This window comes from Monodon monoceros, unplaced genomic scaffold, assembly GCF_005190385.1.
Source record: "Monodon monoceros isolate NGI ecotype Baffin Bay Population unplaced genomic scaffold, NGI_Narwhal_1 Super_Scaffold_11, whole genome shotgun sequence".
In the NCBI taxonomy this organism is placed as follows: domain Eukaryota; kingdom Metazoa; phylum Chordata; class Mammalia; order Artiodactyla; family Monodontidae; genus Monodon; species Monodon monoceros.
In genome coordinates this window covers 135,353,559-135,425,647 of record NW_021703767.1, presented here as the reverse complement: position 1 = coordinate 135,425,647, position 72,089 = coordinate 135,353,559, and positions in this window count along the sequence as shown.

Here is a 72,089-nt window from a genome sequence, read left to right as displayed (position 1 = left end):
TATTTTTTGAAGACCAGGCAAAAACTGTTACAGCTCGGCTGGGAAGTTCTAATTCATCTGCCATATTCACCAGACATGGCACCTTTGGATTTCCTTTTTTTTTTTTTTACCTTTACAAAATTCTCTTAATGGAAAAAAATTTCAATTTCATGGAAGACTATAAAAGGTACCTGGAATAGTTCTTTGCTCAAAAAGATAAAAAGTTTTGGAAAGATGGAATTATGAAGTTGCCTGAAAAAATGGCAGAAGGTAGCGGAACAAAAAGGAGAATATGTTGTTCAATAAAATTCTTGGTGAAAATGAAAAATGTGTCTTTTATTTTTATTTAAAAACCGAAGGCACTTTTTGGCCAACCCATAGAATATCATACATTGCATTCTGTGTCGATAGTGGTCTACACCTGCCTGACTCTCCTATTAGGTTAAGAGGAGGAAACTATCAAGTTAGACCACTGCAGAGGTAACAACGATATCCTGTCTTTTCAATTTAGAATTCATGTACTCAATTAGAATGACTAAATCTGGCATTTGATTAAATCTGCCTCTTTCTCCTTTTTCCCTCTGTCACTAGCAATTGACCTCTAAAAGCAGCCAAGTTAGCAATGTTTATTTCCAGATAATAGGTCTTCCCTGTATAGCACGTTGTTTATCAAAATTAAGTAATTGAAAAGATATAATCATAGTGAGAAAAAAGGTGAAAGTGTTAACTTCATTCCATATAATAACTGTGCAAGAAACACCACTCTCTTTTTCCAAAAATCAACCTATTTCACAGGTTTAGAGGAAAATTGGACCTTAGCAATTTTCCATGTTCCACTCCTGAAATTTTACACAGTGACAAGATGTTTGGAAAAGATGCTGTGGGACTAGTCATGGGTCATTTGTCCACAGAATTATGCCAAGGTCTCCACTGTCCTGGAACATCTCTGTTTCATCTGTTTCAGGTTTGGGGCCCTAGCATACTTCTTTGAGGCTTCCTCTGCTCCTATAGGCTTAGGCATGCCTGATAAACCATTTTTTTTCTGAAATCCTTCATCACTACCAGACTGTATGGAAGCTCTACCCTAGTCTTCCCTTGCTCTTCCCTTTTGACTCTCCAATCCTCAGCCAAAGGTATGTTTCTTCCCCTAGATGATTTTCACTAAAACATCTTGTCTATAGCTCAACTCTCTCCAGCTGTTCGACATGTTTGCTGAAGTCCCCTAAATTCTTAGCATGGTGGAACAGAAAAGCCACAGAGAATTATGTCTTCAGCTCTGATCACAGAGGCAGTGGAGCTGGGAGGAAATAAAAGGTGAAAAACCCCTCCACAATGATTGGAATTTTAAAATATTATCCTACCATAATATCATACATTGAGTTGGAGAGGTAAGCGCCTCACTATGAAGAAGAAATGAAGCAGGAATCTGGAGCTAATGAGATAAGGACTGGGTTAAGAAGTAGCTGCAGACAGATGGAGGTAAGGAAGTTGGGAATACCAGCCTGAATCAGAAACAAGTTATCTCCAGGCCTTTTTAATGGTTGAATCTACAGGCACTGACTTTCCTTTGGGCGGACTAGGGATGCTCCCAAGGAAAGACGTGATCACACATGAGCTTGAGATGGCAATTCAGCTGTGTTACCATTTCATGAACATTTACAACAAAGTGTATGAGTAACAGGGTGGGAACCCATGATGTCATCCTCAGTTTCGCCAGAGGTTGCCCAATAACAAGAAATCAGCAACCAGGGGCATCCGTGGAAAATGTCCTGCCATATACCACTGGAGAAATCCCCTACATTGCCTCTGAGTGACGCTGTCCCTTACCTGCAACCGCATAGGCTATTTGTTCTTAAAAGCACTTGCTTCTACCGGCTGCTTTCTGCCATTTCCACTTTTGCCTCGCTAACCTGAATTATCTAAATTGCAGCTCTGTGGTTTCTTGTATCTTTTCTTATACTCACCAAATGTGTAGATTCACCCAATGAAATCTGCTTCCACTTCTTTTATTCACTTGTTCAGGAATTCAGCATTTCTTGATCAGTGATTCTGAAACTTGAGCATGCATCAAAATCACCTGGGGCAAGGGGGTGGAGGGGAGGCTTGTTCCAATACAGATTGCTGGGCCCCACCCCCCAGAATTTCTGATTCAGTGGATCTGGGGTGAAATGTGAGAATTTTCATTTCTAACACTTCTCGAGTTGATGCTGATGCTTCTGTCTCCAGGTGATGTTCGTCTAGCAATGCCAGAACACAAATGCTTACATTTAGAAATGGGAAACTTAGTTCTGATCCCCTGAAAGTGTTTCCATGACAAAGAGATCATTCTATTTTTCTCTGTCAAAAGTGGTTATTTGTTTTCCACCCCATGTGCTTTGCTACAGTTTAGGCAATTGAAAGAATGTAAGAATTTTGATTCTGTAGTTACTTTCAAGTCACGCTTATGCAATGCCATCTGAATTATTTATTTACTAAATATTTAGTAAGCACTTACTTTCTGTCGTAGGTATTATGAGATATATGAAGAGGAGACATACTGCACCTTGTATGGTGGAGGTAATACTATGTCGTCAAAAGCCCGCAACTTTTGGAGTCCCAAAGTCTAGGTGAAAGCTCATCGCTGCTACAAGGGATGCTAGGTATGGCTGTGCCTAATTTGTATTGACTGCACACCCCAGGGCCACTATGTCATTTATCTAAACTAGACCTACATTTCCAGAAAGTCTGTTCTGTGTGTGATTCCAGCTAGGCTTGTACACAAGAGAAATTTGCGCAAGATTTGGAAGCAGAAACCGTTATACCCTAAGTCACTGTAGGGCAACTTGCACTGTGCATTTTGTCACTGATCTCAGGGCTCACCTCAAGGACATTGGCAGCAGCCAGGCAACAGTCCCCCAGTTCCTACCATCTCCTCCTTCAGCTTCTCCAGGTGCAGGTGCATCTACAGCCACATGGTGAAATGTACCATTTTCTCCTTAGCATTGCTTGCTTCACTCAGATTGGGGACAGGGAAACACAAATTGGGCTCCAATTTGTCCTCATTTGGGATCCAGTTTGTTCTTGTGGTACCCACCTTTTCCTTGGGCTTCCAGTTTGTCTTCCACTTTATATAACATTTTCTTAGAACTATTAGCCCTGGTCACATATAGTGAATTCCATCCCACACCAGACAAAGAGATGACTTTTCATTGACTCTTCATCAGCTCTCAAAATTATGTATGGTTCAATCTCTTACCAGATACCTTATTTCACATCACTCTTGGTGGTTCTGTCCCTCTATCAAATCCTGGTTGATAGAGACACCATTCACATAGACTATGACATGAATGCGGCTCTTTAGAATTTTTCAATGCACAACCTGTGCCATCATAGACATTATCCCTGTTCTAATACTCATGATCTGAATGACTTTGGTCAACCTATAGAACTTCACTTAACTTCAATTTGCTCATCTGTAAACTGATAACAGCAAGAAGTAGCTCAGAGTATTATTCTGACGATGAAATGAGCTGGCATATACAAAAGGTCTTGACCACTCTGATTTAATGCAATCATATCATCCTGAGTTTTTATTCTCTGGACCATTATTCTGTTTTATTTTCTACATATCACCTATCACCCTGTAAATCACCTTATTTATTTCTTTTGCACATGTTTATGATCTATGTTCCTCCACTAGGATATAAATTCTATGAAGGAACGTGCTTCATCTACCTTGTTTACAATTGTATACCCAATGCCTGGCCCCAGAACAGGCTTTGGTGCTCACTAAGTTGAAGTTGATAGATTGATGTATCGAAAAAAGGAGGAGTATGTATGGATGAATGAATAAATGAATACAGTGCCTACAAGACTGGCTAGTTCATGGTGAGAACTCAATATAGGACAGTATTCTTTTATGAATTTGTAAACTGGTCATGGAAATGTGTCCACCATTAGCCACAATAGCTAACAGGTTAAGATATAGGCCGTAGGGCTTCCCTGGTGGCGCAGTGTTTGAGAGTCCGCCTGCCGATGCAGGGGACACGGGTTCATGCCCCGGTCTGGGAAGATCCCACATGCTGCGGAGAAGCTGGGCCTGTGAGCCACGGCCACTGAGCCTGTGCGTCCGGAGCCTGTACTCCACAACGGGAGAGGCCACAACAGTGAGAGGCCCGTGCACCGCAAAAAAAAAAAAAAAAAAAAAAGATATAGGCCGTAAAACGGTACTTATAGAATCTGAGACCACAGGGAAGTCATATTTAGTTAAACAATAAGCCAAGACGTTATGGATAAGAAGACATTTCTTGGGGAGTCTTCAATTATGGATAAAATTAACTGGAGAGGTTTGGATTTGAGAGTGGTAAAAAGAGGAAAAAACACAGGTGTTCAGGCTGTGAAAGCATGCACTTGGCTTCTCGAGGCACCCCTTTCCCCTTTGTGAGTACAGCCTGGGTACAGAATGTCACCATCCTTTGCTTGATTTCATCAAACAGGCCTTCTGACAGGTCTCCCGTCCTCTAGCCTTCTCCTGATTTCAGTCCATTTTCTCCAGGATGACCCAGGGTCTTGGTGCTCTGGCCAGGTATCAGGCCTGAGTTTCTGAGGTGGGAGAGCTAAGTTCAGGACATTGGTCCAACAGTGACCTCACAGCTCCTTGTAATATCCATCAGTGAGAGCTCTCCCAGAGATCTCCATCTCAATGCTAAGACCCAGCTCCACTCAATGACCAGCAAGCTCCATTGCTGGACATCCCATGTCAAACAACTAGGAAGACAGGAACACAATGCCACCCATAGCCTAAGATCATAACATGTTCACTGACACCCCAAAATGCACCACTGGACATGGTCCTGCCACCAGGAAGACAAGATCCAGACTCATCAATCAGAACACAGACACCAGTCCCCTCCACCAGGAAGCCTACTGTAACAACCTTACCCACTGGAGGAAGACATCAAAAACAACGGGAACTACAAACCTGCAGCCTGTGAAAAGGAGACCCCAAATACAGTAAGTTAAGAAAAATGAGAAGACAGAGAAACACACAGCAGGTGAAGGAGAAAGGTGAAAACCCACCAGACTGAAGAAATGAAGAGGAAACAGGTAGTCTACCTGAAAAAGAATTCAGAGTAATGATAGTAAAGATGATCCAAAATCTTGGAAATAAAATGGAAAAAATACAAGAAACATTTAACAAGGACCAAGAAGAACTAAAGAGGAAACAAACAATGATGAACAACACAATAAATGAAATTAAACATTCTCTAGAAGGAATCAATAGCAGAATAACTGAAGCAGAAGAATGGATAAGTGACCTGGAAGATAAAATAGTGGAAATAACTACGGCAGAGCAGAAGAAAGAAAAAAGAATGAAAAGAATTGGAGACAGTCTCTGATACTTCTGGGACAATATTAAATGCACTAACATTTGAATTATAGGGGTCCCAGAAGAAGAGGAGAAACAGAAAGGGTCTGAGAAAATATTGGAAGAGATTATAGTTGAAAACTTCCCTAATATGGGAAAGGAAATAATCAAGTCAAAGAAGTGCAGAGAGTCCCATACAGGATAAATCCAAGGAGAAACATGCCAAGACACATATTAATCAAACGATCAAAAATTAGAGACAACGAAAAAATATTAAAAGCAGCAAGGGAAAAGCAACAAATAACATACAAGGGAATCCCCATAAGGATAACAGCTGATCTTTCAGCAGAAATTGCAAGCCAGTAGGATGTGGCAGGGCATATTTAAAGTGATGAAAGGGAAAAATCTAGAACAAAGATTACTCTACCCAGCAAGAATCTCATTCAGACTTGACATAGAAATTAAAACATTTACAGCAAAAGCTAAGAGAATTCAGCACCACCAAACCAGCTTTACAACAAATGCTAAAGGAAATTCTCTAGGCAGGAAACACAAGAGGAGGAAGAGACCTACAATAACAAACCCAAACCAATTAAGAAAATGGTAATAGGAACATTACATTTAAGGAATAATTAGCTTAAATGTAAATGGATTAAATGCTCCAACCAAAAAGCATAGAATGGCTGAAAGGGTACATAAAAAAGACTCGTATATATGCTGCCTCCGAAACCAACTTCAGACCTAGTGACACATACACACTGAAACTGAGAGGATGGAAAAAGATATTCCATGCGAATGGAAATCAAAAGAAAGCTGGAGTAGCAATTCTCATCTGAGACAAGATAGACGTTAAAATAGAGAATACTACAAGAGACAAGGAAGGACATTACATAATCATCAAGGGATCAATCCAAGAAGAAGTTTATAACAATTGTAAATATTTATGCAGCCAACATAGGAGCAACTCAATACATAAGGAAAATGCTAACAACCATAAAAGGAGAAATTGACAGCAACATAGTCATAGTAGGGAACTTTAACACTGTACTTTCACCAAGGACAGATCATTCAAAATGAAAATAAATAAGGAAGCATAAGCTTTAAAAGACACATTAAAGAAGATGGACTTCATTGATATTTATAGGACATTCCATCCAAAAACAACAGAATACACTTTCTTCTCAAGTGCTCATGGAACATTCTCCAGGATAGATCATGTCTTGGGTCACAAATCAAGCCTTGGTCAATTTAAGAAAATTGGAATCATATCAAGTAACTTTTCCAATGGCAACGCTATAAGACTAGATATCAATTACAGGAAAGAAACTGCATAAAATACGAACACATGGAAGCTAAACAATACACTACTAAATAAGCAAGAGATCACTGAAGAAATCAAAAAGGAAATTTAAAAAAGCTATAAAAATGACAATGAAAACACGATGACCAAAAACCTATGGGATGCAGCAAAAGCAGTTCTAAGAGGGAAGTTTATAGCAATACAATCCTACCTTAAGAAAAAGAAACATCTGAACTAAACAACCTAACCTTATACCTAAAGCAATTAGAGAACGAAGAACAAAAAAACCCCAAAGTTAGCAGAAGGAAAGAAATCATAAAGATCAGATCAGAAATAAATGAAATACAAATGAGGAAATGATAGCAAAGATCAATAAAACTAAAACCTGGTTCTTTGAGAACATAAACAAAATTGATAAATCATTAGCCAGACTCATCAAGAAAAAAGGGAGAAGACTCAAATCAACAGAATTAGAAATGAAAAAGGAGAAGTAACAACTGACACTGCAGAAATACAAAGGATCATGAGAAATTACGACAAGCAACTCTATGCCAATAAAATGGACAACCTGGAAGTAATGGACAAATTCTTAGAAAAGCACAACCTTCTGAGACTGAATGAGGAAGAAATAGAAAATATAAACAGACCAATCACAAGAAATGAAATTGAAACTGTGATTAAAAATCTTCCAACAAACAAAAGCCCAGGACCAGGTGGCTTCACAGGCGAATTCTATCAAACATTTAGAGAAGAGCTAACACCTTTCCTCCTCAAACTCTTCCAAAATATAGCAAGGGAAGGAACACTCCCAAACTCATTCTACAAGACCACCATCACCCTGATACCAAAATCAGACAAAGATGTCACAAAAAAAGAAAACTACAGGTCAATATCACTGATGAACATAGATGCAAAAATCCTCAACAAAATACTAGCAAACAGAATCCAACAGCACATGAAAAGGATCATACACCATGATCAAGTGGGGTTTATTCCAGAAATGCAAGGATTTTTCAATATATGCAAATCAACCCATGTGATACACCATATTAACAAACTGAAGGATAAAAACCATATGATAACCTCAATAGATACAGAAAAATCTTTTGACAAAATTCAACACCCATTCATAATAGAAACCCTCCAGAAAGTAGGCATAGAGAGAACTTACCTCAACATAATAAAGGCCATATATGACAAACCCACAGCCAACATCGTCCTCAATGGTGAAAAACTGAAATCATTTCCACTAAGATGAGGAACAAAACAAAGTCACCCACTCTCACCACTCTTATTCAACATAGTTTTGGAAGTTTTAACCACAGCAATCAGAGACAAAAAGGAAATAAAAGGAATCCATGTTGGAAAAGAAGAAGTAAAAGTGTCACTGTTTGCAGATGACATGATCCTATACATAGAGAATCCTAAAGACTACCAGAAAACTACTAGAGCTAATCAATGAATTTGGTAATGTAGCAGGATACAAAGTTAATGCGCAGAAATCTCTTGCATTCCTATACACTAATGATGGAAAATCTGAAGAGAAATTAAGGAAACACTCGCATTTAGTGTTACAACACAAAGAATAAAATATCTAGGAATAAACCTACCTAAGGAAACAAAAGACCTGTATGCAGAAAACTATAAGACACTGATGAATGAAATTAAAGATGATACACATAGATGGAGAGATATACCATGTTCTTGGATTGGAAGAATCAACATTGTGAAAATGACTATGCTACCCAAAGCAATCTACAGATTCAATGCAATCCCTATGAAACTGTCAATGACATTTTTCACACAACTAGAACAAAAAATTTCACAATTTGTATGGAAACACAAAAGACTCCAAATAGCCAAAGCAATCTTGAGAAAGCAAAATGGAGCTGGAGGAATCAGGCTCCCGGACTTCAGACTACACTACAAACTACAGTAATCAAGACAGTATGGTACTGGCACAAAAACAGAAATATAGGTCAATGGAACAGGATAGAAAGCCCAGAGATAAACCCATGCACATATGGACACTTTATCTTTTTTTTTTTTTTTTTTTTGCGGTACGCGGGCCTCTCACTGCTGTGACCTGTGCCATTGTGGAGCACAGACTCCAGACACGCAGGCTCAGTGGCCATGGCTCACGGGCCCAGCTGCTCCACGGCATGTGGGATCCTCCCGGACCGGGGCACGAACCTGTGTCCCCTGCATCGGCATGCAGATGCTCAATCACTGCGCCACTAGGGAAGCCCCTGGACACCTTATCCTTGATAAAGGAGGCAAGAATATATAATGGAGATAAGACAGCCTCTTCAATAAGTGGTGCTGGGAAAACTGGACAGCTACATGTAAAAGAAGGAAATTAGAACTCTCCCTAATACCATACACAAAAATAAACTCAAAGTGGATTAAAGACCTAAATGTAAGGCCAGACACTATAAAACTCTTAGAGGAAAACATAGGCAGAACCCTCTATGATATAAATCACAGCAAGATCCTTTTTGACCCACCTCCTAGAGCAATGGAAATAAAAACAAAAATAAACAAATGGGAACTAATGAAACTTAAAAGCTTTTGCACAGCAAAGGAAACCATCAGCAAGATGAAAGGACAACCCTCAGAATAGGAGAAAATATTTGCAAACGAAGCAACTGACAAAGGATTAATCTCCAATATATACAAGCAGCTCATGCAGCTCCATATCAAAAAACAAACAACTCAATCCAAAATTGGGCAGAAGACCTAAATAGCCATTTCTCCAAAGAAGATATACAGATTGCCAACAAACACATGAAAGGATGCTCAACATCACTGATCGTTAGAGAAATGCAAATCAAAACCACAATGAGGTATCACCTCACACCAGTCAGAATGGCCATCATCAAAAAATCTACAAACAATAAATTCTGGAGAGGGTGTGGTGAAAAGGGAACCCTCTTTCACTGTGGTGGGAATGTAAATTGATACAGCCACTATGGTTGACAGTATGGAGGTTCCTTATAAAACTAAAAATAGAACTACCATACGACCCAGCAATCCCACTACTGGGCATATACCCTGAGAAAACCATAATTCTAAGAAAGTCGTCTACCACAATGTTCATTGCAGCCAGGACACGGAAGCAACCTAAGGGTCCATCGACAGATGAATGGATACAGAAGATGTGGCACATATATACAATGGAGTATTATTCAGCCATAAAAAGAAATGGAATTGAGTTTTTTGTAGTGAGGTAGATGGACTTAGAGTCTGTCATATAGAGTGAAGTAAGTCAGAAAGAGAAAAACAAATACCATATGCTAACACATATATATGGAATCTGAAAAAAAAAAAGGTGCTGAAGAAACTAGGGTCAGGATAGGAATAAAGGCGCAGATGTAGAGAACGGACTTGAGGGCACCAGGAGGGAGAAGTGTAAGCTGGGATGAAATGAGAGAGTGGCATGGACATACGTACACTACGAAATGTAAAATAGATAGCTAGTGGGAAGCAGCCACATAGCACAGGGAGATCAGCTCTGTGCTTTGTGACCACCTAGAGGGGTGGGATAGGGAGGGTGGGAGGGAGATGCAAGAGGGAGAGGATATGGGGATATATGTATACATAAGCTGATTCACTTTGTGATATAGCAGAAACTAACACAACATTTTAAAGCAATTATATTCCAATAAAAATATTAAAACAAAACAAAACCAAAAACAACACAGGTGTTCAGAAAAGCAGAGGATATGTTTGCATAACATAGTCTGCAATGAAGCTTTAGTAACAGGAAATTTGTAAAAGATAAATAAGATAGAATGGGTTGAGAAAGAAGGACTAAAGCATGGAAGCCTTTTAATTACTCTAAATATTAAAACGTTATCTGTTGAACAATATTTCATTAAATGCGTGCTCCACAGAGCCCTAGCACTACCTATTCAAGATGCCCTAGGGAATAAAAAGGTATTCCTGGTCAAGAACAATATCCTTTCTCTTCCTCTGGGAATATTTCAAATACATCACCATATTTGTCTCAGGGAAATGCTGCAGTCAAGTAATTTATTTAAGTTTTGTTAAGCTGGTGGTTCCCATATTTACTGGTGGAAAATTGTGCAAAACTCACCTTGATATCCAGCATCCAATGGATAAATTTTGAGAAGTACTCTACCAACCTCCTTTGGTAGTTATAAAGGAAATACAAGGATGAATCCTATATATTCCAGACCATGAGTAATGTAATGCTGTGGAGTGAGAAAAGCCCAAGGTTTATGGCATGATTTAGAGATGGAGAACAATATAATCAGAATAAGAACATTGACCTATTCATCTTGAAATGGCAGATAATAAACTTGAGAGTTGGGGAATGCGTACAGAGAAATCAATTACGAAACATCTACACTTGTCCAAAAAGGAGAGAGTGAAGCGTTGAGTTAGGAGCTAACAGTGAATGGGCTCCTTTATCCCCCTTCTCCAGTGGTTATGATGGGGTCCAGGCCAGCTGAGAAACCGCTTGAGACCCAGAGGCTGGGTAAGGCTGCACCCTGGACAATTCTTGACATCTGAGAAAACTTGTCAGGAGGTCAGAGCTGGGAGAGTGAATGCAAACCAGGAGATAAAGTAAGAGGGCTAGAAGGAAAGATCCAAGCAGAAGTTGAGGTGTAAGGCAAAATAAAAAGTTGGTTAAGGAAATAGCATAAAGAGGAAAGAGAAGTCACAGTTAAGACAAGTGGGAGATGCATGGATGCCATTAGGACTGCAGTTCAGTGTATGTGATCAAAGCCAGGTTACTTTAAAGGGAAATGAGGTGAAAGGCATTGGAGAGGAAGCATCCTTACAGTTTGGAGGTTGATGAGGGTGGAAACAGGCACAGTCTTACAGCGAAGGTGGACCTTTTTCAGGTGGCCTGATGAAAAATTTGTTTTCATTGCTCTTTTCTTTAAGGAGAGATGAAAATGTTGCCAGGGGGACATGGAAATGGATTTGGCTATGGAAAGCTGTCTGGGTTTTCTGTAGCTCTGTGGAAGCTTTGACCTCTGGGAAGAAAAGGAGCTCATGTCCCTATATTTACCTAAGATCTCTGTGGCTGTCTATCCATGTGAACCACAAGCAAAGAACTTCAACTTCCATATTAATGGCTACTTCCTTGAGTGTGTCGTGTATACCTCTGTACCCATAGATTCTGGCTCAGCTCTGAGGCAGGAGGTAGATGGGCCCCCGGGGCAAACGGCTGGAGTTCACTCCCTGTGGACCGACACTCCAAGATGAGAACAACAGGACAATTGAGAGAGGAGGCTGGGCCCTGCCCAGATAGAAGATAAGAGACCACATATTTCCCATTCTCGAAGTCAGGAGACCTCCCTGACTACACATTCGCAAAAAGGCTCCTTGGAGGTCAAAAGGGGAGTGATGCTAAGTGATGCTAAGTCTACCCATAGGCCTCTTCGGTAGAATCCATCTTGGCTAAGAGATGTGTGCACACACATGGGAAGATACTGAGATATGCCAAATATGGACTCAGAACCAGGCAGGTTGAAATGATTGGCCATAGGACATCCTGAAGGCATGCCCCATATCCAAACTGCCACGAGGGTGTGACTCTCTCTCTGAGCCCGCCCCTGTGTCTATCCACACGTACTGTACTCTTTTTTTCTCCTAATAAATACTTGTTTCACTACTTTCCATCTCTGTGGGAATTCTTTTCTGCAAAGCCGTAGGGCCAGGGTCTCGTCACTGACCACTGGTCTAAGGGCCAGAATTCAGTGCTGTCACCGCCGAGACCCGACCTCAATCATCGGCTGCGAACTGAAACCCTGCTTCAAGCAGCTGCAGGCCGAGGCCGTCCGATGTCAGCAATAGTATGCAGTGTTAGTATGTAGTATGAATTCAGTAAATATTTGATGAGTGAATGAAAGGAAAAAGAAAGGAAAGAGGGAAGGGCCGGGAGGGAGGAAGAGTAATTCTGCCCAAGATCAGAGAACACACAAAGATTATTTAACATCATGAGAGTCCCTGATAAAACCTAAGGACATTATGTAAATGCCTAATGACATGAGACATGGCCCCCCGAGTTTTTTCTCTGACTTTTCTGAGGCGCCAAATCAAAATCAGTGTATCTCTTAGATGTTTTCTAATTCTTCACCTTTATCCCATAGTGTAAACAAAAGGCAATTTTGCATTTGCACGAGTGAGTCAACTTTCAGTGACAATTGTCTGGTGTATTTGCTGTGAATGTAGGGCCCATCTGAACACCCACACAAAAGCACATCCATCAGTCCTCAGTATCTGTGGGTCCTGCATTTGTGGATTCAACCAACCACAGACTGAAAATATTGGGGAAAAATTCCAGAAAGTTCCAAAAGCAAAACTCACATTTGCCACACCAGCAACTACTTACATTTACATTGAATTAGATGTATAAGTAATCTAGAGATGATGTAAAGTATACAAGCGGATACACATAGGCTATATGCAAATACTATGCCATTTTATAACAAGGACTTGAGCATTGGCAGATTTTGGTATCAGAGGGGATCCTGGAACCAACGTCCCTTGCACACCAATGGATGACTGTGTATAGAGACAGAAATAATAAAGAAAGGGAGCAAAGCAGAGCGGGGCACTGTCATGTGATGAACTGAGCAATATTGAGGAGAAGTCGGGTATTTGGGGTCTAAAATTAGTCTAGGGTATTTTTACAGTTCACAATTTTTGTCTGCATAGAGCCAGTGAAGATGTCCTTCCCGCAATCAGAGAAAAAGCACTTTTTATTTGCCATTAACATTTGCCTAATGCATAGTGTCAGTCACCATTAAGAAATGTTGGCCAGGTAGAGTTAGTTTAGACTGAATTCTTTGCGGGAGGAGGAAGCCTGGATTATTCCAGTAGTGAGGTAATTTAAAATCCATAATAAATAAAGTAATGAGATTTTCAGAGAATCACTTAAGCAGAAAAAATAGTATGAAGTTATTAAATCTATAGCAGAATAAGGGTTCTTTAAAAGTCTTAGCTCTTATTTTATTGAACAGTAATTTCATGTTTATTTTCTAATAAAAATAAAAGACCTATCTTTCAAGTTTTGACTAAAATCTAAATATTTTCTGTTACTTGTATAAATTTACTGCTGAAATTTTAGTGTTGAGAATCTGCATAGCATTGCACATTAAATGGATATTGATCTAACATTAGAAATAAAAAATAATACCCATTAAATTAATCAATAAGGATTTAATTCCTGATGAACTCAGCAGCCTAAGGTGGGGTATTTGTTTGTTTTTCCCCTTTCCAAATAAACTGTTTCATGTTATAGGAAATAATCCAACATTTAAAAGATTATACTGGGGGAAAAACAGCATTGGTGAAAGCTGCAGTTTGTAATTGCAAAGTTAATTATCTTTCCGAAACCATCAGTTGTCACTTAGAGAGACCAGATTCTTGCAGACTCTCCTGGGATTTCCTTTATTTCATTCCTAATGGCTTGGGACCCACCATTTTGCTGTCTCTGAACATTTGGTCACTGAATGCACCATTTATGGAGTATTGTTTAATTAAGGACAAATTAAGAGAACTGTGCACAGAATTTAATTTCACAGACTCTGTAAATTCTTTTAAAGAGGATACTAACTATAGGCATGATAAGTTTTCATTATCCATTGCTTCTATAAGGTATTGAAAATTTATTGTTTGCCACAGTTCCAAGTTTTGTTTACTCTTCAGGGGATTTTGTTGGCACTGTATTTTTGTGTTTCACAGAAATCCTATGGAGGCATCCGTCTCCTCATTAACCCCTTCGGTTCTGAGTCAACCCAGATGCAGAAGACCACACGCTTAGGAAGATTGCGTTTGTCTTTTGTAAAGACTAGTGATTTATGGCAAGGGTCAAATAAAAACTGACATCATTAGAACATGTGCTTAATGTTCTAGATCTTGGGATATAAAGTATTTCAAGTGGATAGTCATTCATTTATTCTTTCATTTGGCAAATATTTACTGAGTGCCTCCTATGCACCAGGAAATATTCTAATGAAGAATGTACCATTTACTAAGAAGCAGAGGAGTTAAATATTTTGCTTTAAAAATTTTTGAGAATAGATTTTACCAAGATCCCCACTGCATTCTCTGAGAAGTCAAGTACAAATAATAAGTTTTTTCTACTGGTGCTTTGATAGAATAATTCTGTATTTGATATGAAGTGGAATCTTAGAGATCTTATTATCCAAACTCCCATATGTTACTAATGAGTAATTTGAGTCACAGAGAGGTTCTTTTACCTGTCCAAGTTCATTCAACACATTAGTATCACTTACCAGATACTTCAATCCTCATGTATAAAATTATTTTACGATAACTATAATTTTAAAATATCTGTAATGTTAAGGCTCTTATATTTGCATGTAACAGAAGCTCAAGCCAAACTCTACTAAGCTGAATTTATTATAAGGATATAGAAGCTTCAGGACAAATCGACACCAGGAATCTGATCATCAGGGTTTTTGACAATCTTACAGTTGTGCCCCTTTGGACAGCTCCTTTATTCTTCTCTCCCTCTGCAGACATTTTAATTTTTTTCTCCTGTCCATTTGGAAAACATGGCTGCCAATAGTTCCTAGAGTTACGGGTTATATTCTAGCAAGTCAGAGACATACACTCTCCTTTTGTCCCAATTCAAAATTCCCAGGAAGGCACTCATTGGTAAAACTTGAGACCAAGGATCATCCGGAACCAATCCATTATGGCCAATTAGGAAAGATGTCTTGAGGGCACTTGATTAACTCTATGTCAGAGGTTCAACTGTGGATCAGTCCGCTGATAAGGGAGTCCGACAAGAGAGTATAGGGGGGAGTGGGGGCGGGATTAGGGAAGTGGGGAGACCCTCGTTTGAACGTGGGTGCTCCTACTAAAGTCATGGGAGCTTTATTCTTAGAACTGAAAGCAACACAAATGCCCTTCAACAATAAAATGGCTAAATATATTGTGATGTTTGTATATAATGGTATACTACACAGCAATGGAAAATGAATGAATTGCAGCTACACACAATCATATTCATCAGTTTCACAAACTTACTTCAAAAACATAATTTTTGTACGTGAGAAAAACCACAGACGAAAAATTTACACTGTATTATTCCTTTTATGTAAAATTTTAAAAATAGACAAAGCTGGTGTCTAGTAATTCATACTCAAGCAGAGAAACTTAATAAAAGCAAGAAAAACATATTGAAAAATCAGGATTACCTTTGGGTAGAATGATAAAATGATTATGGAGAGGGCCCATAGGAAGGTTTGGGGATCTGGAAGTTTTATTTTTTGAACTGGAAGGAGTGACATGGGTATTCACTTCATAGGGATTCACTGAGCTATATAGTTATGTTCTGTGTACCTTTTTATAAGGGAATTATGATTCATAATAGAAAATAAGACACATTTTCTAAGAAAGGGTCTTGGCCCATGCACGCTCTCCCCAATGCAGAGATATTATCAAAGAAATGGAGGGACAATGGAACTCCACAACATTTTATGGCTCTAAGAGTGGAAGAGGCTTAAGTTTTATTTCTGCTCTAGTTTTCTAGGTGTTCCCAGGTCTCATCAGAATGTCCTCTTGCTAATAGATCAGGAGCCTAGGGAAGGGGTGTTTGCCCTGTTTGCTTGGATGGACTGGCTTGAGCAGCCCTGCAAAGACCCCTTGTGTCACCTCTGGTCATGGGAGAGTATGGAATGACCGTCTTGTGGAGCCAGGATGTCATCCTGGGAGACAGCGCACCTGAAGGGCACACGTGGTAAGGACATTGGAAAATGCAGCAATGAGAGAGCAGATGGGAGATTCTAGTTCAGAGGAGGGAGGATGATTAAGTCTTCAACTGAGAAAATTTGTCTTAACAGATTCCCTGTTTCTGCTGCTTCTGGACTATAGTTAGAATACAGAATCTTAGTGAAGCTTGGAGTCCTGGGCTTCAAATCAGCCCCTTGATATTTCACAAACCCACATCCTCACAACTCTTAATCCTCAGGGTTCACGAGACCCACAGACCCCTCTGGAATCCTGGAAATCAGGGAATTTTTTTTTAGACTGTAGGGTACCCTTTCCTCAAAATCTAAACTTCTCAATGGGTATAAGCTTTTGAAGGAAACACCCTGGTAGTATATTGTAAACATCCTTAGCATCAAAGCATAGAGTATAGGACCTACTTGAATAGAAGAATAGAGAAAAGTACAGGCAAACCAACAATAACAACAGAAAACAACATCAAAATTATAACTTTAATATCAACAAATGAGACCTTTATATAAACTCATATAAAGTAGTTAGAATTGGTTGATAGCAACAAGACTTGACATGATAGTTGAAACAAGTAGAAAGTTGCTATTTTAGTTTGTAGTAAATCATAGAAAAAGACAGTTTCTAGCATGGGCTCAGCAGTTGTACACTGTCAGGGTTTGTAAATGTATTAACTTTTTCCATATAGGCACAATGTGGTTGGTACATATTATCTGTCACAACCTCATTCAAGGCAGCAAGAAGGAAAAAGTGGTGGGAGTGACACCATCCCTTCTGTAAAGGAAGGAAACTCTTCCCAAGACATGGTCAGTGGATCTCTGCTTACAAAACTCCTTGTTCAAAGCCAAATTCACTCTTAACTGAAATGAAGGCTTGAGACATGAACATTTAATCAGACTTACAGTACCCCAGTTGCCAAGAAAGAATAGTGAATTAGATGAGGAGTAGATAACCAAGAACATCAACAGCATTGGTGTAGCCTCTTATTATTTATAAAAACAGTTTCACATCAAAGGATGATCCCTGTGGGGTTAGAATTATTTGGGAGCACTTTTTAAAAAGTAACTAAAGGCAACCCCAAACTAAACAGTATCAGAAGCAATAGCTTACCTTATTAGAGACAAATTTTGGAAAGACCCATAAGTTTAAATGAGTCATATTCCTACCTAAAACACTGAATTTGTTAATATGCATTTGTTTGTTTTAATTTACTTTGTTTGAATAATGTTTATATAACTTCTATGTTTTCAAGGCAAAACGGGGATAGAGGAGGAGGAAAACATTTAAAAGTACCTCTAATTCCTTCTGGTCCCATTTCCTATATTCATCTATTAATAATTCCACACAGTCTTCACTATATGGAATCCGGAAGTTCTAGCATCATTACAATATATGAGTATTTCTTTGCTACTGTAACAACCAGTTCTTAACTATTTTTTCCCCAAAGTGCAAAAATCTTTCTTTTGTACAGATAGTGCTATTCTTTACAAAGTCAACATCTGGTCACTAGTCCCTCATTCACCAGAAAAAGAGATAAATATACTCATTAAAGAAAAAAAAAAGGCAGTGTGTGTGTGTGTGTGTGTGTGTGTGTGTACCTGTGTGTGTGTGTGTACACATAAAGTGGGACCAAGACAGATTTTATAAAAGACTGGATCACTGAACAAATTCTTGCAATTTGCATTTCTACCATCACAGAAGAAATAAGAGTATATACATTTGGGTATGGGAAATAAAAAATAATAAATCAATAGATAGATAGGTAGATAAAACTCTGATATGCACCCTCAGATTTGTAGATGTGCACACTTGGATTTGCAGCCAGTCTAGAGGGTTTTGTATTATCATACTTCATAAAGAATCCCCTAGCCATGAGCTAACTGCTAAAATATTTAGATGTGATTGAGTGTTTATAGAGGGAGAGAAAGGGGAAAAAAGAGGAGGGTGTGACAGGGAAGAGAGTGAGAACTTGGAGGGGAAAGACTAAAGAGCTTAGACATGAAATGTCATCTGAATCATAGCTAATGTATTGCTTACCCAACACTCAAACGCTATAGAAAAATTATACCAAATCCAAAAACTGTCAAATGAGATTTATGAACACAGTTCAGAAGTTATCCTCCATTGGGTAACTGTCTATAATCTTGCAACAAACCCCATAAGTGTTCACGGTAGTTATTCCATATGCTAAGGGTAGCATAACATTGCAGAGCTGTCAGTTTTAATTTCGGCTTTATTAATTTTACCATAAGCCTACAGATGTATATTTCAGAAGGCATATATCACAAAGATCATAAACTCCCACAAAGAAGCTGGTGATAGTTATAGGTTATGTCACAGGTTTCATGGATATTAGATTCATCAAGGGAATAGTAAGAGAAGGTTTAATGTATATGTCAAAGCACGCATGGAGAAAATAGCCTGTCCACAAATTGGCAGTCAGGACATGTCCAAGTGATTAAAAATACTGTGTGGTGAGGAGTTTGTTTTTAAAATTAACAACACATTGTGTTACAAAAATGTGGACTTTAAAGCAAACCTAAGAGCTTGTGTGATGAAGGGTTTATTTTTTTTTAAAGAAACCTATTTTTATTTCTAAAAGTACTGCTTCTTACATCAGTATTTCTCAGTAACTTCATTATTTTTTGAGAACTGGAATCAAAATTTTTATAGTGTATTAGCAAACATCTTTCTATCACTGATTGGCTTATGTCTGTGGACTTTAAATTGTATACACTGAAAAATATTGTGGTGAATTAAAGATGGCTGCACAGTTTTTGCCACTCATCCCATTGAAAGATAGAATCTATTTCCCTCCCCTTGAATCTGGGGTGGCCTTGGGACTTGTTTTGTCCAGTGGAATGTGGTAGGAATCACTCTATTTAACTCTCATGGATGAGCCTTAAGATATTAACCCTATGGTAATCTTAAAATAGGTTCACCTATGGAAAGGCAGTCATGAAAAATTTTTAAATCTCAAAGATGACCCACTGGTAGTTGCTGGACCCTTTGATTACTATGACATAAGAATTTAGAACCCTAGGGCTCTCACTATTACGTCTTAGCACATTTGCTCCTGGAAGCCACAGCCACCACGTAAGAAGCCCAACCACTGTGACACCTCCATGCTGAAAGGAAGCCCAAGTCACTTGGAAAGAGAGAAGCTATCTGAAGGAGAGCTGCAGTGCCAGATGCATGAGAAACTTTCTTATATCTTCCAGCCTAGACTTATCATAGCTGAATGCAGCTAAATGAATGACTTTAGCTGACACCATGTAGCAGAAGTACTACTCAGAAGTGCACTGTCCAAATTCCTAATTCACAAGACAATGAAAAATATTAAATTGTTTTTCTTTTAAGCTACTATGTCTTGAGGCAATGTGCAGTAAGACAACAGATAACCTACACAGTTTATGCGTATGGTGTATGCTCATGTGTAACTACATATAATACAAACACATGCATATTTGTAATTTAGAGAGAAGTGATGTGAAATAAAACTTTTGATAAGAGATTACTTTTGTATATTCATAAAAAACTAATAAGCATGGATATATTGGAAATGGGCACAAGGTGGAGAGGAAACACAAATAAGAGACTTGTCACTCTGTACTTTTTAAAAATGTATATTTTTTCTAGGTGAATTTTTTTTTAACATCTTTATTGGAGTCTAATTGCTTTACAATGGTGTTAGTTTCCGCTGTATAACAAAGTGAATCAGCTATAAGTGTACATATAACCCCATATCCCCTGCCTCTTGCATCGCCCTCCCACTCTCCCAATCCCACCCCTCTAGGTGGTCACAAAGTATAAATAAATAAATAAATAAATAAAATAAATATATATATATATATATTTTTTTTTTTTTTCGGTACGCGGGCCTCTCACTGTTGTTGCCTCTCCCGTTGCGGAGCACAGGCTCAGGACGCGCAGGCTCAGCGGCCATGGCTCACAGGCCCAGCCGCTCGCGGCATGTCGGATCTTCCCAGACCGGGGCACGAACCCGTGTCCCCTGCATTGGCAGGCAGACTCTCAACCACTGCGCCACAAGGGAAGCCCTATAAAAATATTTTTAAACAATGTGATCGTATTTTTTTAAATTAATTAATTTATTTATTATTTATGTTTTGCTGCGTTTGGTCTTCGTTGCTGAGCGCAGGCTTTCTCAATTTGCAGTGAGCGGGGGCTATTCTTCATTGTGGTACACGGGCTTCTCATTGTGGTGGCTTATCTTGTTGCAGAGCATGGGCTCTAGGAGCGTGGGTTCCAGTAGTTGTGGCACGTGGGTTCAGTAGTTGTGGCTCGCGGACTCTAGAGTGCAGGCTCAGTAGTTGTGGGACATGGGCTTAGTTGCTCCGTGGCATGTGGGATCTTCCCAGACCAGGGCTCGAACCCGTGTCCCCTGCATTGGCAGGCAGATTCTTAACCACTGCACCACCAGGGAAGTCCTGTGATCGTATCTTATCCATTTAAAAATTTAAAACTAAAATTTAAAAATAATTACTCGGGAGAGAGAGAGAAAGAGAAAGAGAGGCTGACAGATAGAGACAGAGAAGCAGACAGGGGTGGGGAGAGAGAGAGAGAGAGAGATGCAGAAGACTGTGGTTTGAATGCTATGTACTTTTAGTTAATTAACTTGCCAAGTAGTGCTCTTCCAAATATGGCTTGGCTTTGGAAAGACTTCTTTCAGGGATTATATTTTAAGTAGCCTGGATGCCAGCCCTATGGAAGTCTTCACATAGGCTGATCAACGGAAGCGCTACCATGAAAAAGTGTTAAATCTCAAATATGGACCATTGATGGATACTTTGATTGTTGGTACCTAACAATAGCTCCCCAGGGCCAAGAAAGGTAAACCTATTCATTTTAGATACAATGTTGAAACTGAACATCTTTGCTCAAAAGAAGCCTCAATTTTACTTTGTAAGTAAACTTCAGTTTTTAGCAAAGATCCATATAAATCTCCTAAAATCTATAAACAATTCATTTAATATTGAAATGGTCCAAACAAGAAGCCCTTTTTACCCAGTAGACATTTGTAAAGGGTGTGTGTGTGTTTGTGTAGAGGAATGCAGTTATCTTCACTGAGTCTGATCTTTTAGTAAGTATACTGTTGACTTGAGCATTTCTTCAAAGAAAAGAAAGATAGATTTTTACCTGGATTTTTATCAGAAATCATCTTGAGCTCCTTCTCAGTCACAAAACTGTACATATTTCTATCCTAGGATCTTTGTTATGTCCCATGAAAACATAGTATCATAATGATAAAGCATGCAATTCAATTCATAAGCATTTTTTAATGAAATGGCTGAAACAGCTTCTTAGTAGAATAAACTCCGTTTATTTTAATGATTACTATGCTAATTATTAAAACAAACAAACTGGTCAGAGTATTCAGTTAGTACTGCACTACAAAACTGGATGTGAATATGACATAAGAAGGCACATCCTGGGACTTCCCCGGTGGTCCAGTGGTTAAGACTCCATGTTTCCCCTGCAGGGTGTATGGGTTCAATCCCTGGTTGGGGAACTAGGATACCACATGCCACGTGGTATGGCCAAAAAAATAAATTATCACGCTATATCCAAGAAGGCATATTCCTCCCCTTATAAAACTTGCATTCTCAGGAGAGATTCACTGACTCACAGCCAGAGGAAAAGATATTCCTATATTCCTGCATCCATATTGTCTTAATAATTATTTAAAAATATTATTTCAGTGTTATAATTTGTTAAGAGTTTGAAAATTAAGAACAAAGTATTTGAAGAAAATTTACCTTTCCATAACAAGCAATCAAAAGAGTGAGTGCACATGTACACAAAGACACACACACACAAAACTTTTAACAGCATGGTCTTTTTTTTTTACTTTGAATAGAATGTTGGACCTTTAATTATTTATTTATTAACATCTTTATTGAAATATAATTGCTTTACAATGGTGTGTTAGTTTCTGCTTTATAACAAAGTGAATCAGCTATACATATACATATACCCCCATATCTCCTAACAACATGGCCTTCAACCATATGAAAAAGTTTTGATTGTGGTTGCTACAAACTTGAAAGCACAAAAAAAGTTTCAACTGAAAAAACGATTAAATGTTTGATGAAATGAACATTTTATTTGAGGACAGGCTTACCGGGGTAGCTTTAGCCACAAAATAAGTATTTTGCCCAACATCGTTTGAGGCCAAATCTACCCTGGTACCTTGTTTGATTGTGCTTGCCATCTAATGCCTCTTCCAACTTCATGAGAAGAAATACACGAGAAGAAATACACCAGGGGTGGGTGCTACTGCTTCAGCCCCAACCTCAGACTGAAGACATGCAGAACAGATCCAAGACCAGCTCAAAGCAAAACACCAAACCTAGCTGGACCTATAGCAGATCCACCTACCAAAGCTCAGCCTAGAGATCTCAACTTCAGCTGGCCCACAGATAAGTGAGAAATGAGTGGTTCTAGTGTCTGCTGCTATGATTGTGTGAATATCTGTTACATGGCAATATCTGACCGATATAATTTCTTAGAAGATTTTGGGAGAAAGGGATAAGTGGATTTTTGAAGAGCATTTGCTAAATACTCTCTGTGTACACTGGGATTTCTGTCTCTACTAAGCAAACACTAGACAGAGAGAAAATATAGAGGGGAATTGATATAAACATCTGATTTTCTAAAAAAATCTGACTGGGTCCAGTGTCAGGGGAAGGACCAACAAGTTTAGAAAACAAGCAAAAGGAAAATCACCATGGACAGATGGACACCATCCCATTACACCTCATCAGTAGCTAGGACTGTGATGTTAATCATAAAAATAGGGTTACTTACATTTATATTAACCTTTACCAAAAAAAAAAAACACAGAAAATTCTATCTGGTATATGATAGTACTTTTTGTCATTTGACCCTCACAATATGCAAATGAAGAAACCAGAGAAGGTATTTTTTTTTGTCTTCATTTCATAAATTAGAAAAACAAAGCTCAGAAAAGTGAAATGCCTTATCTGGTGTAAAAACTTGACTCTTAAGTCTTTTTTTCCTGAGACCTGACTCTTTCACAGCAATGTTTTTCATCACATTTTTATCAGGAGAAGAGAAAAGGACTTCTTCCAACATGGAATTCAATAGAGTACCTTGCCTAAGAACCATAAAATGCTTTAAAGCATTAGCTGTGCTTATCTAAGGACCTTGTCTGTATGCTGCTTTGGGTCCATTTGGTTTTGTCTGTGGTACAAATGTGTCATGCAGGTCAATCATTCACTCTCCTTAGTGGTTGGCCTCCTACCTAATGTTGCTGACTGAAGCTGAGTCCTATCAATGGATGAAGTCAGAAACTGGGGGGGAAAAAAGGCATCGTGTTGGCTCCTATGTAATGGGTTAAGCAGAAGCAAAATGCCGACAGTAATTAAAAATATATCTTGGTCCTAGGTTGATATTTAGTATCTTGTCCATTAGCTTACTGGCTTGAGAGTTCATAGCCTTTGTGGTCATACCATTTGAGGGTTTTGATTTGGATATTGTGGTCAACTCCATTGTCAGCACTCATTGGGGCTATTAATAGCAAAATCTAAAAAGTTCTAGTGTATTAGATTTTCTTGTTTTGGCGTATTTTTCCATGGGAATAACAGAACCACTGCCTTTCTCATTAAAAAAATATTTTATGCCCATATTCCATTAGCCAAACACATCATTAGTTGCTCATCTAGAGTGTTCTCTGAATAAAAGCCAAGTATTTTATTCTACGAGCAAATATCACTACTATATGCCAAGCATTTAGATACAGGTTAAATAACACAAAATTCCAAAAACGTTCCTTTGGCTGGGCTATTTGCTAATTTTTATGATAAGAAAATTATTAAAACTTCCTAGGCCACTTAAATAAATTAAATTCATCTGTTTGATGATTAGTTTATTCAAGACACTTGTAGACCATCTCCTATGAGAAAAATGTCCTAGGAGCTCATTAAGGGATCTTCTCCAATTAAAATGTGTGAGCAGAAATGGGAGACATGATATGCATGCATGTAATGCGTGTATGCACCCCTCTCCTCCTCACCCCATGAAGTAAGTACACTGCTTTTAGTTCATCTGAGGGGGTCTTTTGATCATGTGCCTGCTAGAGCAACCTTCACAAGACCACTCTCTCCACATTCCCCCACCTTCAGATTCTGCTGCAGAGACTGGACCTACTGCAGATCCATGGAAACATTGGAAAGAGGAGTTCTCCATCCCACTTGTGCCATCTCTTCACCTGGCTCCTAAGGCAATAGTTCCCATGCCCTGAGCTTCCCAAGTTTCTCCATCAAAATGACCTCATGTTTAACGTACATCTCTGTGATATGGTGCTATAATAAGAAATACATATATATTTTGGTTTCTGTTCCCAGCTCCTGGCCAGAGCTCCTAAAACCTTTTGTAATTTCCTGTGATAAAGGTGCTAGATGCATCTTTTGTTCTAATATTTATCGTTGACCCCAGTTTTTGACACAGACCTCCTAAATCCTTTGGAATTTCCTGGGTGATAGGAAGGTCTTTTATTCGAATGACCCTTGGTGGGCTCCTGGATGGGGGCTGGTCACCAGAAAAAACAAGTCAAGATTAGAAGTTTGGACTTTCATTCCTACCCCCCATCCTCCAAGGAGGAGAGAAGGGCTGGACATTGAGTTAATAATTGATCACAGCTACATAATGAAGCCTCCATAATAAACCCTGAATTACAGGGTTCAGAGGACTTCTAGGTTGGTTGGTTGACTCGTGGATGTATTGAGAGGGTGGCTTGCCTGGAGAGGGCATGGACGTTCCACCCCATCCCACATACCGCATAAGCTGTATCCTCTTATAATAAATGGTAATCTAGTAAATAAACTGTTTTTCTGAGTCCTGTGAGCCATTCTAGCAAATTATTGAACACAAGAGGGGGTCATGGGAAACCTGACTTATAGCCACTTGGTCAGAAATACAGGTGACAACCTGGGACTAGCAAGTGGCATCTGATGTGGGGACAGTCTTGTGGGACTGAACCCTTACCATGTAAGATTCGATGCTAACACCCTGTAGATGCTGTCAGAACTGAACTAAGTTGTAGGACAGACAGCTGGCATCAGAGACTTGGTCAGTGTGGATAAAATCCCACACATCTGGTGACATAAGTTAGTGGAATAGTAGAAGAAAACAGTGCATTTTCCTTTGTATCCCTTCCTTCTCGTGTCTAGGTCACACTGTCCAATATATGTGCACTTGAAAGGTGGCTAGTCTAAATGGAGATGAGCCTTAAGTGTAAGATACATACATTTCAAAAAGTTAGTATAAAAAATAATGTAAAATAGTTCATCAATAATTTTATATTGATTATATGTTAAAATGATAGGAGGGATATGTTGGGTTAAATACATTATTAAAATAAACTTCACCTTTGTCTTATTATTGTTTTAACAGGCTACTGAAAATGTAAAAATACATGTGTGGCTTGCACTAAAATTCTGTCAGCCATCACTGCTATAGGCTCTCAGATCAATACCATGGAGTAGCTTTTTGATACTTCCGTTCTCAGTATTCCTCCTCCTCCTCCAACTTCAGACAAGAATCTAATTTCTGCAAAGCATACCAAAGAATTAAAACAGATGCCTGAGGGTGGGTCCCTCATCAGTATTTAATACCTTCAAAGTTAATTAAGGTTTAAGTAGATCATCCCATCAGACCTGGTGGAGGTTACATACTGTATTAGCTTTCTATTGTTTCCATAACAAATGAACACGAACTTCGTGGTTCAGACAAAACCAATTTATTATCTTATAGTTCTGTAGTTCAGAACTGACCTGGATCTCATCAGGCTAATACTAAGGCCTGGGCAGGGCTGTATTCCTTTGTGTAGGTCCTGGGCGGGACCTATTTCCTTGCCTTTTCCAACTTTGAGAAGCAACCTGCATTCCTTGGCTCATGACCCCATACTCCATCTTCAGAGCCAGCAAAAACAGACCAAGTCCTTCTCACATCACATCACTCTGACCTCTTCTGCCTCTCTCTTTCAGTTTAAAGACTTGTAATTCCACTTGGCTGTTGACTGAGAAATAAATGTACAACCTAAAAGTTGAGAGTTATATTTTAATCAGCAGAAATTTTTGGGAGGCGGCAATTCAAGTAGCCCTGAAAGAACTGCTCCATGGAGACCAGGGGGGAGCTAGGATATATAGGGGTTTTGCAACAAAGGGCAGGTAGTCTGAATGTCAAACAATTATTTTTAATTAAAGAAAACCAGATATCTCAAGTTAAGGAATTTAGCACTTTTCTTTGTATGGGAAGATGTGAGAGTCTGGGCTCAATGAAATCATTCGTTTGATAGGCACCTCAGCTATCTGGGGCCAGCATCCTGTATTTTCCTATCCTGAGTTTCCTCAAGGCTCACCGTGGGGAGTGGCTGTGGTCTGACGGCTGCTAAATGGCAGGTGTTCTTTTCCTTCCTGAGTTCCCTCAGGGCTCACTTGCTCACCTTTTGCAGTGGCTGCACTTGCTGATGACTGTGACATACTCTGTTTACTGATACGGCAGGCAATATTCCATTTCTCAGGGCCTACCCAAATAATCCAGGTTAATTACCCCGTGGCAAGGCTTTTAACTTAATCACATCAGGAAAATTCCTTTTATCATGGGTTCCCAAAATTGGAACATGGATATCTTTGGGAAGGTCGGGAGCATTATTCTGCCTACCACACATACCAACCTTCACTTAACCTAAAGTAAATACATGCTTTAATTTTGTCCATATTTTATAGGAAGTGTGTCTTCAAGGGAATGGAAGAGCCCTGGGTATCTGATGAGCAAAAATTGTCACCTTGGTGTATGAGGTGTGGATGACCTTATGAGTTGGTACAAGATTAAACGTGGGCGCAGACGATGGTGTTTCTGTAATTCTAATAATTGTAACTTCTACTCCAGATGATTTATGAAAACGTCTTATAATATGTGAGGAATTTGGTTTGGTTTAGTTTGAAAGAGGGCTAATCATCATTCCCAGAAAACTTAATCAGGGCGTCATTCTCTAGCTAAGAAGCTTTAGAGTAGACTTGCAAAAAAAATTGAAATAGGTTAAAAATTATGTGTGGGTCCCCATCCTGGTCTTTTTACCCTCTTATCTTGCTCCTTTAAAGCTCCTGGAATATGTAGATCAGAGTTTCTCAATTTTGGCACTATTGATGTTTGGGGCCAAATAATTCTGTGCATTGCAGGATGTTAAATAGTATCCCTGGCCTCCACCCAGTACATCCCAATAGCACACACCTCCCACCTGAGTTGTGTCAACCAAAAATGTCTTTGGAGATTTCCAAATGCACCCTATAGTGGGTAAAATCATGCCCTGTTGAGAACCATTGTTCTATAGGACTATATAAGCATAATGTTAATGGGATTTGATTCAACTACCCCATTCCTTCAAGCCCTCAAAGACTGAATTTTCTAGTGAAATTTACTACTGATTTTACTACTGTAAAATCCTACATTTTTCTAAATGATTATATATCTAAATTAAACCCTTCCTCAAATAATCTAACTAGGTCTCTCCCTTTTCTGTATAAATCATCATTTAGTAAAAAGTATGAGGTTTGGAGTCACAGAGACTTATTGTGACCTTGGTTGACATTTCTGAACTTTAATTACCTCATGAATGAATATGGTTAATATATCTCCTTTTATAAAAAGTGTCTGGCACGGAACTCACTGGTACTCACAGCTGTTGCTTCCTTCTCCTAGATAACAACAACCTCCTCACAATTCCACAAATATCTGCTGAAATAAGAAAAGGCAGAGCTCCTGTAAGATTGCAGACTATCTTACACATGTGTGTATACACAGACGCACACACACAACACACACACACACAAACACAATGATATGAAATCACCAAAATCAGAGGCATAGACAGCTTAACTCTGCTTAAACCGCAGTCTGAGTGTTCTGAACCAAGTTTGATATTTGGACTGGACTATGATGGCAAATGCTTCAAGACACATCTACTCCAAAGATGAGACAAATGACTACTTTGGTTTATCCTGGAATCCTTGAAGTCATATTACAAAATCCTGGAATTTTAGAAGGGGAATCATGCTTGGAGATCATCTAGTCCAGCAGCTTTCAAACTGTGTGAGTAATAGGGAAGAACAAATCTGACTCCATATTAGATCTGTTTCTTTTACTTTAACCTTTGTATTCTATTGCTTTTGCTACAAGTTAATCACTAAAGCCATGTTGCCTATAGCTTGAAGTATACATAATAGCCCATCTCCCAGAACCCTCCCATGCCTGAGCATTAAGCTAAAATACCTTTGTTTAGCTCACAGGAAACATCCTGACCACCCATGTATGGCTGCAGAAAAGAAGAAATTAACACATCCCCTCTGGAGTCTGGTGGGACCAGGAAATATTTGCAACAATTTATCACATTTTTACTCTGCCTCCTCATGTCCCATTCTTTGTTCTATTAAAGAAGCTAGCATCTAAACCCAGACAAGATGGTTCTTTGGGACACTAGTCCACCATCTTCTAGGTTTGCTGACTTTCCAAATAAAGTCACTATTCCTTGCCCCAACACCTCATCTGTTGATTTGTTGCCCTGTTGTGCAGTGAGCAGTACAAGCTTGGACTTGGTACCATGTGTCCTGGAGTTCTTCAGCGTCTGCTTGGGTGGTAGGAGACAAGAACTGGGTCAAACTCTGCACTTCCAGCCTTGCTTCAGTGAGAGTTAACACCACTGGGGCTTGTTTTACATACACAGCTCCAAAATAGAATTTGTTTGATGAAGGAGTTCTGCTGAATTTTTATTTTTCAAATCATTGATTTAGTTCAACCCTGTCAGTGTACAAAAATGAAAGTGAGCTGACCTTTGATACTCATTGAATTGACTGTGTACCCTTTTCACTTCGGCCTGCTGCCTTTCTAGGGGTAGCCATGGCGAGAACAGAGGTGGCTGGAGATCACTGTCAGACACAGCATCAGCTCCTCTGCAGTCAGCCAAGGGCATTGTTCTGAGAAGCCATCAATTATCCTGAGTAGTCAATGAGAGTTTGCTGTTGTAAAGGGATTCAATTGAAGATAATCCATAAAAAATCAATTACATTATTATTTCTTAATTAAGGCACTTGACAATATAGCTTTCCTCAGCAAAGCCATCAGTGAATAAGCACATAAATACACATAAATAAATGCCACTTCCATCCCGTTGAGCTCCTCTATAAGTTCACAGTGACCTTTATCACCAAACATTCTTCCAGAAAAGAATGCCTGTTTAAGAAAACTCCCAAGCTGTTTTTCTCTTTTGGATGGAAAAATGAGTCCATCACAAGTGCTAATAATAATAATATTTGTAGATTATTAAAGTATCATTTAATATTTGTGTAAGTGTTGTCACAGTTTATTTCCTCTCTTTGAGGCAGTAGTGAACTCAACTCTATACCTTGAAGTATGCCAAATATGCCCTTGCTCCACTAAACAATAAGGAGGTACCTCACCATGTGACATTATTTTCAGTGACCCTTCTCCATTCCCCGACCTTATTCCATTTCAATTGAACTTCTTATTTACTTAGTTATTTTTTTATTTTTTTGGCTGCGCGGCATGTGGGATCTTAGTTCCCCAACTAGGGATCAAACCTGCACTGCCTGCATTGCAACGGCAGAGTTTTAACCACTGAACCGCCAGGGAAGTCCCCACAGTTTCTGAGTCATGGCTATATCTCTCATTTGCAGCCTTGAGAAAGTCCTCTGGACTTAGCATTGTATTGGTTTTATTTGTTCATTCAACCACCATTTGTACAATGTCTGATATGCAGCAGACATTACCGAAAAATTTCCTGATTTACAGAGTTTATATTTCAATGGACAAGTGATTATAATGCAGTGTAAATAGCAAAGCTCTACAGGTTTTTGGGACCAGTGATCTGAGCACCTTGCCCATCTTTAGGAGAGGGGAAATCTTTCTAAATGAAGTACCAGCTACACTGAGACTGCAATAATGAATAGACCAAGAAGGGGTGAACACCATGTTCAAGGGCCCAGGAATAAGAGAGTCTATGGTGTAACTCGAGATCTAACAGCAGATCTAAAATGACTGGGCCTCAAATGGGAAGAGGGAGTTTGATTAGAGCCCCATGTAGGAGTAGAGAGTGAAGGAAAGCTGTGGGGAAAAGGTGTTCCAGGCAAGAAGTTCAGCATATGCAGTCTCAGAGAAAAAAGAAAACAGGAACAAAACAGTTGACTATGACTGGTAAAGTATGAAGGATAATGGTGAGCGATGAGAATGGAACCAGAACCAGACCACAGAGGACCTTGCAAAACTTGTTAAAGGGTTTGAACTCTTCTCTAAACGTTTAATAGTTTGTATTCTCCAGAGAAACAGACCCAATAAGATATACAGTTGACCCTTGAACAACACGGGTTTGAACTTTGTGGGTCCACTTACATGCAGATTTTTTCAATGGTAAATATTGCAGTACTTCATGATCCATGATTGCTTGAAGACCTGGATGTGGAACCAGATACAAAGGAGCCATGCATACGTGGGGCCGACTACAATTTATATGCAGAATTATGAAGCAATGTATTATGAAGCAATAGATAAATGGAACAGAATCAGACTTCAGAACGCCTAGCTCACCCAATAAAATGCATACAAAGTATTTTATTTATTTATTTATTGGCATACCAAATATTTTTAAAACCCACACATACAAAATTACGAATGTAAACATATTTATATTATTCTGATCATAGTGGAAAAACAGTCAATTTCTCAGATGGTTATCCTACTCAGGAAGATTATAACATACCTTCAGACATCAGCAGAGCCTAAAGCAGGGATCAAATGATTTCCTTTTTTTCTTTTTTCAGAGAGTTGAGGATAATAAAAAATTTAAAAAATTAAAAAAAAAAGAAAGGTTTTATTCTCTTAGGGACTTGTGTGCATCAGTCAGGGTGATCCTGTTAGTTTGAGTTTGTCTCAGGATGCAATTCTTTTTTTCTGACTGGAATGTGAGATGCATAGTCATAGTGGAAATAGAGCAAAGTGTCAGTTCTGCTTTCCAACATACACAGGCTTTTCTGATCACTCCATTTGTTGCGACATGCATCCACAAGCTGTTTAATATAAGATCAGTGTCATTAAAACATTAGTTATCCTTATAAATGGCTGTAAAGGCAGTATACTATAGGGCAGTGGTTCCCAAACTTTAGCAGAAAAGAGAATCACCTAGTGGGCTTGTTAAAAATCCAGATGATGGTCACACTATAGATTTTCTAATTCAGTTGGTCTGGGGTGGAGCCTAAAAATCTGCATTTCTTTTTTTTTTAAATAGCCACGTGGTTCCAATTGGGTTTTTTGTGTTTGTTCTTTATTTTTTATATTTATTTTTTCTAGCTTTATTGAGATATGATTGACATACAGTGTAAGTTTAAAGTGTACAAATTGATGAGTTGATATATGTATATATTGCAAAATGATGACTACAATAAGGTTAGTTAACACTTCCATCATCTCAAATAGTTACAATTGTGTATGTGTATGTGTTGAGAACTTTTAACAATTGCTCTCTTAGCAACTTTCAAATATACAATTCAGTATTGTTAATTATAGTCGCCATGCTATATATTAGATCCCTAGAATGTATTCATCTTATAACTGGAAGTTTGTAGCCCACCTTTGCCCATTACCCTCCCCCCAACCTCTAGCAACCACCAATCTCTGTTTCTATGAGTTCAGTTTTTTTTTCAGATTCTGCCTTTGAGATTGTGCATTTTTTGTCTTTGGCTTATTTCACTTAGCACAATGTATTCAAGGTTCACCCTTTTTGTCACAAATGTCAAGATTTCCTTTTTTATGGCTGAATAATATTTCATTGTGTTGTGTGTGTGTGTGTGTGTGTGTGTGTGTGTGTGTGTATATATATATATATATATATATATATATATATATATATATCCTATTTTCTTTATCCAGTCATTCATCAATGAACACTTAGGTGGTTTCCATGTCTTGGCTACTGTGAATAATGCTGCAATGAACATGGGAGTGCACATATATCTCTCAGATAGTGATCTCATTTCCTTCACATATGACCCAGGAGTGGAATTGCTGGATCATATGGTATTTCTATTTTTAATTTTTGAGGAATTTCCAAACTATTTTCCACAGTGGCTGTATCAATTCACATTCCCACCCACAGTACACACAGATTTCCTTTTATCCACAGCTTTGTTAGCACTGGTTATCTCTTGTCTTTTTGAAATAGCCATTCTAACAGGTGAGAGGTGATATTTCATCATGGTTTTAATTTGTATTTCTCTGATGATTAGTGATATTGAGCACCTTTTCATGTACCTGTTGGCCATTTGAATAGCTTCTTTGGAAAATGTCTATTGCCTTTTTTTTTTTTTTCGCTGTGCCATGAGGTATGCGGGATCTTAGTTCCCCGACCAGGGATCAAAACTGAGCTCTCTGCAGTGGAAACATGGAGTCTTAACCACTGGGCCACCTGGGAAGTTCTTTGCCTAGTTTTTAATTGGATTATTTGTTTTTATGCTTTTGAGTTTTATGAGTTCCTTATATATTTTGTGTATCAACTCCTTATCATATATGTGGTTTGCAAATATTTTCTCCCATTCCATAGGTTAACTTTTCTATTTGTTGATTGTTACTCTTGTTATGTAGTAGTTTTTTAGTTTGATGTACTCCCCCTTGTTTATTTTTATTTTGTTGCTGGTGTCATATCCAAAATATTCATTGCCAAGACCAGTGTCAAGGAGGTTTTTCTCTGCTTTCTTCTAAGAGCTTTATGGACCTTACTTCTTTTTTATTTTCTCTTTTTATTTTTTTTCTTGCCTGACTGTTCTGTCTAGGACTTCCAGTACTATGTTAAATGAGAGTGGTGAGAGTGGGCAACCTTATTTTGTGCTTGATCTTAGAGAAAAAGCTTCCAACTTTTCACCATTGAGTATAATGTTAGTTGTGGGCTTGTAAAAGATGACCTTTATTTTGTTGAGGTATACCTCTATATCCAATTTGTTGAGAGTTTGTATCATGTATGGATGCTGAATTTTGTCAAATGCTTTTTCTGTGTTTATTGAGATGATCATATGATTTTAATCTTTCATTCTATTAATGTGATGTTTCACATTTCTTGATTTGTGTATGTTAAACCATCCTTGCATTCCAGGGATGAATCCGACTTGATCATGTTATGTGATCCTTTCGATGTGCTGTTGAATTAGGTTTGCTAGTATCTTGTTGAGAAGTTTTACATCTATATTCATCATGAACATTGACCTATAGTTTTCTTTTCTTTGAGTGTTCTTATCTGGCTTTGGTATCAGGGTAATGCTGGCCTCATGAGTTTGGGTGTTTCCCTTCCTCTTTAAATTTTTGGAAGCATTTGACAAGGATTGGCATTAATTCTTCTTTAAATACTTGGTAGAAATTATCAGTGAAGCCATCAGGCCCTGGGCTTTTCTTTGTTGGGAGGTTTTTGATTATTGATTCAATTTGCTTAATCAGTATCAGTATGTTGAAATTGTTTATTTCTCCATAATTTAGTCTTAGTAGGTTTTATGTTTCTAGGAATTTATCCATTTCTTCTAGGTTGTCCAATTTATTGCATATAATTGTCCATAGTATTCTCTTATGACCCTTTATATTTCTGTGGTATCAACTGTAATGTCTCCTCTTTCATTTATAATTTTATTTATTTGATTCCTATTTCTTATTTTTGATTAGTTTAACTAAAAGTTTGTCAATTTCGTTTATTTTTTCAAAGAACTAACTCTTAACTTTTTTTTGTGTGGTACGTGGACCTCTCACTGTTGTGGCCTCTCTCGTTGCAGATCACAGGCTCTGCACGCACAGGCTCAGCGGCCATGGCTCACGGGCCCAGCCGCTTCACGGCATGTGGGAGCCTCCCGGACCGGGGCACGAACCCGCATCCCCTGCATTGGCAGGTGGACTCCCAACCACTGTGCCACCAGGGAGGCCCAATTTTGTTAATTTTTTCCATTTTTTTCTTATTCTCTATTTCATTTATTTTTTCTCTAACCTTTATATTTCTTTCCTTCTCCTAAGTTTGGGCTTAGTTTTTTCTTCTTTTTCTAATGCTTTGAGGTGTATAGGCAGTTTTCTTTTTTGTTGTTTTTTAATTTGAGATCTTTTCTCTTCTCTGATATATGCATCTACTGCTGAAAACTTAGCTCTTAGAATTTCTTTTGTTGCATCCCGTAAGTTTTGGTATTTTGTGTCTCTATTACCCTTTGTCTCAAGACATTTTTAAATTTCCCTTTTGGTTTTGTCTTCTATCCATTTGTCGTTTAAGTGTGTGTTGTTTAATTACCATGTATTTTTGTGTTTTCCAGCTTTCTTCCTGTTATAAAATCTGCATGTCTAACATTTCCCAAGTAAGGCTGTTGCTGTTGTTCCAGAGCTCACACTTTGAGAAACACTATTTTATAGGGTGGTAGTTAAGTGGTGTTGCTGCTGCAGCTGCAGACCACCTGGGTTTGAATCCTGGGTCTGCCAGTTACTTGTCTTTTGACATTGTGCCTCTACTTCTTCATAGTAAGGTAGAGATAATAAGAATTATCTACATTATAGAGTTGTTGAGAATACCAAACAAGAGAATACCTGTAAAGCTTATAGAACAAATCCTGGTATATAGTAAGCACCCAATAAGTACATTTGTCTTTACTGACACACTGTTTTACTCAAACTTAGGCTTTATAAGTTATTATCTATTAATGAACATCGCTATGGAAATGTTCAAACTTATGCCATTTTCTTCTATGGTGTTTTTAAAATTTTTCTCTGCTTTCTTCTTTGATCTCTCCTTATTCTTGGTCTTCCTTTCAGATTGTATAACACAGTTAAAACATGTTCAAGATTAGTGCAGTAATTAGCTTGCTCTCATTGACTATTTCATTTCAAGAACAACCAAGCACCACAGAACTGTGATTAGTCATCTGTTCAAAGGAGATTATCTAATTTGCCACTTCTAAATTTTAGTAGATATCCATATTACATATTACATATTAAAGACTCCACCAGTCACTTTTTCTAAAAGGAACACAGGACAAAAGGTTTTTTAAAAAATAATTTTACAGGCTCAATGTTTGCTGTTATTGCATGAAAGATGAAGTGTTGTCAAGAGGAAATGTCAGCAGTACCAAGAAATGTTTACAAAGCAGAAATGACTCTTAGAATTCTTACAGCTGCAGAGTACATTTTATTTTGGCTGACAAGACAATCAAGTATTTTCCAAATTTTTTTACTTCTTACCCTGAACATTGCCAAAGCTGATCTATTCACCCAGGCTATAATCATTTGGCCTTAAAATCAGGTTTTTGTTAGATGCATTTGTGTTACCCCTTTGCAAAGTTTTATTTTTCTTCAGAGGTTTTGCCCACGAATTGCCCCATGTCTGTAAAAATCATAAATGGAGCTTATTTAAAATTCAACCTCCTTAGCTGATCTTACCAAGCCATTCACTACATCCCCTTATTTAACTTTTCGGACTAACCTTCTCAAAACTGCCAGTTCTAACAAGTTGTGCACTGATGAATGTTTAACATTTAGCTTTCTGAGGGAAAAGAACAACAACATTAACAACAAACCCCGATTTAGACCGTTTGCCTACTTTCCAGGTGTAAATACTCCCACAATGGCCAACTGCAAACTACCAACATGGTATCAGTGAATGAAAAGACAGGAAGAAATATGGACAACTGGCTCTCATGAGTGAGCTTGTGTGAGCTGACACCAGCACACCACTGCCCCTAGCACGCATCTACACTTCAATACCATAATCATAGCAGGGGAGCCGTAATTTTGAGTACAATAGTACCTTCAAGTTCCCCTGCCTTTGGTTATGCTGTGAATACTGCCAAAAATACCCACTCACATGTGTATCTGACAAACTTCTACTTAACTTCTAAGGTCCAGGAAAAAATGTTAAATGTTCATAATTTTGCTACTTCCCTTTAAGAGAAAAATTCATTATTCTCTTTCCCTTTTTATAAAAACAACTTTATTGAAATATCTTTGACACATAACACTGTGTATGTTTAAGGTGTACGACTTGGTATTCTGTACACATATACATTGTGAAAAGATCATCACAATCAAGCTAAATAACTCATCCACCACCTCTATACTGTTATCATTGTGTGTGTATGTGTATGTAGTGAGAATATTTAAGATCTAGCCTCTTAGCAAATTTCAGGTATATAATACAGCATTAGCTGTCATCTCCATGCTGTGCATTAGAACTCCAGAACCCATTCATCTTGCGTAACTGGAACTTTGTATCCTTTGACAAAATCTCCTTACTTCCACCTCCCACACCCTGCCCCTGGCAATCACCATTTTACTCTCTGCTTTTATGAATTTGACTATTTTAGATTTCACATATGAGATCATGCAGTATTTGCCTTTCTGTGTCTTGCTTAATTTCTCCTTTTCCTGTGTTCACTTCAGTAATTCTTTAATTAAACACTATCACATTGCCTATGTGTGTATGTATTTGTTTATCCCTAGCACAGTTCCTGGCACCTATTAAATAATCAATACATTTATATTGCATTATCCAGAAAAAGGCTCCAAGTAAACAAAGGTCCAGAGGTTTAAAAAACAGAAGAAGATATATTTTCAAATAATAAAACAGGGAGAATAGCTTAAAACCTATTAAAAATTATATTACAACCTTTTGAGGGTAAAATATTCAAGCAAGGGCATCAATCATATAGTATTTTTTATTTATAGAATACAGTATTTAAACAGTTTAAACATATTCTTTTACTTAAATTTTACTACATTTCAGAAAGGCTAAAAAGCTAAAACACAGAGGTAAGGCAACCCACCCCCCAAATCAGCAACCTAATTATTAACAGTCAAGATTTAAAATTTTTCTAATCTGCCTTTTCTACTGAAATATGAAGTCAGTCTACTCCATACCCAAAAGCACTATAAGCTTCCTACAGCATGGTGCACATAACAATCACAATAAATATTACTGACTTTTCCAGCCCAAGCCTGGTGAAAAGTAATTCAGCATTTAATTCATTTTAGTCTTTCAAGTTTTGATAAACTAATGTAGAAATATGACTTGAAGGACATGTTAAAATTATAAAGTGTATAATTTTCTAATTCAGTGATACAATACTAATTCAGCCCTTCATCACTATATATTGAGTGCCCATTATGAAATAAGTAACATTTGTTGTCTCCTTAATATGTGCCAGGCAGTATGCTGAACACTTTACATGTATTATCTCTTTCGCTCTTACAGCCATTTAAGGCAGGTACTATTGTTAGCTGCATTTTTTTAGATAAGGCTTAGTAAGTTAAAATAACATGACCAAGGTCACATGGCTGCCATGTTTGTTTCAAGTCTGACACCTGCACTCTTAACCACTACGAAATGCTGCTCTTTTTCTGTTGTAGAAATAAAGCTATTGAAGACTCTTGGCATCAACAGCAACAAATACTCTTTCTGGTAACAAGGATTTAAGAGTCAGAGAACTAGTCCCTGACTTTAAAAGAATTTAAGGTCTGCTCAGCAAGACAGATATTGGCATAAATATATTTAGATAAAGACACTTTTGTGCTTATAAATGTTTCAGAAATTCAGAAAAGATGGGATTTATTGGCAACTAAAGCAGACTAATAAGTGTCAAAATTTGGGGTGGGTACCAAAGGTGGGCAAGGAAAAAGAGCAGGAGGAATGTGTTCCAATGAAGTAAAAATGTCACCCTTGGAGGCAGGAATGCAAGGTAATGACACGTCATCCAATGATTAAGATCGCTGTAGATGGATGCTTAGAGAGTAAGATTAAGATTGAATGGGAGAGGGTCTTGAATATAACGGGAAGGAAATTAGACCTTATTCTTTAACCGTTTCTTATAGAGGTGCAAATAGCTGGCCAAAAACATGGTATGATAAACATACTTTCTTGGGCACCAATTTGTCAGACAGATCAGCGAGAAGGAGGGCTATAATATAGATCTAGATGCTGAAGATTGGAGATGCAATTGTGGTGGGAAATAGAATAAAAGGACATGCTGTAGAAGTCATTATGAGGGAAGACTCAAAACTATTTTGTAGGTATGGATAGGGGAACTTCAAATTTTGTAAACCCAGTACCTTGGTGCAAAATAAGTATATGTGGGAAAGAGATACTAGTTTGTGAATATGGATAAGACCTTTGTTTGAAGATATTCTAAGTGTGATACAGTAGAAAAACTTACAAGTAGAAACAACCAGTAGGCAGCCAGATAATTTTATGGAAATGAAATGTAGGAGAGCATCCTAGACCAGTAGTAAGAGACTTGTCTATTTAGAGATAATAAAGTCTTGATGGAGGAATACATCTTGATTCAATACAATTACAGAAAACTAAGATCTAAATCTTTGAGTAAATTGACATTTAGGGGGTGGGAAGAGAAAGTGTCATCACTAAAGAGGAGATGAAGAAATATCAGCTAGTGTCAAGGATGCCAGATTGAAAATAGGCGCTGAGTCCCCTGTGATCAGCTGTGCTGAGTGCTCATCAGAGGCCAAGTAGGATGAAAACTGAAAAAGTCTCTTGCTTCTATCAACTGGTTTAAAGGATTCCTGGAGAGTCCTAATACAATGAGATGTACAGAAATTGCATTGCTTTTAGTTAAGGACAGTGAAGAAGTGGAAACAGAAAATAAAGACATTGTTTACAGTGACATTTTAAGAGAAGAGACAGCAGGATGTGGGAATGTTTTTGTTAGGATGGAGGAGACTTAGGTAGACTACAGGAGGAAGACCCAAGATTGGAGGAAAGACAGATGGAAAAAGGTCCTCGAAAAAGCAAGAGCAGACGATGAGGTCAAAGGAAGAATTGCAGGAACTAACATTAGACTGGAAGATAATCATCTTTGCCTTCCGGGGAGGCTCTGGAGAAAGAAGGCAGGGACAGAGAAATGATTCTGCAGTGCAGGAGAGGGGAGAGCACTCAGGGAAAAAATGTCTTTGATAATATACCTGCATCCAAACCTAGTCTGCCTGCCAATCGTCACAATCACTGTTTAATGGAAAGCCCTCCCATAAAGGGAGTAGGTGTGACTGGGACCAGTTCAAGTGTGAAAGAGCTAGTGCTTCCTTTGGCAACCTCCCACCTTTCTTCTCACTTTTTTCCACCACATCCTGCAGGTGCCCAGCAGCCCCCAGCTGGGGAACTGCATCCAGGTCTGCTCCCTGAGGACAATTTTCAAGATGGTACTCATTAAAAATATGGGTCATTGTTTATGCCTACCAAGAGAATTTTGATAAAATACTCGATGACCTAGCAGCTGACATATTATTTCTTCCCTCATATGTTGTTTCCACCAAAAGATTCTCTATGACTAGACCTTTGTCCAAAGAAATGTGTAGAGTTTCAAGTGCTGGACCAGTGCACTTGGGGACATTGTTTGGGGTAGGGAATCCTGACAATTTGAGACTGTATCATCGGGTTGAAATTGATGTGATCTTGATGTACTACCAGCCCACAGAGAGGTGGTTGAATAGAGGTAGGCAGCAGGGTACAGGAATAAACACTTGTCTGACTCACACCAGTGTTGACTAAATAGTAGTCAGTATTATTCATAATAATAAGTGTTACAAATTATTGCCATCAGTTTTTTCTCTAAAACCTGCTTTAGAAGAGAAAATAAGATGGGTGGGAAATTTCAAGTGGGAGTGGGGCCAGTACTGGTAGTTGGTGTTCTCCAGAGAAACAAAAGCAGTACAATAGATAGATGGATAGATGATAAGTTGATAGATTTTATTTATTTATTTCAAAAAATTGGCTTACACAGTTGTTGAGTAGGGCTGGTACTCAGGCTGGAACTCTTAGGCAGGAGCCGATATCTCAGTTGTAGGTAGAATTTCTTCTGGGAAACCTCCATTTTGCTCTTAAGACTTTTCAAGAGAGTGGAGGAGGCCCTCTCACATTATTGAGTATAATCTCCCTTATTTAAATTCAACTGATTATCACTGTCAACCACATTTACAAAATACCTCCCCAGCAATACCTAGTATTTGATTGAATAACTAGCCAAGTTGACATGTACCATACATCACAGGGGGTAAGTAATGACTTGTAGGAATAAGGATGCATAGGGCATAGTTTTAAATTTATGGTTGTGTTGCACTATCTCCATGCATTCACACATCTGCTTTGCATAAGTGATGTTTTAGGGATAGCCAGGACAAGAGGAGAAATATGAAGGATTTGAAGAATTCAGTAGAAGCAGGAAATAAAGTAAGAGTTATTTAGGAGAAATTATCAGAGTCCAAGAATCCCCACTGGGGGACTTGAGTATTCATGGGATGGTTTCAGATTATTTTATTTAAGCAACTAAAAAAGAGTGGCCCCCAATACTGGAAGATTTGGGGATACTCAGACAAATGACACAAGTTACATAATAAGGAATGAATTTGATGAATGAAGTAATGTTTCATCCGTTATATTTAGTTCTTTTGTGTTGATGCTTTTCTTTTGCATATGAATTATTTCTTAAATTTAGGATGTAAAACCAGCTTTAATTTTCTTATTAGTTTATTACACTTGGGAGCCCTGAGTAAGACATGTGGCTTATTAAGAGAAGGAGACACAGCTAACATTTATTGTGTGCTTACTACATGCCAAGGCACCTTGCTAATTTCCTTACCCTTATTTTCTCCTCAGGAGAGCTCTTTTAAGTTAGGTATAATTATCACTATTTTGCATATAAGGAAGCAGGATTAAGGAGATTAGAGATGACACCTATGATAAATGGCAGAGTTCAAAATGGATATAGGTCTCAAGATAGGGCCTCTAAAGTCCAGGCCTTTGACCAATATGCTGAAGTGCAATTCCAGAGCAGTAAGACTATTGATTCTGGACGAGTTACTAAATGTGTTCCTTAGCATGCCACCAACTTGCCTTAAGGGCAACCTGGGAAGATCAGAAGAAGGCTTTGGAGTTGGAGGACTCAACCAGGAGCCTCACTTCAGCTAGATCAAGCTCCACATTTATGAAGTATATTTTGCTTCCCAGTACTCAAAAAAATATATAAAAACATTGTTTTAGAGATTCACTCCAGGTATCTGTTACATCAATTAGTGACTGAAGTTTTTCTTGAATTAACATTTATGATCTAAAGAACTCAATATGGTTTATAGTTTGGTGGTTGAGGTCCAATCATAGTGCAGAGAACTCCCCATTTCAAACAAAAATCACCTCACTAGGAAGGCCAACTTCAGGTTGAAGTAGGATAAATGTTCTCTGAATAAGTAGCCTGGGACAAACCAAACTAATTTTTAGATTTCATTTCATCTCAGGCTGCCTATAGAAGTCCAGCCATAAATCAGACCCTATCCTTACTGGATTTCTTTGTAAATGTAGATTAGTAGGATATAAGCCCACTATATTAGGTAGTACAATTCAAAAATCAAAACATAAAGAGTCTTCAAGTTTTATCAAATCTATTAAGTCCAAAATAGTTCATTGATGACCAATTTCCAAGTGCTTAGATGGTGCAACTGCATCTCAGCTTATGTGAAAATCAATGCAAAAACATGAATCACCAGAGAGTGTGCTGGAGTTTTCAAAGACATTTTGCAATTAGCAAACCATTGATTTGAATAGACAGGAAAACTACAGAGACCAGGCAGGTGAAAAGCCAGAGTCCCTGTCCTTTATAATTAATCGTTACTGCTCTGCTCCCTCTCAGCATTACGCAAGGGACTTCCATCCAGACTGGAATCTTGGCATTTCAGTTGGTTTGGGGGTAATAACTCAACTCTGGCACCAAAGAGAAATATGCAGGATGTTAAAGGGAACTCATTACATAACTTATATATGCTCCATTATAAGGCCAGCACTATTATCATTAATATTTCTCATATCTTTTTCCCACCGCACCATATTCTGGTCAGTCTTAGATAAATCCAAGTAAAGATTATAATTCATAGAATTACAGAATCTTGGAACTGAAAGGAAGCCGAGAAACCCTTTCGTCTAACCACTTCATATATGGAGGTGATGAGACAGTTTTTCTACAGTTACAGGGTGGTAGATAGGAGGCTAGAATCATGGTCTCATTCCCAGCAGTGCCATTCCCACCACATCTCATAGACTAGTAGCACAAGAGGTTTAAACTGGTCGTCTAAATCTTTTATCTTAAAGTGATTGATCTAACTGTTAATGACACCATTTTCGGCAAAAAAGATCTCACCTTTTCTAAGAGACGGCTCTAGTCAGGCCTGGATTCATGCCATGGAACTGACATGCATTTGTAGTCGCTAGACAAAGAATTCCCATCTCCTTTGCTTCCAGATTCAAGCTGTTGTACAGATTCCACCTGAGGCCAGTTGTTCTACTGTTCACTAAGATCCAATGTCCCTCATGGGAACTTGTGCTTCATCATCTCTTTGAAGATAGGCAAGGTCATGATTACTTCCTGGTCTGTCAGGGGGCTAGTTGATTGTGGGCAGAAATGACTTGTGTCACATTTGGGACAAATCACTGAATTGCTATTGTAAGACTTTGCTCCTTGCCCTTTCCCTGTCTTTCTAATACAGACCACACACATCAAAGTAGATTGTCCATCAGCCTGGTCCCCGAGTGACTCTAATGAGCAGAGCTGACCACTGCTGGGCGAGTCGTGTGAACCACTGAGATTTGGGGGGCCATTTATCACTGCAAAATTACCAAGCCTATCCTGACTAACACTCTAATACATGATCCAATCAAGGTTCTCTTGGTTTGTTGTGGGATTTGAAAACACATACACACACTTCCACAATTGATCTAGACAGAGAAATGCATGCTCAGGCAAGATAAGAGTTTGCTCCTTTTTTTTTTCTTTCTTTTTAAACATCTTTAGTGGAGTATAATTGCTTTACAATGTTGTGTTAGTTTCTGCTTTATAACAAAGTTAATCAGTTATATGCATACATATATCCCCATATCTCCTCCCTCTTGCATCTCCGTCCCACCCTCCCTATCTCACCCCTCTAGGTGGTCACAAAGCACCGAGCTGATCTCCCTGTGCTATGCGGCTGCTTCCCACCAGCTATCTATTTCACGTTTGGTAGTGTGTATATGTCCATGCCACTCTCTCACTTCGTCCCAGCTTACCCTTCCCCTCTCCGTGTCCTCAAGTCCATTCTCTACTTCTGCATCTTTATTCCTGTCCTGCCTCTAGGTCCTTCAGAACCTTTTTTTTTTTTTTTTTAGGTTCCATATATGTGCATTAGCATATGGTATTTGTTTTTCTCTTTCTGACTTACTTCACTCTGTGTGACAGACTCTAGGTCCATCCACCTCACTACAAATAACTCAATTTCGTTTCTTTTTATGGCTGAGTAATATTCCACTGTATATATGTGCCACATCTTCTTTATCCATTCACCTGTTGATGGACACTTAGGCTGTTTCCACGTCCTGGCTATTGTAAATAGAGCTGCAATGAACCCTGTGGTACATGACTCTTTTTGAATTATGGTTTTCTCAGGGTATATGCCCAGTAGTGGGTTTGCTCGGTCATATAGTATTTCTATTTTTAGTTTTTTAAGGAACCTCCATAATGTTCTCCATAATGGCTGTATCATTTACATTCCCACCAACAATGCAAGAGGGTTCCCTTTTCTCCACACCCTCTCCAGCATTTATTGTTTCTAGATTTTTTGGTGATGGCCATTCTGACCAGTGTGAGGTGATACCTCATTGTAGTTTTGATTTGCATTTCTCTAATGATTAGTGATGTTGAGCATCCTTTCATGTGTCTGTTGGCAATCTGTTGCTCTGTGTGCATAGCCTGAAAGTGCAACCAATCTTATTTATTCATCTAACAATATTTTTGCATTCTTTTGGAGACCCACCTCGACTACAATTATTTACCTGGATTGTCATTATATATGTAACAAGGGTCATTAGCATTTGATTTCTGCTTATGAGTATGATATTTCTTTAAAAATCAGTTTAAGTAGTGTTGAGAGTAAAACTAATTGAGGGAAGGGGGATCTGAGTGTAGGGCCAGCAATTCCACAATAGTTACCTGAGAACACTACAGGGATCATTATTATCGCGTCAGTCAACTGTTCTAGCAGCCCTGGTCACAGCAGGACTCAATGCACTCCTCTATTTTCCATATCAAGGGATCCTCTCAAAATCATCAACATTTGTGAGAAGTGTAAGTGCAAAGTGGCCTGGGTAGGATTCCCTCATCACTTATATTTCAACCAACATCTTTCTGTGAGAAGCAGAGGAAGAGAGAACTTTTTAAAACTCCATTGCATTAGTAGAACATAAAAGTAGAAATAAAGCTAAACACTTTTGCCTCTCTCTCTCTCTCTCTCTCTCTCTCTCTCTCTTTCCTGTTCTCCACCCCTAATAATGGTACCTCTTGCTACACTGGACAAATCCTGTCATTGGGGAATAATATCAGGTATCCAATGGATGTGTGTTTATCAGATTTCTTTGGCTTTGAACCTAATAATCATTGAGCCATTTATGAAGCAGTGGGCCCACCAGAGCTCAGAGACCAGTGAACAGAAATTCCAGAGTTTCAGGACATTTTTGGGCAGAGCAGGAACTTTCTGGAACCTGTGAATCCTCTAGAGTGTAGAGTAGTGAAACTCAACATGTGGTCCCCTGGTCGACAGCAGTAGCATCTCCTGGGAGTTCGTTGTAGCAATTCAAAGGCTCAGACCTCACTCCAGGCTTACTAACTCAGAATTCTTAGAGAAGTGTCCAGGGATGTGTGTTTTAACAATCTCTATAACCAAAGTTTGAAAATAACTTCTCTAGAGTTCTTAATCAACCTCCATGTGTTTCTGTGCTTTTCCACTTTCATCTGGAGCTCAGATAGTGGACATCTCCAGGACCAGCAGATATGAGTGTACATTATTCAGCTGTTCTGATGCCTCTGTCCGATTAGACGCTGTTGGTGGCAGTACTGATAGCGGCTTTTGCTCTGTGAGCTGAGGAAGTGCCAGGCAACTGCCTATTCTTAGATAATTCCAAGATTGACGGGCTTGCATTGCTCAGATTAGCAGCGATTCCCACCCTGCAGCCAGCAAGAGAGGGAACACGCTGTCCTCTCTGCGGGCCAAGGGCTTGGCTTCCCAGCCATCAGTTTGGGCAGGAGAGATGCTGATCAACATAAGTCACTGCCTGTTCCCAGATTGTCACCATTACCCAACCAGTGAGACTTTCCATCCTGATGCTCAAGCAAGACTCTGCTGGTTTGCCTGACTCATGCTATGGGTGGGCAACAGCATCACCAATTACAGAGGGCGTTCTTTTCAAAAGGGCAGACAGGGAAAATCCTTCCCACCTGACTCTGGGAGGAAAGTCAGTGCAGTAAAACGGTCGTTGACAGAGAGCAAGGGTGAGATATGCATGAAAGCTTCTCACACATCCCATGGAAAGCCAGCTGGCTCTTGAAGTACTCACTGTGTTTCCCAGGGGAGGTCACAGTGTGGATACCTCACCTGCTGCGGAGAGGGGCAGTGTGGGGAGAGATTTCCATTATTCCTTTCTTGCATTTCACTTTTAAACTGACTGAATTTTTGTCTGTACCATTTGAAGCTAGCGTCAGTATGTGTAAGCTGCAGGAAGCCTTCAAAAGGAAACAGGTAAACATAATGAATAACTGCCTTTAGTAGCAAAAATGCCTGGCAAAGGATTCTACTCCAAAATCTGCCAGAGGCAGTGATAACAATTCAGGTGAATGTGGGATCTCCCTCTCTTAAAGAAAAGAACATCAAGACATTTTTACATGATCGTTCTTTGAAAAGAAGGCTGCTCATTTTAAAGCCTCTGGCCATAAAATAAAACAAAATCCAAGTGTTCAGATTTGCAAACGTGACCCTCCTAAAGTACGCAATTCTGCCCAATTTTGTTCAAATGGCTTAATTCTGTCCAACCCCATCAGATGAGATTCAGAATGGCTGTACTAGAAACAATAGCAAAAATGTTTTGCTACAAAAGTAGCAATGACAAAAGCCTGGTTTCCTCTCCAGCCTCTCAAAAAAAAAAAAAAAAAAAGATCCCGGCTGCCCGTTATAACACCTGCTGCTCTCAATGAAAGCCCAAGCCAAGGAACTCATGCCCTTCCATCCAAATAACCAATCTACCGGCAGAGAATTCAAGCTGTCCAGCCACACACCAGCTGCTTGCTTAGTCATTGCAGAAGGCTCAGCTTCCACTCTCTCGTCTCTCCTAATGTCTTTTCTCTTGTTTTCTCTCTCCTCTGTCTCTTCCGTGAAACAAGAGTCATCAACGCAGTCTCAGAATTCCCCATGAACTGCTGAACCAAGATCTGTGGTGCTTCCAGCAAGGATCATTGAATTTTAGCCTTCCCTTTCACCTTCCTCTTTTATTCCTAGTATGACACAAACCAAACATTTCTAAAATGTGAGGGAGAACAAGCAGGTTCCACTCAGCAGTTAGGGTCAGCCATGATGCTCTGATAGCACAATTCATGGAATGGGATGAACTGGGACCCAACCTCACTAATCTACCTTCATCCCATTTTCCAATTACGAGATGAAGCAATGGCTCTCATGATCTTAAAAACCCTGTTAGGAAGTTCCATCTTCTTCTTTTGTCTGTATTGCTTTCTCATGGACTAGTATGCCTCACTCAGGCAGTGACACATACTAGTCTAGCAAACCCAGATGTTTATAGTGCCCTCAGGATTCATCTCTATGATATAATGAATGAGCCTGTGATATAAATAATTACTCCCACCTGATCACATTTGCAAGACACAGTGTGTGCTACAGAGGCCCTCAGACCTGGAACATCCTCGCTCTAGCCCTAAGCAAGTTTGGCTCCTCTCACCTTTTATCCATCACTCCTCAGCGAAGCTCTCTCTGACCATCTTATTTAAACCAACCTTTCCTTACTCCAAATACTTTCTCAGCCCACTATTTAATTCCAGCAGCAAAACAAAGCAGTGATTAAGTTAGTGGCAGATTTTGTTAGCCTTCCCCATACCCACGCTTTTTCCCCTGTAACCTTCCAGTCTCTTCCCACTTGGCCCTTGTTATTCCGTTTGGCCAACAGAATGAGGCAGAAGTGTGATCACAACTGCACACTTTTTAAAAAAATAATTTTGAGATATTTTTAGCTGTGCTGGGTCTTAGTTGCAGCACACGGGATCTTAGTTGTGGCATGCAGACTTCTTAGTTGCAGCATGCAGGCTTCCTAGTTGCAGCATGCATGCGGGATCTAGTTCCCCCACCAGGGATTGAACCCCGGCCCCCTGCATTGGAAGTGTGGAGTCTTACCCACCGGACCACCAGGGAAGTCCCCACAACTGCACATTTCAAGCCTCTGTTTGCAGCAGTTTAATAACATACCATTGGCCAAAGCAAGTTACATGTCCAATTCTACAGTCAAGAGAAGGGAAAGTGGGAAGAAATGCAAAATTCCTTGACAAAGGGCACAGATACAGGGAGGGATAAACAATTGGTGCCAGTCAATTAATACACTGCATTGGCCAGTTTCTAACAATTGCCTGCAACCTCCTGGAACACTGTGTTGAGAAGGATTCTGAAGTTTCAACTGGGTTCATTGGAAGGTGAGCCATCATGAATGGCCATGCCTCTCATCCTCTGTGGTATATCTGATGACATAACAGAAAGATGCAGAGAAAGAGAATCAGATCAGAGGAATCAAGAAAGTAAATACTTGTCAATAATCCCAGAGCTTAGGAAACATCACTGGCCAGTAGCTTTGTCACAGATTTAGCGTTCTATACCTCTTATTTGTTTTCCTTTTCACTTTTCCAAAGTCTGTGATTTGGAGACCACTGGCTATATTTCCTGTAGACAGATGAATATTTTCCTCCATCTAAAAACTGAGACCATGGAGGAGGGTAGAAAGGGACTAAATGCAGATGTTGGGCTGAAAGGAGCTTAATTTTTTGCAAGGCTAACTCTGGAATTGGTTTCAAAAAGTCCATTGTTTTTCTCCTATAATTTGGGTTCATCAAAGGATTTTTCCTATTTGGGCTCCTTATTAAGGTTTGTTGATAATTTGCTTAAAAGCCTAAGAAAATGACTGGCATAGAAGTGTTGACTTAAACCTTTTTTTCTAATGCACCACTATTTCAACACCCACATGAAATCTATTGTTTAGTCCCCAAATCATTTAAACCTTCAAATACCATCAACTTGTTTGTTTTTATTTAGTGTCTGCCTTTGATAGAAAATCTGCATAATTAGGGAATTCTGAGCTTCTGGTCTGGAGGAGCTACTGATTCCCTCTTCACTGATGTGGCTTTTGTATATGCTGATGGTAGCAGCTCTTTCATATTTCTGTTTTCTGAGAAAGTTAGGCAATGTATTGGACCAAGTATAGAAATACAGTTGCCATTACAGAGGAAAAGAGCAGAAGGAGAAAATTAAATCAAGAAAGGTAACACATACACACGCTACTATATATAAAACAGATAACTAATAAGGACCTACTATATAGCACACGGAACTCTACTCAATACTCTGTAATGACCTATATGAGAAAAGAATCTATAAAAGAGTGGATATATGTACATGTATAACTGATTCACTTTGCTGTACACCTGAAACTAACACAACATTGTAAATCAACTATACTCCAATAAAAATTAAAAAAAAAAAAAAAGAAAGGCAACACAAAGTTCAGAAACCACTGACTCTGTAAAGAATGACTTCATCTCTTTTCCCCTCCAAACCTGCTTCTCCTGTGTTCCTCATTTTGGTGAATGGGGTCACTCTCTGCCCAGGTACCCTAGACATAACCCAAGAGTTACTCTTAATGTCACCTCTTCCTCAAACCTCAGGTCCAATCAGTCACCAAGTCAAGGCAATTCCATTTTATAGAGAGGTCTCATATTTATCATGTCTCCCTCTCTTCCATTCCCACCCTCTGAGTTAGGACCACCCCACCTTTCACCCATGTCATTGCCTAGCCTCCTATCCAGTCTCCCGATCCCCAGCCACACCCAACCCTAATCTCTTTTCCAAACAGCAAAAGTGATTTTCTAAACAACAGTTCTGATCAAGATCCTTGCCTGAATGCTTCATCCTTGCCACCATTCCTAAGATGAAGATTGAAGTCTAGGGTCTGGCTCCCAAGATTACCTACCCTGCCTCGTTGCTGACCACTTTCTCTACATAATTCAAGATGCTTTTGGTTCTCTGAACACACCATGCTCTTTCCAGAATTTCGTTCACATTGTTCCTTTCCCCTGAAATATCACTTCTCACTCATCCATCACCTGGCTAATTCCCACCAAGTCCTTGCACAGTCTTCACATTATCCTGGAGGTTCCCCCTGGTGCTCTAGGAAGGGTTAGGTAACTCTGCCATGTGCCTTCTTGCAGCTTCTCCTATGGAGCTGGAGTTCTGATCACACTGGAATGATAATGACAGTCTATCTGATGTGTGTACCCGGCTAGACTGTAAGCTCCAGGACAGCAGCATCTATGCCTGGCTTGTTGACATTTGTCTCTACCCATCACCCAGCAAAGTGCTTGGCACGTGTTAGGCATTCAATATATATCTGTTGAATTTAATACACATGGAAGGCTGGAGGTCCATATCAATTTTCCTCATGGGCTGAGAACACACCCATAAACTGATTGTCAGGCCAAAGAAATGTTAGAGCACAAAGTCTGGTACTGAAATGCCTGGCCTTGAATCCAATTTGCACCACTTACTAGTGTGTGACCTTGAGCAAGTCACTTAGTTATCCTAAACCTCAGGTTCCTCCTCTTAAAGTGGAAATAATAATCCTTAATTAACAGGGTTGTTAGAGATTAGGCATCCTTATAAAGCACCCAGTACAGTGTCTACCTTAGTAAGTGTTACATCAGACAAAAGAGAGCCAGTAGGATTGAATATGTATATTGAATATGCAAAAAGTATTAGAATTAAGAGACAGAAGGAAAGAAACAAGAAACTGGATGGCATGGGAGGGATATAGGAGTCCCAATGTTGGTGTAGCTCTTAATCTTGTATTAAGCTTTGATATGCAACCAAAGCTCTATTTGAGTTTTTTCCATGTTCATCCTCAGATTCAGACATGTATGTGTGTATCTGGAGGGCCTCTGTACTTCAGTTTGCACTCTTTTCAGCTCATGACAAAAGTACAACTCACAGGGCTTAAGGTCTAAAATGAGTGGATTGATTCATGCAACTACAATATAGAGATAACACTGGCTTCAAGCAAAGCTAAACCCCTGGCTTTAAAATGCCACCAAGAGCCCAGTTACTTTTATATCTAATTCAGAAATGACTGCCAGAGGCTCTCCAGGAGACTTTCATCTACCTTCACGTTCAGCAGGAAAGAGCAAGTCTTTATCTGAGCTTCAAGCCAAAGTCTTCACATACACTCTGATGGTTCTAGGAAAGGGCACATGACTCAAACTGTCCCAGTGAAGGCTGATATTGGGACACTTAAGTGTCCTTTAATCAATTCACCATGATCAGGGAGACAGGATACACTGATTTGCTTAAACTAATCTAGATCCACCAGTGATATTGGAATTAGGGTCAATCTCATTAAACTATAATGCTGAAAATAAGGGAGAGGAAGTTTCCAAAGACCTTAGAAATAGTATTACCATTAAAGAGAGGGAATGAATGTCTGCCAGCAAATAATGGTGATTGATGTCAAGAAGCTTCCTTGGAAAAGACCTCATCTTCAAGGAGGGAGAAACCAGGCTTTAGAGCTTCTTCCAAGGACCACACCCAGTAGAAGGCAAGAGTGGAGAGTAAGGATGGTGTCCTCTTTCAGGAACATTAGAGGATCTCCTATAAAGGGTGTCACAATAATCATACCAAGAAGAAAACCAAGGATCTAAAAGCTCATCCACTTTGCCTTTAAAAGATCTGTTAAGGACTCAAATCTAAAATTTCTGACTCCAAATCATGTGGCCTTTCAGAGTCTCATAAATAGAAGTCCCAGTTGAAATAACCAACTTCACAGCCTCCAGAAAACTTTTAAAATAATAGACCCAAAAGTAAATTGATAGGTTTATCTAAGCAATGTATACAGAATAGGTACAACTCTACTTTGTGTCTTCTAATCCATTGCATCCCATTCTAGTGGGATCTCATGAATCTGTAAGCCTCAAAGCTGTCTTTCTATTAAATGCATAACTCTTCTTTTTGGTAGCATATGCACTTCTTATATTTATTTTTAGGGACTCTGCACTGAGCTGCTTGCATCACGTCAATGTTTGCTGTGCTAACTTTGCATCTAAAGTTACTCAACACACTGAGATATGAAAAAACACTCACATTTTTACCTTGAAGAAACAGTACTTGGATTCTGCTGTATGTTCTAATGGTGTTAAATGTCAAAAAATACTGGAAATATAAGTATAGGGAAATGCACTGCAGCTCCTGCCCTAGATGGCTTGTGCAGCTGAAGAATGTGGGGACGTCATGGTATGGCATTCTGGTGTCAGCCTCTCAGATTTCGAAGAGGAATACAGATTGGAAGGTGGGAAAACAAGTCAGTGATTGTTTTTCAGGGCCTGCGGTTCATCCAGTAATGGTCATCAGCAAAAGAAGCAACAGCAACTGAACGAAGAACTGAGCAAACACATGAGTAACATAATAACTCCTTGGTTGGCTGAGTCAAACATTTGGATGTTTTCCATCTCCTTTAATGCCCATGTCAACCCTGCAAAGTGGGGATGTTATCTCACTTCCTCAAATGACGAATCTGGCAGTTGGGCAGGTCAATTTATTGGCTAGAAGGTGACTTGTGCCATTCTCAGACTGGTGGGACAAGTAAACTCTTAATCGCTTATATCTGAGTGAACTTTCCACTCTAGCCTGTGGGTCAGCAGTGACACCTCCAGTGTCTCTCCTGCTGGGAAGTCGCTCTGGTTGGCTCTGTGTTTCCCCAACGCTTCAAAGTTTAGACAAGATGCTGTTGTAACTGCTGTTTCAGTAAAGCGACAAATTGCTCATAAGTCAGGAGAGAGACAAACCCACTCTCAGTCTGCCTATTTAAAGACTTTGGGAAAGCAACGGTGAATTGGAGAATGCTCCCAGCTAGAGCTATGCATTTCAATCAATGCCACACACACACACACACACACACACACACACACACACAGAGGAGGGTTGAATATTATATCAAGGAAGGAGAGGGAACAAAATGAAAATAAACTTTTAAATTCCTTCTTTGTTTAGAAATCATATTGACTTGGTTTTTATGTTTCTACTTATGAGTAAAGGATGCTTGTATTTTAATGTCTCCAAAGGGAAAAGAATAGAACACTGTTTATTTCTAATGATAACAATAGGTGTTATTAGTCTGTTATAATTAAAATAAATTGTTGCATTATGATTACCTTATAATTTAATAATAATGTAATATGATAAACATCATTATAACAAATAAAGCCCTATTTTGCATCTGGGTGGCTAATTTATGACCATATACAGACATGAGATTTCAGTACATGAGTTTGTTTTCCTGTTTACAATCACAAAGTTACCAGGTAATCATCTAGATTGGGGCCTGCAAACTATGGCCTTCAGGCCAAATCCAGCCAGCTATCTGTTTTTAGAAGTTTATTAGAACTCAACTACATCCATGTGTTTCTGTACCGTCTATGGATGCTTTCATGCTAGAGTGGCAGAATTGAGAAGCTGTGATAAGAACTGTATGGTCTACAGAGCTAGAAATATTTATTATCTGGCCCTTTACAAAAAAGAAAAAAAAAGGTGTCCAGCCTCTGATGTAGATTATGTGACAGCGTTTATTTATTTATTTTTATCTTGACAGGCATGGCTGGCAATAATCAGGCTGGCTTATAATAATATAAAAATGATAAAAATGCTTCTACATCCATTATTTTGCTATGTTTGCATCCCTTATTAGATCTATAATAAGGCATAATTATATGTCATTAGAAGAAATATTCTGTTTCCCTTTACGCAGACCTCTTAGAGACTTGATTTTGTTTCACTGACATTTATGAAACACCTACTATGTTCCAAATACAGGAGTCCTTACTCTCAGACTCTAACATTCTTTGTGAAGAAGAAATAAGTGACGTCTATGGTTGGGTAGCAGAATATTATGAAAACTCCTCAGTGTTCTTGGAAAAAACAGGACTGTTAGATGAATTGATAAATAAATATGTTCTCTCTTTTGCTGCCCAGATTGATTAGGACCAAAAATGCAGAGCATCATTTGACATCAAATGGTGATGATCAGTGTGCCTTCCCAATGCCACTGCTACATTCCTTTGATATTCCAACAGTACACTGTTACCTTACGGCAATAACAAATAATTTTAACTCCTCTTTCACAAAGACTCCAATTATAATTCAATTCCTTTCAGATTAAGTACACTTTGATAGCAAGTCCCTTATACCAAAAAATATAGCCCAAGATAATGGGCTGTGAGTATAGTTTCAATGCTAATAAGAGGCAGTTTAACAGCCTGGAGAAGTTCATTCTGACTGCATCTTCATTGCCATGATAAACAGCATATAATGCCCCACAATAATAGCTTTAATGTAAAAGATTGAAGTTATAAGACAACTTATCCCAACTAAATTGTAATTTCATTTCTGAGAGGTTGCCCTTTTAATAAATAAAAAATCCGCTTACCCATTCCACTGTTCTCAGGTTGGGTTTTGACAGAGGGATCAATTATAGGAAAAAAAGAATTACAGATGAAATCAATGATACCACTATAAGTAAATCAGTGGGAGTTTGGTCAGGTCACCACAGTTGAAACACATCTCTTTCCCCCACCTTTTCTCTCAAAGAGCATTAGAAAATAGGATGTTATTGCTGATTGCAACTTTAAATGGAATCGTGGCATTAGGAAAGTTCTTGAATCACATGCTAGTGTTCATTTTTCAGACTTCACTGAGGTGCAAATATATATATATATATACATACATATATATATACACATGTATATATATATACACACACATTTAGAAAAGTGCATCTCTCACAAGCATACAGATCTACGAATTTTCACCAAGAGACCAATGAAACCATCAGCCAGCCAAATCAGGTTACAGAACAATAATGGCTCCCAAAAGCCAGTGATGGCCTCTCCTAAACAGTAAACACTATCTAGACTTCTGACAGTAGCAGTGAACTTTGTGCATTTGTACTTTATATAAATGAAACCAAACTTTCATGACTGGCTTCTAATTCACTCACCATTATGTGTGCAAGAGCCATCCATATTGGTGTGTGTGTGTGTGCGTGTGTGTGTCTCATTCCATAGGGCGTCTCAATGGTTTTTTCATGGATCTTTTACAATTTTAATAATTATGGATTTATTTAGAATTAGGCAAAAAACACAAGAACATCAACCTTGTGTTTTCAGGGAAGCTTTGAGCAAAACCAACTTTAAGAAGATAGTTGCAAACCCTGTACATGAAATGTTCATCGCAACTTTACTGGTAATAGAAAAATACTGAAAACATCTTGTCTTAGGCAACTGGGGCTGATCACCCCCATGACCTCATCTTAGGCAAAGATGCCACTTCCAAATACCATTACATTGGAGTTTAGGGTCTCAACATATGAATTTTTGGAGAACATAAGCATTCACATAACACAACTTAAATGTCCTTAGATGAGCAAATTCCAGTATATCCATACAAACTCCAGTATATCCATACAATGGAATGTTATTCCGTAAAAAAAGGATTGAATGATTGGTACGTACAACAATCTGAATGAACTTAAAGGACATTATGCTTAGTAAAATGTGTTAATCATAAAAGATTATATATTGTATGAATTCACTTATATAGCATTCTCAAAACCATGTAGATGAACAAATTAGCGGTTGCCAGGGCACAAGGGTGAGGGAGGGGGTGAAGGTAAGATGGGGGTGGGTACATGTACAAAGGAGTAACCACTGCTATCTAAACTTCAGATTTAACTAAGTGCTCACACTTCGGTTGGAAACCTTATCCCCATATTCTAATCCTCATATGGATCTGTGTAATTGATTTTCTTTTTGTTTTACTTTTTATTGGAGTATAGTTGATTTACAATGTTGTGCTAGTTTCAAGTATACAGCAAAGTGCATCAGTTATACATATACATATATCCACTCTTTTTTAGATACTTTTCCCATATAAGCCATTAAAGAGTATTGTGTAGAGTTTCCTGTGCTATACAGTAGGTTCTTATTAGTTATCTATTTTATATATAGTAGTGTGTATATGTCAATCACCATCTCCCAATTTATCCCCTCCCCTTACCCCCCATAACCATAAATTTGGTTTCTACATCTGTGACTCTATTTCTGTTCTGTGAATAAGTTCATTTGTACCATTTTTTTAGATTCCACATATAAATGACATCATATGATATTTGTCTTTGTCTGACTTATTTCACTCAGTATGACAATATAGCTTTCACTTCTTTTGATCATCAGAATCCTTTCCACATTGCCCTTTAGAACTCACTGTTGGACATCATCAAATTCTCCAAAATCCTCAACCTCGTCTCTTTTATCTTGTGTTTCAAACTGAAACCAGGTGCTCTCCGGGGAACACCATTTCCCCTGCTCTTTCCCACTGCTTTTATACCAGCAGACTGGTTGAGAGGTAGGCACTGTCTTTAGCTTTCTTACACATCAAATCCTTCTCCCTCACCTCCCGGCTCTCTCCAGCTCTGACTCTTTTGTCATCAGATTACACTTTGGATCATTCCTTCTTTCTCTAAGCATCTATGGGCTAACAGGTCATCTCCTTCCAATTCTTTGAAGATTTTCGTTCCTGGCACAGGGTCGCTTACTCCTATCATAATTCTTAGTTATTTCAATGTCCACACAGATGATAATTCCCAAACTCTGTTTGCTTATTTCCTTAAGCTCTTCTCCACGTTATTTCAGCATCCACTTTCACAGTCACCCAAGCCTTAGACCTGTAATTACCAGAATTTATGACCTCATCTTAGTTCACCCCTCTCCGTTCACCATCTTCAGTCTTTCCAGTTTACATCCTCTAGCACTCCAACTCAACACGGGTGTCTACAATCCACCCGTAGCTCTTTACACTGCCACTTCACTTCTTTTTTTTAAATTTATTTTATTCAAGTATAGTTGATTTACAATCTTGTGTTAATTTCTGCTGCACAGCAAACTGACTCAGTTATATATACATATACAACCCTTTTCAGATTCTTTTCCATTATGGTTTATCAAAGGATACTGAATATAGTTCCCTGTGCTATACAGTAGGACCTTGTTGTTTATCCATTCTAATATATATATATATATATATATATATATATATATTAGCATCTGCTAATCCAAAACTCCCAATCCACCCCCCCCATGCCTCCCCCTTGGCAACCACGGGTCTGTTCTCTATGTCTGACCCTCACATCACTGCTTATCCAGGTAAAACGCTGTAGTCACTCATTATAATCACTCTGTGCATATGCCCTCTTTCTTTGCTGTCTCTCCCTCTTTCTCTTTGGTCTACTCACTTGAAAAATGCAACTCCAGTCAAATCCAACTCTTCTCTTATCCTCACCTGCCCTCCTGAAACTAAATGAAGCTGGAAATAAACACAGGACTGCTGACTCGCCTCACTTTAAATTCCTGCTCACTCTCCACAAGAGAGCCTTTATTGTGGCTGGACAATCATACTACGTTTTCCCAGTCCACTCACTCTCCTGCTTTCCTAGGTGACTATTTTGTACCTCTTTTCCTCTCCTCAAATATTGAAGAGTTCCTCCTTTGTCCTCATCCTCATTTTACTGAGGAAATAGAGGCAATCTGATGAGAAGCTCCATGAGATCTCACACCTACACCCACCACCTCCCTGCACCTGGGTCAGATAACGCTGCTTTCTTCCCTGTTTCTGCAGGAGCATCCCTTCTGTGAGGAAAGGCCAATCCCTGACCTTGTATACTTGGTCCTGTCCTCTTCTGCTGCTCAAAATAATTGCTCTAGAAATTTTCTCTCTCCCATCTACTGAATCAGCACCTCGCATCTACTGAATCTTTTTCATCAGCATATAATTATCTAAAGAAAAAAACTGTCTCTTAATCCATTACCCACACCAGCCACTACCTTATTTCTCCCCTTTTCTTTACAGCAAAACAAGTGTCTATACTCATAATCCCCACGTCCTCTCCTCACATTCTCTTCCAACCTCTAGACAGGTTTCATTCTCACCGCTTGGTGTAGACAAAACTCTTGTCAAGGTCATGAATGATCTTTGTGTTCTAAACCCAATGGTCAAACCCCAATCTTTATTTTTTACTTGTTCTATCAGCAACATTTGTTCCACTCACTCCTTCTCTTCTTCCTGAAGCCCTTCCTTCCCTTAAAGTCCAAGGGTTTTCCTTCCACCTCCTAGCCAGGTATTCTCCATCTACTCTGGTAGGTCTTCCCCATCCATCCAAACTCGGAACGTTGAAGTGCCTCAAGTTCAGCCTTGGAGCACTTCTCTCATTGCCGAGGGCTCCCGTCTGAGGAGGCTCTGATGACTAACAAATTTCTATCTCCAGCCACACCTCTGCTTTGAAGTCCAGACTCATCATAGCCAAGGGCCTTCTCAGATGGTTACCTGAAGAGCTAATAACCATCTCAAATTCAACATGTCGAAAACTTAGCTCCTGATCAGACCACCACTACCCCTTTAAAAATCCACAGCTCCCACACTTCTGTTTGCCAAGACACAAAATCTTGGAATTATACCTGACTTTTCTTCTCTCTGCCATACCTCCGATCAACCAGAAAAATCTTGTGGACACCACTTGGATAGTAGATATAGTCTTACCAGTATTACTGCTAACCATCTCATCTGGATTATTAGGATGGTCTCCTAATAAGTCTACCTGCATTCACTTTTGTCCCCTGGCAGTTAGATTGGAGTCATGGGACTGATTTATGGTCAATGGAATGTGGGCAGTAAAAAGTAAGTACATGTGTGTCCATTCTCTTCTCAACACCCTCCAATGCTTCCAGTCTCATTCAAAGGAAAAGGTGAAGTTCTCACCATAAATATGTATATATAGACTTTCCTTTCCCATTGCCTCCCTGACCTCATCTGACCTCATCTCCTACTAATCCCCCTCCCACCACCACCAGGTCACTCCACTCCAGCCACATTGGCTTCCTCCACACTCCTGCCTTAGGGATCTTGCATTTGGACAGTATCCTCTGTCCAAAATATTCCTCCCCTAGATATCCACAAATTCCCTTTCCTCCTTTAGATCTTTTCTCAAAGGTCTCCTTCTTAGTGAAACCTTCACTGATTGCCTTATTTAAATGGTAATTGAGTCCTGACACACTTGGACCCTCCTTACCTGAGTGCTTTCTACTTTGCACTTATCACCACTTACACTATGCATTTAACCTGTTTCACGTATTGTTTATTTCCTGTCCATAAAGGCAGGTCCTTTGTCTGTTCCCCCAACCCTCCCTCCACTGATAAATTTCTAGACCCTTAGAGAATGTTGTTGCTAATCAACATCCATATTATTATTTAGTAGGAAGACAATATTTCCCAGAACCCCTGGCAGTTAGATTGGAGTCATGTGACTGATTTATGGTCAGTGGAATGTGGGCAGAAGGGTTGTAAGCCACCTCTAGGGCTGGTCCATTAAACCTTTCATGGGTGATCTTTGTCTCTCTTCCTGTTCAGCAAACTTGGAGGCCATTTTTTACAGATGGTAGCACCTTACGGTAGAAGAAGCATGGGTCCCAGAGTGACCAGCACTGGACTGTGACACAAGCAAGAAATAAAGCCTTGCACTCAGCTGCTGATATTTTAGAGTTGTTTAAGAAATTAACATACCATACAGTACTCAATAAATATTTGTGAATTAGTAAATTTAAAATTTTATGTTATTTTTAATCAAACTCTCCTTAAAAGACATAACACTGTTCCCTAACATGGCACACAAAGTATAGTGAACACAATCTAACCATTAATATCAAATATTGTTCTGCAATCCACAACCGGACCTATAAAAACTTGATGATGTACCTTTATACTTTTCAAAACCCATCTCCACATCATGGTTTCTGTTCTCTCCTTTTTTCTGACCTTATATTTTTTTTTTTTTTTGCTCACTATTGCACTGAATCTTGGTGTTTCATTGTTGTCCTCATATCTAATCTTAGACGTAAGAATCCCCACTTCTACTCATTTTTTGTTTTCCCCTTCTCATTTTCCCCTCACTTTTTGTTGTATAGTTTTTGTGTTTCAGCTGATAATGATAAGGCTTGGGTTTTTTAGCTGTCACCATTGAATAAGAGAGCATTTTCTGGTTTGTAAACCATCTATTATACAATATCTTCTTTGTGGGCTCTTGGCTCAGGTCTTGCCATGAATAGTCACATAAATACTCACAATGAAAAGCCTTTTCAAATTCTTTTGAAATTTGAGTCTGTCAGACATACAATCACCAAATAAAGGTAATAGAATAATACAAATAAATTTTGGATAAATCTTTTTTCCCCACATTTTCTGTGGATTCACTATACCTAGTGTTGCTGTTTATAAGAATTACTTTTCTTTTTTCATATTTCCAAATTTACTGGTGAACTAAAACAATCCTTTGAAGACTAGAGGAAATGGCATCCCTTGTGGTAACACTTGAGATTATTTTCAAACACCTTTTTAAAACAATTTTAATCTAATCACAATGGAGTTATAGCCTGGAATTAAAATATGCAAGAAATGAGTTTCTTAATGGTTTATTTCAATGGGATGTGAAGTTAGAATTGTTAAGAAATGCAGAATGCTAATTGACCAGAGACAGAGCTAGGGATGAAATAAAATATCCTGACATGAACTCTTGATCAACCTTCCTTATTAAAAGTTCACAGAGCCCAGCTGACTGGATGATACAAAGCTGTGAGGTCATGGCCATTCTGACTCCTGGGGGGTGGTTCCATTTAGTTATTCCACCAACCAGCAGGGGGAGACACAGAATGCTCCTTGGAACACAAGGTAAACTGAACCCTGAGACCTCCTGAGTCCTTTCTTTGTCCATAACAAGAAGAACAAGTTGGTCCAGTCTGACAAAGCTCACCCCTCTTAGTGTTTTTGGTTTCTTGAATTACAGTTGATTTTGCATTCAGGTGACTCATTGGAAGGAGAACCTTGCATGTGTTTGTTCTTTTGCAGATACTAGATTATATCAGTTTTTTTAATGTAAATTTTGGCCTATGGCTCCAAAACATTGATAAATCTGATTGAAATTCAGTCATTAAAAAAATTACACTTCACTCTGTCACCTAATCACTACCTCCCATAATCTAACCCCAACAGTTAACTTTATAGGAGCCAACAAAAGCAACTCTAATAGCGCTGATGACAAACTATATTGAAATTTTAAACTGTCTTGGTAGGTTCGGAGGGCCAGGCTTTGTGTTTGATCTCCCAGGAACCAGATAATTTTGCTTTTTTCTATCCATCCATTCAGGTCTACACATACCTGGGGTAAGAAGACCTCTCAAAGAGGATACATGCCAGTTCCTCGGTTATGTACTGGTGATAAAGGAATGTCATGGCACTTGCCCTTTGGATAGACGGACATTGAACAAATAATTTCTGGGTAGTGTGATCCATGCAACACAAAAAGTGTGAATAAGAGACTGAAGTGGCTTAGAACAAGGAGAAATTCACTTCATATAGAGTAAGGCATTGAGGTCAGCTTCATTAAGAGAAACAATGCCTGAGTATGGTCTTAAAGAAGAACTAAGAAAAGAAAGAGTGCATTTTGGTTGAAAGTTGAAGGGGAATGGAATGTGAAAAGACATAAAAGAGAAAAATCTGTTTGAGCAATTCTCCTCTGTTCATGGTGCTGAGAGATAATATGGGAAGGGGGCTATATAAGATAAAGCTGAGGAGGCAGGCGTGGACCATAGCGGAGAATCCTGGACTAGGGAACAGGCTCCAGATTGGACCAGGAGTGCAAGGCTCCTAGTGGACAAAAGGCTGTTCCACATCAGACTCAGGCTCTACCCACCTGCTGACGTAAAGTGTACATCATAAAGGGGAGTGAAAGAATATAGAAATATAGGTTAAAACTCAGCACCCTGAAGCACAAAAACCCATGCCTCATTCCTTCAGGAAGATCATCTCCACTACATTAGCAGAAAAAGAGTAGATACGAATGACTAGATAGCACAGGTTCTCAAAAATTAAATGTTATATTCAAAGATAATTTCAACTTCCGATTTATCTTGATTCACAGCAACCATCTTCCCTTTTTCAGGTTTTAATTTTAAAGAAGAAATACCAGTTCATGGAAAGGTCTCAGAAGAGTTCTTTAACAGGTATACTTCTGAGTTCTTAGATAACAATAAAGGCAAAATAACTTCGAATGAATACTTATTTTGCTTTTCCCATTTTGATTGCCTTGATTAATAATTTTATCTAATCTTCTACTAATTTTATACAACATTGGGTAGGGATGATGACTTTGGAGAACTAAATTGCTACTTGGGCTCTATAAAAAGTAGGTGGGTTGTTGCTTTTTAATAAGCCTTTTGAAAAAATAAAGATTAAATGTACCAAAATCCTCACCCAAATCTCACTTAACACCCCTTTCAAAAGGAAAATAAAACCTTAAATATTTACACAAAACCTAATTCACATTTGCAGGCACTTTAGGGGGTTGAAAACGTGTGGTCTTGAGTAATAAGAATTAGAATAAGGAAATCTGTTATTTTCAACCAAGAAAGCAGAGGTCAACAAATTCTCAGTCATAGGACAAAGAGTGCTTATAGATAACTTTGACAGGTCTCAAGTTTTACCAGTGGAAAAGGAACAAAGAAACAAAAAGAAGAGGTGTGAAGGAAACAGGAGAAAGAAAGGAGCAAGAAAAATTGTTGACTTTTCCCGACTCTCATCCAGAAAAATGCATTTACCGGAAGTAGCAGAGAGTAGTGAAAAAAGTTGGACTATAAATGGTTAGGCTTGGATTCAGATTTTGGCTCCTCTACCTTCTGGAAACATGACCCTGGTAGTCACTTAACCTCTTTGGATCTGCTCTGTAGCAGCACAGTCATGGGAACCCCAACCACATAGGCTTGTTGAGATGGCTAAATGAGAGAATGCTCTAGAAGTTGAGGTGCTATGTCTGCACAAAGAGGTTGATCAATAAATGTTAGTCCTATTGCCTTCACCAACCCTATCATAGAACTATAAAGATTATCCAGCTGAGAGGAACTCAAATTCATAACATCTCTCTGCAGATTCTCTGGTCTTTACATTAAAGATAGCCTCGTAATTGAGTCTTCGAAGTTGAGTGACCACTACATCGTCATGATGAAACCAGCAGTGAAGAATCCCTCAGAGAGCTTATAGTCTAGAAGAGGAATAATTCAATCATGAGGAGTACACAAAGAAGACTCTACAATAAGAAGCATGGGATATGATGGATCAAATAACAGGGAGACCCAACCTTCTGTGTATGGGATGTCAAAGGAGACATCCAGGAAGAACTGGTCCAAGGCTAAGACACGAAGAGGAAGAAATCATTTGGGCAGAAGGGGAGTTCCTCCTGCGGGAGGGAAGAGAGGATGGTGAGCTCCAGACTAGAGTAAGTGCAGAGTAGCTGGAGCATGGAGATCAGGTGTCTTCAGCCTTTTGAATCTCGAGAAAGTAAGGACCAAGCCGCTCAATCCTTTCTCTTCATGTGATTCTTTTTTCCCTATTTACCAAGTAACTTTCAATAATAATAAAAAAAAAAAAACAGTACCAATAAAGCAGTCCTCTTGTGAGTGGAAGACTCTTAACCCTAAGTCACATTTACTACTCCCTACCTAGTTAGAAAAGATGTAAAAATTGTCCAATGAGACAATTCTAGAATATGTACTGTTCTACATTCTGGGCCCAAACAAAAAAACAAAACAAAACACTGGTACTGTCAATCTGTTCAAATCATGTGGGTGAAAGTTGAGTGATTTCCTGGCTCAGAGCAAAGAAAGGCCACTTTTCTGTACTTCATCCTCTCATCATTTTATACCAACTCTCTGCAGCTCATCCTGTATGTGGCAAAGGAGGAAGGGACCAACTCTCATTCTTCTACACACTACAGCTCCTGTGGAAATGCAAAAACCATCCACCCTCCACAGGATGACCATCAAGGAGCCATCATCAGTGAAAAGGAATTCCAGACACTCCTTCCAGAGTCAAGTAGTTTCTTTGGAGTCTTTTGCTTTGTTCCTATATATTTCTTATTCCTTCTGAATTCTAGAGCCAATCTGCTTTTTTACTCTTTTGTTTTGCTCTAGTTTGACCTCTACTCTTACCCTTTGGAGTTCCTCACCATCCTCATGAATTTCAAACTGACCCAGCTACTAAGTTGAGGCAATGGGCCAGATCCTTCCAACAGGATATATTTCTCTGTTGGGCATGTCGCTCTGTTCAATAACTGCTGATATTCTTGATCAATAGCTACAGTCATAAAAGAACTAGAAATCACTGAACTATCCTCTTTGATCACCGGATCATCCTCAGATTCCTTGCCTTCCAGTCTTCAGGTCTGAAAAATAGGGATGGGAGGAATGAGACAAAAATTTTCCTCTCAAAAAGATGTAGTGAGGATAACAGGTAAACTTAAATCATCAGATTATGGAATCTTATAATTCAGGGGTTGGCAAACTTATTTCTGTAAAAGGTCAGAGAATAAATATTTTCGGCTTTGTGGGTCATATGTACAATCTCTGTTCCAACTATTCGAATCTGCCATTATACCATGAAAGCAGCCGTACACAATAGATAAATGACTGAATGTCACTGTTTCAATAAAACTTTATTTACAAAAACAAGCCAAGGGCCAGATTTGGCCCATGGTCTGAAGTTTGCCAATCCTTGCTAAAGTAAAAGGTACTATTATATTAAATACATTTTGCTTGAGGGGTTAATAACGTGTGTTCAGAAATTTCAAACCCCAGCAGCTGATACTGGCAGTTTCTGTTACCCTTGTATTGCTCATGTTGACTTCAGAGAGACACTCAGGAAAGAGCAGAGCAGTCTGCATTAAGGTAAACCAATCCACAGAGTGGTTTTTTTTTTTACAATTTTAACAACATTTGTAAAATAGAGCATCCGATAGAACTACTTTTCATAATCACGTGGTGATAACTGTGATTTAAACTTTATTTAGCCCATATTTATTCTGACAAATTCCCATTGATACCCACATTGGCAATGAGGCCATATGTCACTTACCCAGAAACTCTGAAGGAACCATTGTGTCTTTTCATGTAAATCTTGTTAAGCTCATGGATCACTGACCTGTTTTAGGTGATGTGTGGCAATATCAATTCATCCCCGAATACACACAATAGACCCATCCGGCCTATTTCCTTCTGAGATTTTATTTATAAAGCGGCTCATGAGCACACACGCACCAATTTCAAACCAAGGTAGCCTGACCATTTTGATTTTTATTCCCTGTCAAGATGCCAAAAGCATTTAGAGCACTTTACCAATGTCCCACTTGCCAAATTTCTATTTTAACATCAAAGCTGTTAGAACCCAAAGACAAAGCACAGAGCCCTCTCAGCCAGTCAACTCCTATTGTTCTGTTTTACACTGGTTAAAAAAATGAATAAATGAATGGCGAAACGGATTGTTTTTGAAACTGATAACACAGTTTGTTCTCCTGCTTCATATGTTAGATATCCGCCTGCAGCAAATATTTCCAGAGGAGTTTTAACCCTATCAAAATCAGCCTGGTTATGTAAAGGCTGTGACTGTCTTTCATACCGTACCCTTGACAATGGGGCTTTAAGAAGGAAAAAGTAGTGACCTCAGACACCGTCCTGTGTGTGTGGTCAACGTTTAGTGACAAGGAGACATATAGATAGAAAACATAGTCCCAAACTTGTTGTCAATTATTTAGCATTCCCATAAACCATTAGGTGGTCAAAAATATCTTTAATTGATTCCATCGCTACCTATGCTCCTTATTATTTATTACTATAACAAACTTCTCCATGGGAACAGCTAATTGTACCTCCCTGGTGGCCACTTCAAGTGGAATAAGCCGTGCACAGTGCAGCCTAAGATACGCTGAAAGGCCTTCAGCTTTGGGGATTTGATTAAAGCTGTATTACACGAACACATCAGCAACCACTGCCAAAACAAAACACTAATTTAAAAAATCCTTCTGCTTCACTGCTTAACACAATTGAAAGGAGCTGTGTGTGTGTGTGTGTGTGTGTGTGTGTGTGTGTATATGTGTGTGTGTGTCATGGGGAGTGGTAGCACGAGACGAGGCGGGGTGCATATGCTATCTCCTTTGCACATTTAATGGAAGTAATGTGGCCTTCTGTGACGCACTAAGGCACAAGAAAAGGGCAATCCTGCCAGCTGCATTGTGGGTACAGCAAAATCTCTGACCTGCTGATAAGACTGAAAACGATTGTACCAGAAAATGAATTGTACAAGAAGCAGATATCTTGCCCAGCCTCCCCTAAACACACACACACACACACACACATATGCAAACACACCTTTAAAAGAAGCATAACTGTTAATCTGGTCTTTAGTAGAAAAGACAGATGTTGTGGAAATAGTAAGCCACACTCTGCTAAGAGTGTTCTGTGGAAAGAGATTCCATAGACAGCACACTCTACACAGGGAAAATTTAGACAATTAAGCAACCGTTGTGAGGCATGCAGATGAATAACGTATGCTAAATTAAATCAATACCAAACACTGTGTTGGATATAGGTTAATTGTTTATTTTAAACTTCATGGAAAAAAAGAAGTAAGCAACAGTGGAATTTGTTAACGACTTGAAGCAGTCTGCTGGCCTAGATTTACCACAGCCCGGAAAACAGAGTGTCCCATGAAATGATATCTACAGGCCTTTTAAAAACATTGTTTCTCCACCTAAGCAGCAATTCCAGGTTCATTTGAAAGAAGGTGGTGGGGGAGTGTGGAATTTATAAAAATGTAAGGACTGACACATTGAAATATTGCCTGGTAATTATGGCTACCCAGGCTGACCCTAAGCCCCTAAATGAAACCTGTGTCTTAATTTACCACATTTATCCATGTAGACTTAGAGAACAGGAGTAGAAGGCCTTTGTCATTTCTTGTCTGAATCGGTTGATAAGCTAAGAGTGTCTGCAATATTGTGTTACTGAATTAAAAACAACAGTTGTCAAGAGATATCTATGACATTTGACTTCAATGAGGTATCACCTCACACTGGTCATCAAAAAGTCTACAAATAACAAATGCCGGAGGGGGTGTGGAGAAAAGGGAACCCTCCTGCACTGTTGGTGGGAATGTAAATTGGTGTGGCCACTATGGAAAACAGTAGGGAGGTTCTTCAAAAAATTAAAAATAGAGTTGCCATATGATCCAGCAATTCCACTCCTGGGCGTATATCCAGACAAAACTATGATTTGAAAAGATACATGCACCCCTATATTCATAGGAGCACTATTTACAATAGATAAGACATGGGAACAACCTAAATGTCCATTGACAAATGAACAGAAAAAGATGGGTTATGTATACACAATGGAATATTACTCAACCATGAAATCAGTGAAATATGGCCATTTGCAGCAACATGGATGGACCTAGAGATGATCATACTAAGTGAAGTAAGTCAGAGACAAATACTATATAATATCACTTATATGTGGAATCTAAAATACAACACAGATGAACAGAAACAGACTCATAGACATAGAGACCAGACTTGTGGTTGGCAAGGGGGAGGGGGGGTGGGGGACAGAATGATTGGGAGTATGGGATTAGCAGATGCAAACTATTGTATACAGGATGGATAAACAACAAGGTCCTACTGTACAGCACAGGGAACTATATTCAATATCCTGTGATAAACCATAATGGAAAAGAATATGAAAATGAATACATACATGTATAACTGAATCACTTTGCTGTATGGCAGAAATTAACACAACGTTGTAAATCAACTATACTTCAATAAAATTTTTATAAAGAGAGATATCTTTATATCATTTGAAAGAGTTATGTATTTTAAGTATTGTTATGTTCTAAAGGGCTTATAGCTGATGTAATGTTTCTTTAATGTAATGTTTCTTTAATGTAATGTTTATGTGTAGAGAATAACCAAATGCAAATTCTCATGTTAAAACAACACAGGGAGCAAAAGGGTGATCACCTTGATGTTTGTATATTTGGTCAATAGCCCCAAATGCTAATTTTTGCATTTGGGAAAAACAGGAAAGAGAAGGAAGGCTCTCTTATTGAGTGTCTGAAGACCACTACCCAGCCTTGTGGATAGATTTTGGGGCTTAATCCTCTTCCCAGGTCTGTGAAAGAGGAATTATTAGTTCCATTTTACAGGTGAGGAAATCGAGGCTCCAAAAGGTTAAGTGACTTGTCCAAGATCACACTCTGGCCAGTGATGGAGTTGGTCCACGAAACCTATGTCTGGCTAACTCCAAACTCCAGGATTTTTCCATTACCATAGCAACCTGCTAAAATCTGTCTCTGAAGACACCTGAGGTTGCAGCTCTGAGCCTGTTTTACGATCATCCATACGCTGTGATCAGTAGAGCAAGACAGTCTTCTCTAAAGTAATCTAATCTTATCTAAAGTAATCTAAAGTAAGAAGTAATCTTACTTCTCCAAAGTAAGTGAAAATGTGTCGTATACACCCATCTCATCACTTTATTATCAGGTTAATTTGGCCAAGTTGAAATATTGATATTGGACTCTTTAAGTACTTATATATTAACTTTTATTCCTTTGTATTTTTAGGTTTATATCCCTCCTACTTACAAATTGATTAGAATTGATTTTTACAGTATATATTTCTATTATCTGTTATAATAGTTGGTTCATTGAAAAAAACAGGTAATGTAGGAAATCATAAAAGATACATATCTTAATCGTTCCATTTCACCTTAAATGCATAAATATACATTCATTCACCAATATTTGGATGCAGGATAAAAATCTTTTCTTGTAACACATGGTCACACTCATAATCCACCGCTATCTGCAATTTCAAGTTTTGTTTTCCTTAAAATGAAGGAAGAGTTTAAAGATATTTTCAAAGCAAGCAGAATGTAGAATCCTAAAGAACTGATTCCCTGCCCCCAGCTTTTCCACTTGCCCCTCTCATGCCTAATTCCACATCATTTTTTAGCAACTTAACTTACTGAAGCTTTCCAAAGCATACAACTTTGTTCTCATAGACATGCTTCTATTTCTTTTTGCACTAATATTTCCAAGTCTATAGAATTTTCCATCAAAATTTGTATTATAATAATAGCTGTAACACAACTGGCATAACCTAGCATGGGGTCAAATACACCTGCCTCCTGGTAACCATGTTGCCCAACTCGTGGGAACATAAACTCATAGGCTCATAAGATAGGACAGCACTCATAAGAAAGGACAACACTCAGCCTTTCTTTCAGACTGAGTGCAGCACATTGGTTAAGTGGTAGTTAGTATCCATTACAAAATAATATCAGTAAAATAGGACTATTTGGACTAAAGGCGTTAAGTGTTATTGGGTACCTGAGATGGCCTGCTAATCAGAGTTGAGCCTTGAGTGCCCTAGCAGTAAAGTGCAAAAGAGAAACACCCTGTGTTCCTGTTAGAGTTCCCCTCCACTGAACCATGATGAGAAACGCTACCTGCAGCTCAGTTCCACCCTGGCGCTGGGCCAATGAGAACTGAGTTTGAAGATACATTATGTATGTCCTCACCACCAGCAAATGGGGTGGAGAGAGGGCCTTGTGGAGTGATTGTTACATCATTTTTCAGTTCCCTCATTAGTGGCATAAATCATGGCATTCGTCTGTGGTCCCCATGTTAAGTCCCCGCACACCAGGCTATCTGTATGGGTATCACTTATCATATGTCTCCTTTGTTCTTGATGAAATAGGGGATGAGGGTGGGGAAGTGGAAGGGCACCAGTTTCTCTTATCTTCACTCTGTGGTGCCCTGGCTAACTTCTATCTTATCCCTTCTCCATCAGGGGTTCTCCTGGGATAACACTCAAGTAGGACATGGCACTTGAGAATGGTATAGAACATGCACTTTTGTCTGCAGAGGTAAACTTTTCTTAGAACTCAGGAAGGTATTCATCACAAGGATCCCTGAAAAAAGAGAATAGTAGACAATATATTCAACCTAGATTTTGGTCCACAAACTCAGAAATAGTACAGAGATGAATGGCACTTCTGTCCTTTAAAAAGACCAAGGATTCCATTAATTATTATAAAGCTCAAAAATAAAATTTTACACATAGGAAATGTAAGGTTGAATGGTTTTAGTCCTTCCCCAGTTTCATTCTCTCATAGTTTAGACATACTACTTCCTTCATTTAAAAGTGAAAATACAAATTTTGGAATTGTAGATGTTTACAGCTAGAAAGGCATTCAAAGGTCATCTCATCCAATCTTGTTCCTGACCAATGAGAAAAAAAAACCAAAACCTACAAGGGTGAGTGAGCCAGGATGAGAGCAAGGAAACCTCCCAAGCCCTACAAGTTCCCCTGCTAATATACTCTCTCAGTTCCATGTTTTTGGCGGCCCTCAAGATTAAATTAATAAATGATTAGAATGAGAACCAGCTTCCTAATGAGTATTAGAATTGTTTGACAAATAGATCTTCTTTGTGTTAACTCCTAACAAGAGTGCCTGACACATTTTAAGTGTCATGTAAGGATTAGTTATTACTGTTACCTTGCATCCTCTGTAACTATGCCTGTTCAGAGGCTGTGTGATCCCTTGGCAGGGATGTAACAGGAGATTTAAACATAGTGAAGTATTTCAAGTCAATTCCTTTCCAAACAGTATATTCTGTGATGATGCTATCCCCGAGTACCAGAGATATTTTTGCTACTGTGCATCTTCCTTTTAGAATGAGGTCTACATATTCTTTCAGAGACCCTGCTCTTCCATTTCTGTGTGTGTGTAGGTACACATACACACACACACACATATAATTTCTAAATTATAAATATGAGAGATGCTTTTAGATGTTTTCTTCCTTTATAGTCAGTTTCTGCTTTCTCCTCCCAAAACCTGCCACCCAGGATTCCCAGGCATTCCTTGTCTCAGACGATGACAACAACAATCATCCAATTTTACAAGACAGAAACTTGGAAGATATTCTGGCTTGCTAATTTCACCTTCATGTTGTTTTCAATCCACCAGCATGTCCTATTGATTCTACCCCCAGCGTCTCTCTGCATCTTTCCGCTCCTGTCCATCTCCATTGTGACCCCCCTAAACATCATCCACCATCATCCCTTGCCAGGACTATCACAACCATTCTTCTAACCAAGCAAAAATTTCCCAGTCTTTATGCTTGCTGGCCTCCAATCTATTCCATTGCAGCAGCCAACATTACAGTCTTAAAAACCAAATCAGATCAGGTCTCTTTTCTGTTTAGAAAACTTCCTAGCTCTTTCCTGCCTCAAGGACTCTATGCTCTGCTATTTTACTGAAATGACTTTTACACCCTTCACATGGATCATTTCTTCTCATCTTCCAGATTTCAGACTAAATGTCACCACAAAGGGGACTTCACTAGCCATCCTCTTTAAAATCCATCCCCCAATTAGAGTATGTTTGTCTCTTTCATAGTGTTTATCATAGTTGGTAATTATTTTGTTTGTTTTTCTTCTGTCTATTCTACTAGAAAATTTAAGGTACATGAGAGAGGGGCTATACTTGTCTCATGCATCACTTTACCCCCATAGCATATAATGAGCTTTCCATAAAAATTTACTAAATGACTGAATAAATAAATGAATGAAGTGGGTCAGTTGTCATAAGCACTTGGGGCTACTTTTAAGGGGTTACCAATAAATGGAAATGGAAACTGAGAAACATATCATGTGTAACACACACTGAAGGCGCTGGCTTCCTTGTGTGAGGGACAGTGACTTATTCATTTCTAGTTCCCTGTACTTAACACAGTGTCTGAAACAGCACACAGGCTTGGGAACCACCTGCTCCATAAATGAATGAAGAAACGAATGATGGGAACTTAAAGCTAAAAAGAAATGGTGTAAACCTTGCCGTTGGGATGAACAGCCATGTGCAAACACACAGAGGTTGTTTTGCAATTAACGGTATTGTTGAGGATGTCATTATGCAGCCAATGATTAAGAGTTCTTTTATTAGAATTCATTGTTTAATACACAGAGAACAGGAGTCAGGCTGCTGTTCATCATTTGGTAACCTAGTTATGCCAGTGTCTTCTTTCACGATTCTGAGGGGCTCACTCAACTGCTTGGAATCTCAATCTTTTCTCTCTTTTAAAGTGTGGTCCGATATGCTACAATCTGATTGATACTGAAGCTAATACTACTAATAGCTACTACTACTACTACTACTACTACTACTGCTATGAGTAGTAGTAGTATGAATGCTACTACCATTATTGTTACTAATAGGAATAGTAGCAAATTAATAGTAAAAACGGACAATGTGCAAATGGTTTTCTGACATTGTTACATTTAAATCTGTTTGCAGTTGTTGTGGAACTAAAACTACAGACTCAGAAGCACAGCTTTTTGTTTACATGGACTCTTAATCAGGAAGAAATGAGGAAGTCTGACCATCAACCAAAAACAAAGGGTTATTATACCTCAGTTCTTAACATATTAAGCTTTAGGGAATCTCTTTTATTAGGAGTAAAACCCCAAATCTCCAACACACAACTATTCCAGAATTT